The sequence below is a fragment of the Indicator indicator genome, chromosome 7 (assembly GCF_027791375.1).
Source record: "Indicator indicator isolate 239-I01 chromosome 7, UM_Iind_1.1, whole genome shotgun sequence".
NCBI lineage: Eukaryota > Metazoa > Chordata > Aves > Piciformes > Indicatoridae > Indicator > Indicator indicator.
The window spans coordinates 19,366,745-19,433,783 of record NC_072016.1 but is presented as its reverse complement, the minus strand read 5'-3'; the positions used below and the strand labels follow the sequence as shown (position 1 = coordinate 19,433,783).

At 41.4% G+C, this 67,039-nt stretch overlaps 1 protein-coding gene across 1 annotated transcript; it reads right to left on the bottom strand.

Moving 5' to 3' along the window:
- Positions 1 to 8,152: 8,152 nt before the first annotated feature.
- On the bottom strand, positions 8,153 to 64,119 carry ZSWIM8 (zinc finger SWIM-type containing 8). Its single transcript, XM_054382105.1, has 26 exons — positions 63,942 to 64,119; positions 42,854 to 43,007; positions 41,604 to 41,698; positions 35,308 to 35,480; positions 33,605 to 33,712; positions 30,822 to 30,903; positions 29,434 to 29,554; positions 28,900 to 29,101; positions 28,397 to 28,572; positions 25,006 to 26,014; positions 24,086 to 24,217; positions 22,992 to 23,171; positions 21,560 to 21,743; positions 20,944 to 21,042; positions 19,915 to 20,039; positions 18,523 to 18,754; positions 17,611 to 17,763; positions 16,816 to 17,038; positions 16,325 to 16,614; positions 15,368 to 15,591; positions 14,598 to 15,080; positions 13,846 to 14,014; positions 11,474 to 11,647; positions 10,888 to 11,007; positions 9,769 to 9,947; positions 8,153 to 8,557 (listed from the first exon to the last, which is right to left on the bottom strand). Exons 1-26 carry the CDS (start codon positions 64,117 to 64,119, stop codon positions 8,354 to 8,356), a joined length of 5,469 nt encoding a protein of 1,822 aa, XP_054238080.1. The 3' UTR covers positions 8,153 to 8,353.
- Positions 64,120 to 67,039: the final 2,920 nt, after the last annotated feature.

The following is a 67,039-nucleotide window of genomic DNA, read 5'->3' as shown; positions in this document are numbered from 1 at the left end:
GAATGTCCACAACTGTCACAAGCTCCTTTTCTCTTTATCCAGAGAGAAGCTGCTTCAACCAAGCTTTTCCATTGAGCCTTAGGTATTGTGTATTTCTGAAAGAATGGTGCATTTACCGTTGTATGTAAATGTATATAATATGCAATACAGTATCTTATTTCATGTGCCCTTGGAAAGGGTTATTTTGTGCAGCCAAAACAAAGGACAGAAAAGACTAGAACCCCCCTCTCTGGCTCCTGTTAGAAGAGCCCAACTTCCTGCACTGGATTCATGTATAGCATCATTCACATTGAATGATAATGGAGAAATCCTTGGCTCTCGAAGCTGAGCATGAGTGTCTGAATAAAGGCTAGAAGTAGTAGTAAGTGGAGATTCAATAAATGTACTACTTATTTTTCTTCTTTGTGATCATTTGGAGTGATGTCATGGACCCTAAAGCTGGTGGAAGGGTAAGAAAAACTGAAAAACCTGCTCCAGGTCCTGCAGCTGGTATTTGGGAGAAGAACAAAGGTGTGTAATTTGTAACAACACAGAAACATTCTATGTGTTCTTGCTATGCAAGTGCACCTGCAGGCTTGCAGAAGCTGGCACAGCACACAACCCATAGTTAAGACTCAGTTCTTACTGGTGTGCACTATCAATGACTTTTGGGCAATCCCTGGCTCCTGCAGTAGTTTCCAGATGCTGTGCTGCAGCAACAGAGCTTTGCTGCACACTGCCTGCCCAGACCTAGAGTAATAAGCAACCTTACCCTGAACTGGAAGCAAAACATTGTTTGGTTGTTACAGCTCTATAAACCAGCCTGCAGCTCTTCACCAATAAACACAGCAGCAGCAGGTTTTGCATGCTGCCAAAGGAGGGAGAGAATCTCAGGGACCAATGATAGTGCCCCTCCATTAAACAGTTGCCTGCTCTTAATCCATTACAGGCTATCAATTGACTTACACAATTGCTTCATGCTTTACCTCAGACTATGGATCATCTTGGAAAAGATGGATGTAAACATTGAAAAACAATCACAAAGTACCAGGAATAAGTGTTGGGAGGGGTAGTTGGGACTCAAGGCAGCAAACGGCAGCTGTGTTGTCTCATTATTTATTATTTCCCTCCCCTCAGCTATCTCATTTCTATGCTATTCTTACTGTTTATGCTAATGGCAAACAAATCACCTGCTGTGGTCACAGCCAAATGTGAGATGCCTTTACCTGATCTAGTTGATGAGGAAGCATTTTCAAATCTGGTTAACTCCTCCTGACAGCATGCTGCTGCAGAAGCTACTCTCTTTCCAGACATCCCTTCAAAGTTGTGGAAGCAAACATCCCTTCCTAAGAGCAGCTCTTATGTCAGAAACTGTGATACCAAAAAGCCAACAAAAACACCTTTTCCAGTGAAGGAACACCAGTTAATAGATCCTGACCCATTAGGCACTTACACAGAACCTCACACTTAATTTCAATACTTGAAATAAACCTCATCTTGCCTCACTGTTTAGAGAGAGAGCTTCAAGGTTAGCAGGTCAGTTCTAAAACAAGGAGAACATTGCTAGAACCTGATACATAGAAAACTGACTCATTTTAAAAAGGAAAGTCATTTGGCCCATATATCAGAAAGGCAGCTGACTACTGGAAACAGTAGTCATGTCACATCACACTAACAACTGGAAGGCTGCATAAAAGGTGAGAATTGAAAAAACAAACATAAGGAAACAACTTTTTTAAGGAAAGCCATCAAAACAACCTCTAAAAAGAGCTCAGCATATGCAGCTGGAACTTTACCCACATGCAACCTCTGGAATTCAATCAGTAAGATATTTAAAAGTCGGCTGCTGCCTCTTTCTGCTGGTTACAGCATCTACACCAGTAGGGGTCTCAGCTTTAAATAACTTTTAAGGGACCTAGGAGATTTTCTCTGTAGGTAACAGCATGCATCAACTCTATGTAAAGATCTGATCACTGAAAAACTGCAGTTTTCAGCTGGTGACAGCACAGCAGAAGCCTGCAACTCATGGAAGTCAGAATGATGTATGAGTCTAGCTCTAAGACTCTAACAAGAAACTCTCAAACTCATCCTGTTGTATTTCAGCCTCTCACCCTCTGCTGGTAAGAGAATCCTTTGAGTCCTTTCTGGTGATTTTGCTGTATCAGTAGCACATGGTAAGAAAACCCAACAGGTCTGAACATTCCAAATGAACGTCAAACAAATTCGTTCATCACCCTTGCTGAATCCTGAACATCTCCTGGCTGACATAGTGCAACTGCAAGCACACCACCAGGATAACAACAGCTAACACATACAGGCTGCCTCAAGCTAGGCAGTACCTGCCATGATGCAGTAGGACATGGATTCAACACTGATACCTCCTCTGCACTTTTCAGGGCTTTATACTGGCAGTTCGTTCTTTCCCCTTTTTTTTCAGAGTATAAACTCTGAGCACTGTTAAGATGAGGAAGTAGTGCATGCTGCTGAGAAACACTTTGCAAACTGGTTTTGAAACAAGAAAGTATTCCAGACACTCTCATCTCCACTACTCTTGAGAACTGTGTAGAAATAATTTATTAATTGAATTTTGGCTTTAAAGCATGGCTTTCGCTCAAGACTATTTGTCCTCATTCTCATCTGATCTCAAAAATGCCTGTACACCAGCATGTCCATAATGGTGACACAGCCCCAGCAGGCTGAAAGCCAGCTCACGTTTATTTCACTTACAGTAACAAAGGATCATAAATCAGGCTGGTCTCAGGACTCCTCCATGCCATTGGAAAAGGTGCATTTCAGGACTTGGAACAATGTGTCAACACTATGTGCAATGTGTTGCACAACAACTGTCCTTTAAGCCCCAAACTTCCTGACAGAAGGTCTCCTGCATGACTTCAAGTAAAGCATGACATGGAACAAAAAACTGTGGGGACCCAGTCACTGTTCATAGTTCACACTATGTGCATCTACTATATACAACAGACATTTTAATGTATTTCTAGCATTTTCCCCTTCTTGTAGCTCACACCTCCTTCATGGCAATAAAGTAATTGTGCAACGCAGCCTGTGCAGTATTAAGTAGGTATGAAAGCTGTACACAGGTATCCCCCAACAGTAAAAAAATTAAAAAGGTCTCTTGCTCAGGGAGCAGAGTCACTATACCAACACAAAACACTGCCACAGTGAACCTGCCTTCAGCAGCACACGCAGTTTGCCTTTGGACGTTTCCCTAAGGAAAAGCATTAACTAGACACAGGCTCAAACAAAATCCAAGCATAGATAAGCCCCAAAACACACTTACAGCTTTCACAGGTTAATGCCACTCTTGGGAGGCACCTGCCCCAGCCCTTCCCCAAGTTCAAGTACTCTTAAAATAGGAACTTCAGGCAGAAATAAGTTCAAAACTCACATCTGAATTATGAGTGGAGGAGGAAGGGGGTGTGCTAGTGACAGAGGAAGTAGTTCTAAAAAAAGGCAACACAAATAAAAATAGGCACCACTATTGAAGAAAGACTGTCTTCACCACCAGCAGGTCATATGGCATTTAAATTTGGACACAGAAAGAGCAAACAAAATATTCCAAATCAACTGCAGTTGAGAGCCATTCACTATCAATCAGGCAGACTTAAACCCAAAGTCATGAAACAGTCATCAACAAATCCTGAGAAGTCCTCATGGCCCACCTTGCCCTTTTACTCTTTTCAGCAGACTCAGCACGCTTTCCTGTTTCTTCACACTCCCTCCCCAGGTGCATTGTGGAAAATTCAGTTTAATACCCTGTCTTCCTCTTAATGCCTAGGTAAGAAAAATACAACTTTCCCAACTCTTACAGAAAATTATTTCAAATGCATATTACACTACAGCTGACTGACTCATACCAGGAGATGGTGATGAACTTCATGGGTACATTAATGCTTATTCCACTTCCATTGACTCTGGGGTTTGCAAGATACTCTAGCACTATGTAGCAATAACCAAGCTAGTACTAAATAAGCAGGGAAATAAAAGCTTGTATTGTGCTCCAAAACACAACAGTGCTAGGCATGATAAAAGCTAAACCCACGCAAAGAATTAAAAAACAGTTTAGGTTCAACAACTCCCCAGGAAGCTATTTCTGACAGGGTTCTGAGAGACAGAAAATATATATCCCACATAAATATTAACAGTAAATAATACTATACAGCAGCACAATTTTCAGCTAACTCCAGCTCCACCTGTTGCTAGGCACTTTGCTTCATCAGATTATAACTCCAACTCAGATTGCTCATGGGCTGCTAAGATACTGAAGTCCAAAGGCAAAGAATTCTGCTAGCTCATATTCCTGGAAACTCATATTCAACAAGCAAAACAGATGATTATAGGTGAACAGGTCCAGAGAGAGAAGAGGAGAGCCACCCCTCTTAGAGGCTGGCATAACTGATCTACATAGAAAAAGGCTATCTGCAGCATGTGGTCTGAGGAATGAGACTTGCAATGACGAAAATCTTTTATCCAGTCCTTAAGAGGAAAAAAACAAAAATTAACAAGTCACACTAATCACAGAATGGCTTCGTTTGGAAGGAACCTTAGAGATCATCTACTCCAACCTCCCCACCTCTCAACTAGACTTGGCTGCTCAAGGCCTCATTCAACACAGCCTTGAACACTTCCAGGGAGGATGCATCCACAACCTCCCTGAGCAACCTATTCCAGACTTTGGAGCTTCTTCCTAAGATCCAGTCTAAGCCTACTCTCCCTTAGCTTAAACCCATTTCCCCCTCGTCCTATCACTACACACCCTTATAAAAAGTCCCTCTCCAGCCTTCCTATAGGATCCCTTTAGGTATTGGAAGGCAGCTCTAACGTCCCAAGAGGAAACCAATCCAGCATGTGAATGCAAGCCGTTGTGAACAAAGGACACATGAAGCAGTACGGTCTAAAAACCTCCTTTGTCTTACCTTCAAGGAACAGGCAGTGAATTAGACTTCACCAAAGGTTACAATAAACTACTGCAAGGTCTGCTGCTACAGTACATCATCTGTCCTCATGCAAGTGGGAGCCAGGCCCTACCCAGACAAATACCTGCAGCTATGAGCGTTGACTAAATTCAGCATTTGCAGCCCAGCCTGGGAACAGGTGGTATCCAACACAGAAAACAGCTTCCCCGGTATGTAAAACCATTTTTACACTGGAAAAGCTGTAGAGCCTTCACTGCAGCCACTTCATGTGTTGTTGGTAAGGACAAGGACCTAGAGAACATTAAATGAAAACACATGGGTTAACTGAAAGTCAAAAGGAAATCTGAGCTGGCTGCAAACTCTGCTCTTTTATATTCTTCTGATAAAATGTGTTTTCAGAATTTCTGAGCTTAAGTATTTTCCCCATTCCTGGAACAGTGACCAAACAAACAAGATTGTGCTAGGTAATACTTTTTCTTGCTTTAACAACAGATTGATGCTTCTCAGGCCACCAGAGCTCATCTTATCTCTTACAAAGGGAAAAATACCTCAGAACTTCCCAGCCATAAACCAATAAATTTCATTATCATCTGCTGTCTCAGTTTCTCCAGTCTTTGCTCAATTTCCATAGGATATGGCTCAGGGACAACAGATGAAGAGATGCAGATAAAATCACACAATGCACTGTGTTGGAAGGGATCTCTAGAAGTCATTTAGCACAACACCCCTGTAATAAGCAGAGACATCCCCAACTAGATCAAGTTGCTCATAGCCCCATCAAGCCTGACTTCGAATGTCTTCACAGAGGGGGACTACATCACCTCCTTGGGCAACCCATTCCAGTGTTCCACCAGCCTCATAGTAAAGAGCTTATTCCTAACGTCCAATCTAAAACTCCCATTCTCTAGTTTAAAAACATTGCCTCTTGCCCTGTTGCTACATACCCTAGTTAACAGTTCCTCCTCAGCTTTCCTGTAGGTACCCTTCAGGTACTGGAAGGCCGCAGTAAGGTCTCTCTGGAGCCTTCTCTTCCCAAGGCTGAACAACCCCAACTCTCTTATTCTTTGTAGGAGGTGTGTTCCAGCCCTCTGATCATTTTTGTGGCCCTCCTCTGGTCCTGTGCCAACAGATCCATACCTTTCTTGCGCTGAGGGCCCCAGAGAGAAAACCCCTCTGTTGTCACCAGACTGCTGGGACTCAACTGCCAGCTGAGTTAAAACCAGGACAATTCGTATTTGCATGAGGCTCCAGCCTGAGGATGGAGTTGACAAGAGAATTCAGTTCTGCTAGAGTCAATCTGTTCACCCTGTGTTTGCTTTAGTTTGCTTCCCTCCATCTTAAGGTGTTCAATTTCCTGGCTGCGTTGCCTTTTCTGATCAGGCTCCATGAGCTCTCACGCGTTTTATGTACCTGCGTACCCTGCAGGATCCTCTGTTTGTCACTTTGGGGAGATGCCTTGAGGTGCTGCTGGCACTGTGCTGCTTGACTGCAGGTCTGGTATGTTCTGGTTATTCAGTTCAGATGGGTTTTGTATGCAGTGTCACCACTTATCAGTCCTCTCTCACCCAGCTGATGAACAGAACAGAGGTGAGCACTTATCCACCTTCTGAGGGTTTCCAATGTCCTTGAGACACCAACACCAACCTGCTTCTCTTGCCATGTCTCTGAAATGTGTGCCTGCTCTTGACCATCGTAACACAAATCTGCTCCCAAGAACACCGTTTAGACACCTGCCCTGAGGTTGGATAATTGAGTGGATCAGTGGGTGAGTATGAACAAGTGCCTAGGATGGTGGTCAGCTCTGGTGCTTTGGAATTTCACCCCTGAGCAAGTGCAAAACCCTGACAAGCTGGTGAAATGTTCGGAAAAAAGAACGTTGTCAGCCCGGAAATTTCAGAGGGGTACAAATCACTGCGGCAAGTTGGGGCCTGGCCCATGCCTATCAAGCTCTTCTCAGTGCTGTTCAGCATATAGAAGAAAAAGAGGAGGTGTCTGGGCCTACAGACAGAACAACAGGCATGGCAGCTGTACTGGAAAGCCAGCCTGTGCCAGTATCCATTGCCCATCACGTCCATGGCTTTCTTTTGTTGAGGGTTCCAGAGCTGAACACAGTACTCCAGGTGAGGTCCCACCACAGTAGAGTAGCAGAATCACCTCTCTCCATCTGCTAGCCACACCTCTTTGGATGCAGCCCACGATAAAACTGACCTTCTGGGCTGCAAGCACAATCCAGGACTGAAAGTGAAGATCTGAATAAACAAGCATGCAGCAGTTCCACACAGCTTCTGCCTGCTCACTATGAGGAATTTTTTCAGAGGAAAGACTGCAAACTTCTGAAACTACTGACCTGTGTCTCGTAGCACTGAGCTGTCTATTCAGCCAATGACAGTCTTTGCAGAGATGCGTCATTCTTAGAGCAGTACCAAGCAAGAAATCTTTGGCTCACAGCTTGTGTAAAAGCTCTGGTTATCTGCCTTGTGCTGGACTGGCGTTTCCCAAGGCAGGAGGCTATCTACCAGGACTCCCAGAAGCTCCCACTGACACATTGCTGGCCAGCTCTATCAGACTGTCAACATCATAGCAGAGAGAAGAGAGAGTCAGTCTAAGAAAACGAGTGTTTAATCAGGAAACGAGAAGAGACAAGGGATAAGAAACTGATTACAGGAGAGTAATACCCCAGCCAAAAGAAACACGATTGTAAAACTTGGAACAACCAGGATCAAAACATCCTATGAGCCAGCAGTGCCCAGTGATGGACACTCCTGAAAAAGAAACCAAGTACTTCTGGCTGTCTCCAGGTAGCTCAGTGCAGTCATAGACTCTGACTGCCCAAGCTCCAGCCTCTGGCCCTCAGCAGGTGCTGCAGAAAGCCACAGCAGTGGCCCTGGCCCTGCTAATCCAGTCTCAGCTTCTCTCAATAGGAGGTGCTGAAAGGAATGAAGGGGCACTGGCTGTGCACAGCAATCCCAACGGGAGATGGTGTGTAGAGTAAGAGAAGCCCATACAAAAAAAAAAAAAAAAAGTTTACATATTTATAAATGCCAAAATAAATATTTAAGACAGAATCCCCCACCCCTCTAACACGTGCGTAATCAGACTGCAAACTGCTCGCAGGACAGCCTCCAGGGGCTCAGGGAAAAAAAAAAAAAAAAAAAATCAGTGACTACACCACAGGGCAGCCAGTTCAACTTCCTTCTCGTTTCCTGATGCTTCTGAAGCCTGCAGCCCATGGAGGAGGAGGAGGAGGAGGAGGAAGAGCGAAGCAGAGCGCCAACACGCAGCAGTGCTGGAGAGGAATGTCATGGTATAAATACATCAGATCAGTGGTTTCCAACAAGTTAAAACTAAAATAAAAAAGACACCATAAGGAAGGATAATAATAAATGGAACTACAACTATGCGGGGCAAAGGGTTGTGTGTCCAGGGAGCTCCGCCTGCTGTCACGGTGAGAAGGTGGTCATTTCCAGAGAAACCCTTTGCCACAGCTCCTTTGTCTGCTTGCTGCGCTTTAGGTTCTGGAGAATATCATTGAACTGCATCACGCCCATGGGAGTCAGGCAGAAGGCGATTCTGGCACTGCGGATGGCGTTCACAAAGTCATCGTAGTCAGCTGAAGTGAGATGGATCAGCCGATGATGGATGTACTGGATGGGAACAAGGAAAGAGCCGTAAGGCATTTGCTGGTGACACTCAGAGGAGGTCCCAGTGCACATGATCCTGTTACCCCATGAAAAGTACCAGGACTCAGAAGCTCTGACAGAAGACAGCTAGCTCGAAAGACAGCAATGTTATATCCCACATCTTAACACAACCAAGGTGAGTGCCCACCAAAATGCACCACACAGCACCAGCAGGTGTTCTTTCCTTCATGAGCATGAAATTGTGCCACATTACAGCACAAAAGGGCCAGCTAACACCACCCTGCCACCACCAGCATCTAACCCTCACACCATTCACTCTGCAGGTTATACATGGGGATGTCTTTGCTAAGGTGTACGGAAGGAGTAAAGATTACACTAAGTCAATATAAAACATCTCTAGATTTAGCACTGTCACTTCCATCAGCTTCTCAACTAAGGCCCAAAAATCCAGCTTCCATGAAATCTATTTCCCTAACGCAGCTAAGAAGAAGAGCTCAAGTGAACAAGCTGTCAATTCTCAAAAAGATCACCTAGGAGATAGGACAGCTGATCCAAACTGGACAGTATGTCTACTGGTCAGTTATTCAAAAGATGATGACACACACAGGGTGTCCTGTTGACACTGCTTTAAGGAACAGGCAGCTCAGGTATTCTAGCTAGCTCACTGAAGCACACCTGTCCTGGATTCATTAAATCCTGAGATATCTCATCCATACTGGTAGCTGACCAAACCACTTCCACTATTAGTGCCAACATTGGCACACTAGACAGCCATGCCAGGGCTTCATGACAGGCTACAAAACAAGGAAAGAAATAAATAATTTAATAAAACCCCACATAGTAATAATAATAAAAAAAAAGCTAGGAAGCAGGTGGGGGTTTTAAAACCTAGCAAAGTACAGGTATGGATAGCATTTGGGGGGAAAGAAAAAAAAAAAAAAAGAGAGAACATGGAACATAGAACCATCTAATCCTTTGTGGTGAACACTGGAAGAAGTAGTACAATGAGGTCCTTTGTATGCAGCCTCCATACAGGCAAAGCAATGCCTACTCTAGACCCTGCTGAAGGAGACAGGCATCAGACAGTGGACTAGTTCAGCGACCAGCACCCAAGTTGCTGTCCCCTCTGCAAACACACACACACTGAGGTAGTACCTGTGAGACAGGCAATGGCCTGGTAACTTTGCTAGGCAAGAAGACCGGCCATACATTACCTGCATGTAGGCCTGCTGGCACCTCTGCACTAGCTGGTGGAAGGCAGGTGTGCGCAGATGGTTGTGCAGATGGGCAGGGTTGAGCCTCTGTAGAGCTTCCATGATGATCTCCTGGAGCACAAAAGGGCTCAGCACACCCTTGGCTGCACCAACGCAAAACTGATGCACATAGTTTACACCTGCACAGGAAGAAGAAGTCAGAACAACAGAGTTAAGGTAACAGAGACACAAGTCAAGTACTTCCCAGCACGAACCTGGATTTGGAGCATGTTCTTCTGAGTGCAATATATCCTCCTAAGGCTTGTGGGAGATAGTTTAGGAAACTCATGGGGACAAGAGATCATTCTGATACATTCATTAAGTCTGAGTGGAAACCAGGAACTACCCTCAGTCACTGATATTCCTGATCCATCTGTCTTATAAAGGGGTTATGAAAGAAAAATGATGAGGCAAAGTAACTGCATAGGCAAGGATACACTGCACCTCCTTCCATTGTTCCCTGTCTGCCCATGTAGGAAGCATCTACAGCCCCAGCACCCAGGTCTTAAGGAGGCTGGAAACAGTCAAGCTTCCCCACTGCTGCCTACAGTGGAGTTCCCCTAGCAACAGCAGAAGCCATGCCACTAGGCAGGTTGTTTGCAGGTTGGTTTGTTGGTTTCTTTTTAAGAAATAATTGGGGGGAGAAACAAACAAACCTAGACAAAATACACACAAACAAACCAAAACAAACAAAAAAGATCCAAGAACAAAGTGGAATCCAAACCATTTGTTTAATAAACAGGTAGTGTGAGCACAGGTCTTCACAGAAGGTATAAACATACATAACAAAGAGGAATACCTACATGACAGTAGAAATGGAGAAAGTTGTTATAGAAGAGATACAAGCTCTGCTCCCTATCCAACCTCATGCCTCAAAATTCAACAGCATGCTCACGGAACACAGAAATGGGACAACTGCCTGGATGAAAGGGCAGCAGAGTACTTCTGAAACATTCTCAGAAATGGGATCAGGTGTCAGGTTCACCCAACCCTTACGTTTCGCTCTTTGGAGAGCTCTTTCCCACCATGATCCAAATCCCAGCAAGTGGATTTCTGCTGAAGTACTGCTCTGAGCCTTACCTAACTTTGCAGCTAACCCAAGGAGCCATTTCACATCCTCTGTGTAGGGTGGGCTGCGGGAGAAGTTGTTGGGATGGTCGTTGTGAGCTCTTCGGCCAAGCATCTCCAGAGCCAGCATCCCTGTGAGAAAGGGGCAGACAGAGTCAAGCAGCACTTCTGCCCAGCTTAGCTTAACTTAGCACTTCTTATTGCAACACAGCCTGATGGCCTGCCCTTCATCAACAGAATATTCCTAGCTGCAAAGAGTTCAGAGTGAAACAAAAGGCCCAGCCTGGAGCCTGTCACCAAAAGAAATATCTGCAAGAACATCTGGATCTGCTGCTCCAGGCTGGGAAATGTGCACAACAACCATCACCCAGAAATATTACTGCAAAGAGATGGTTCACTAGCATCTACAGCAGGGTCAAGCAGAAAGAAAGGCTGTATTACAAGACGTATGCTGAAAGCAATGCATTTGCTCCAAATTTTGCAGCAGAGAAGCTACCCAAATCAACCTATTCAGGAGCAAAGATGAGAGGCCAACGTCAGTCTGCAAACTTTTCACTTATTCCATTACAGCCACAGAAACCCACTTGGCCATCCTTACCAACTCGGTACGCGGAGTGGAGGTAGTGCAGACCCTGAGGGCTCACAGGCTGACTGTGCTGCTCATCCTCAGCAGGAAAACTCCCTGTAACAAGGGAGTTGGGCTGTGAGGACAGAGTTGTCAAGGAAGCCCCCTGAATCGCTGGGAACGTTGATCCTGCATGAACACTTCCTACTGAAGAGAGGAAAACAGCAGCATTAGGACCCACCACCAGCTTTAAAGGTTTACCTTGGCCATCATCTCCCTCACCTGACCACCCCCTGCCAATATTGTGTTCTGCTCTCTTAAGCAGAATAATATAGCAATTACAAATGACAGACTTGTAACTGAAATACACTGGGCTTGGAATATCATCATTTAATTTGCAAGCTGGGCCCAAAAGGGGGCAGTTATATGCTCGTCCATTTCTTTTGGAGTATACTGTGAACAGGTACATTATCCATCTTTTACACACAAATAGATGTGCTGCCTCAAAGGTCTTTGTTATTATTAAATGATATGCCTGGTTCTGATTTCTTGTCCAAGGAAACAAGCATGTGTATGTCTAGACCTGATGAGAAACTGCTGAGGAAAATCATTGAGCAGGAACAGTGTGAGGATCAAGACCAATATAGTGAGGTTCCTCCACTTCAGCTGTAATACAGGTATCACCCAATCCAGCCACTATGTGGGAAGAGAGAGGGATAGCCTCCAATCCATCCTTGGGAAGAACAGCCATTGCATATGCTAGGAGCATATATCAATAGCAAAGCAACTTGAAAAGCTGTCACCTTCAGATACTGAACTAGGATGAGCAAAATCCATTATATTGTACCACCTATGCTTGTATTGACAGCAGTTAATACTGAGCCAGTAAGCTGCATTCTGACAAAGGATTCAGGTTTTAACATTCCCTCTCAAGAAAGGTACAGAAAGGAAAAAGCTTGAGAATTTCAGAGTAGAGATGCCATTAGGTGTGTGCATGTTGTTACCCTTATTTTCACATCTTCTCTCTGGTGCTTAGTACAACAGGTTTGGCAATGCTCCAGGTTCTGATTTATCCTCTTCCCCTGCCACTTCCACCTTTTTCTTCCTTCTCCTCTCCAATGTTTACAAGTGCATAGTTGAACAACTGAAAACAATGTGCCGCCCAGGAAGGAGCTGTCTGACCTTCTCAATCAAGCAGACACACAGTACCAAATAACTCAAAAAGTGAGGCTTTGAAGTCTGGCCAAGGAGAATAACCCATAAAGAATTGCTGCCAGAGCTCAAGTGTCATCATGTGACCATGTACTCCAGGAACTGTGAAACAGTATTTTCAGAAGTGGAAATAGAAGTTTATGCAAGCCATAAACAATGGAAACTAGAAAGGGTGGGGTTGGTTTTGCTTTTCATTATTCAAGCATTCTAGGATGAGTTAGTTCTGGAAGATTCATAACTCCTTAGAAAAATACAGAAACAATTTCTCACTCTTTACAGCCTCAGTCCAGGACTAAGGCTGTCCCGCAGGCTCTTCAGATCCTGAGGCATTCAGAACTATTCTGATTGCTTTTGTGGTGGCTTTTTGGCATCAAAATGCAAGATAAAAATAACTGAAAAGATTCTCCTGACAATCTGGATAAGAAGGAGGCCAACACAACTCCAAAGTGTTTTCCCACATACCAGTGTTCCAGCATTTGGTGACTTGTGAAGCACTCATAAAAGCACATGTACGAAGAGGCAAACATAACAGCCTTTCCAGTGAGGGAGCCTGGGTCATGACTTGATTGACTGGTGCAAAACTGCATGGCAATGACAATTCACTCATCTGTTGTTCCAGTGCTGCACGCTACTTGATGGGTCTTCATGATCACTCTAGCCCCAGCACAACATATGGGCAATCATTCAGATTGTCACTCACATGATCCTGCCAAAACATCCATCCTCTCTCCAGAAGTTCCACCTTTCGGGTAATGGCTGGCACCAATCCCTTCATGCAGGAGTAACATCAATTAGAGCTACTGTGGCAGAAGTCTGCCTGCACTGTCTCTTCATCTCATTGAAAGGAATCATAACAGCCTGCTCAAGATCATCTATGCTCATCTTGCCCAAAGCTCTCTGTAAGTCAAAAAGGCCAGGAGGGCTCCAAACGCACTTTAGTCTGAGAGGGCAGAGTAATCTCATACTGGAGATACTGGAGGAATTCAAACACCTCCAGCTGAATCTGGCCCCCTTATCAATCCCCATACCGCTGAATACACACATTTTTACGATGGAGTGGATTTGGCCAGTGGATTTAGTGCAAGAGCCCCAGTTTCACCTGTGATCAATGAGGAAAGGGACTTGACTGAGGTACAGCCAGGAGGCACCATAATCAATCCGTGCTACACACAGAGCAGAGCTGGAACACTTACTCGCTACGCTGGAAGACAGAGACAGTCCTGTCTCACTGTGATAGGGATGCACCGCGATCTGCGTCATGGATGGGACGGGCACACCAGGGAATGACACTGCTGTAGCTGCCAAGGACGGTTTGGCTACTGAGTAAGGGTACTGTGCTCCTATGAATGCTGGATGGACACCCTGGATGGAGGACAAGTAACAGTCATTTTCTACTTCTTCTGACCATTCAGAAGTAATCCAAAACACAATGGCCCCACGCAAACCCCAAAGGATGGCAAGTCCCATCTGAAAAGGAGGAGGAAGCACAGGAAGAAGAGACACAGGAACTACTTGCATCCCATGATCATTACACCCGCTTGCTTCTCCTTCTATCAAATCTAATCAGTTTGCAGAAAGTCACTCCAAGAAATTGACCCTCCTTTGGCTTTCCCTGTGTAGTCTCTATTTAGCCAGAAAGCTTCCAAGACAAGCTGTCTGTTCAGTGTCTTCTGACAAACCATAAAGCAACAAAAATTTAAAACTACTGATGTATTATTTTCTGTATTTTCTTGAGACTTGAAATGCACCCACCACACATTAAATGCTCCGTATTACGCAAAAACTGAGATGGGGAACCAAAGTGAGTATCACGAACTGGCAAGTAAGCGAGAGCAGCAGCTAGATCTCAAGGTCTGAGCCCCACACTCCCCCCATTCTGATGCACTCCCTATGGAAGCAGCCACACAAAGTCACCATAAACAAACATGGCACAAGTGAAACTCACCTGCGGGTACGCTGAGCCAGGGACCGGGAAGACAGCCGGGCGTGGCATGTGCTGGATAGTGTGTCCGATATACTGGGGGTTACAGGGGATGTGAGTCTGAAGGGTAGTGTAAGGGTGGAGACCTTGTGTGTGGGTGTGTGTCATTGCTGGCCCTGCCATGGTGTGCTGCTGGTACATGGTAGACCCCACAGAGATCACCGGCATGACAGTTGCTGCCGCAGTTACCGCAGCTGCCACCGTTACAGTGGTTGGCTCAGAGGTCACCCGGTTGTCTGTCAACCCATGTGCTGCTTCAGAGGCAGCCCGTGCACCACTTGCACTGCAGCCAGTGGCACCTTCTCTCTGGGCTGGGGTCCCACCAACAGTCTGTTCATAAAGCCAGTACCACTGGTGAGCTACTTCAAAGAGGACTTCTGGGTAGACACCACCTCCTTTGGCTGTCTCTTCTACTGCCATACAGGCCTTCTCCAGCATCAGATTGTCCTGGGAGCAGTGAAAGAAAAGCAGAAGTGAAGAATACGAAACTAGAAACACAAGATGGCAAAACTACAAGAGAAATGTGTAAGGCACTCTAAAACGGCAGATGCTGTGAGGAGCAGACAGATCACAACTATGCAGTGGAATAACCAGAATTATCTGTGAAACATGAGAAATCCACGTAAGTGGGATTACAGCTGTCCAGTGGAACAGCCAAACCAATTGCACAAGAAACAGCATGTTCTTGATGCTAGGAATCAGCTTGCACTAGCCAGTCCCCATGCCATGCTCACCTGCTCCTTACACTGCACCAGAGCCCTCTGGATCTCATTTGGGTTCAGTGCATGGGCATGGGGAAGGCAGCTGAGTGCCAGCTCAGCAGCTGCCCGCACCATGTTGGAGTCTCTGGCCCGTGAAGCTCTGTCTGCCAATGATGCCACCTCTGGAGGAGTCAGATGTCCATCCCAACACTCCACCAAGATGTTCAAAGCTGCACTACCAATCTCCATGGCCTGCCCTAAAAGGAAGAGAGAAGACTCTCACACCACTGTATGCCCAGCACAATTCCAGTCAGCTTTTCCTCAACAGGAGGTGCACTCCTCACTTTCTTCAGGAGCAATGAAATAGCACAATTGCTCCCTTTAGGCTTCAAATCAAATTTAGCCTCTTCCTCACAAAACACAAAGACAGGCAAGAGCCCTCAATAAACAAGTATTGAGTGAAGGTACCAAAATCACAGTTAAGGTAAAGACGCATTGAAGGCAGTGAGAGAAACTTGCTATATCTGATTTCCCTACCCACAAACCACAGCTTGGACTGTCGCTCTATTTCCATCACATCAGGAAAAGATTAATTTTCAAGGTATGTTTTTCAGGCTCTAGAAGTCATGGATACAAAGCAGGCAGTAGGCCTGCGTGCAAACAGAAGGAGGAAAATGAAACACTAAACACAGCCAAAGAGCATGTTCAGACTTGACAAATGTCTGTCTCTTGAGCAGACCCCTGACACAGAAGTTAAGACCGGTGTGAAAAGACTGATAGATGTTTCAACAAGAAACAGGTCACAAGAACTTCCCAGACCAAAACAAGCGCCACCATGTATATCATTGGTGCTCAGCATCTACTGCCAGCTGTGCCCAGAGCTTGCATGGATACCACAGCACATCAGCATCATCATTTTTGCGAATAAGCTTGCCTCCCTCTCCTCCTTCCTGCCCAGAAGTAAGCTTCCCAAGAAAGATTTGCTGTAACCTGTGATCCAAGAGACATGGGACGAATATGTTCGAGAGAGCCAGTTGGGAGACACAAAATTGTGCAGCCCTAGTGCATACAGTCCAATCTCAAAGGCGCAGAGATGAAGGTTGCGGTGTGGTCCCTGGTGCCCACCACTGGAGGAAGGGTGGGTGAAGATAGAGGTACTGCTGTTTCCACCTGCTTTGATAAGGACTGTCTTAGCCAATTCAAAGTAGAAGTGAGCAGCTGCCTCTGAGGGCTGGTTTGGGACATGAGGAGCATGGCTCTCCAGCCGTCTCCCTTTGTATCTAAAAGAAAAAAAAGACAGAGGAATCTTTCAGACAGCAACAAGTACCCCAAATTCACTACCTGAAGCAGAGAGTTCCTGTCTATAGGGTCCAGAAGAACCAAAGAAAATTCTCTCAGGGAAGTACTTCATGATGCACACATGCTGCCACCCTAGCATCAACACCTAAAAGTTGCCTCTGTGTATTGGTATTATTTATTACCTGCCAACTTCCACAGTCTTTGCACGGGCTCCCCCGCTGGCTCTCCTACTGCCACTGGAAGATGAAGATCCCAGTGAATCACTAGAAGAACTGCTGATGCTGTCACTGTCCTGTCCTCTGCCCCAGGATGTTGCTGCCCATCCTCCACGCAGTGGACGCCGACTGAGCGTTGGGGAACTGTCAGAGGTAGTTTCAGGAGCACTGCTGTCAATACTAGCCATGCCTACAACACCAGAACCAACACAGTAATGTCACCTGGGTTGGTCTCAGTGCCATTTTGTAGTTCTCAGATTAAAAGGCAAAGAGTCCAAGAACAATGCATCTTTATTTCCCCCTGTACACCATCCCAGCCCCTGACTCCATCTGCCAAGCTCAGAGTATAACCACAAGAAGCAAATATACATACAAAGTCAAGTCTTACAGATCATATGAGTATGAAGAAAATCTTTCTTGCACAATATACACAAAGGCTTCTCACATCCTCAGCCTCTTAACTTGCGGACTTCAATAGAAGTAGAGAGAGGCAGAGGCTCCTTACACAAACAAACTCAGTTTCTGGACCCAGGAGCACAGTGCTCTACTTCCAGAGTCCAGCAGTCATTCAGCTCCAGACATCTAATCCATCACCCAGAATGTATCTGGTGTGAGAAAGGCATGGTAGCTTCCTAAACACCTCAGAGACAATCAGCTGCTTCTGTGACATAGGAAAGACTAACAAGTGGAATGAAAGAGCAGAACTGCCAAAACCCCAGCAGACTACCTAGCTAGATGCTATAATAACTATGCAGTTTCTACCTGTGTGTTTCTTCTTCTGCCTGACAGGTGAACCCCAGCATCTCCCATTGTATCCACCTCGACTTCCAAGGGCCAGACGACTGGGGACCTTTCCCTCTTGTTTCAAGACAGTGGCCTCTGCAGCTGGCTCACAAGGGGACCTCTGAGAGCTCTCTGCATAAACAGGACAGTGACAAGGTAAACATTATGATTTGTTCTGTACCTCTAAAACCAGATGTGGCTATTTAAGATATAAACAGCAAAAGATGCAGGACGTTTATAAAATGAGTGGTATTTTTGAGCAGGATTATCTCCATTTTGTTTCAGTACCAAGTGTATCATCTGATACCAGGCCACAAACATTTAACTTTAATGAGCCAAGATTTGGAAAAATTGCTACATGTACAGAAAAATTTTAGAATTAAAAATGTTCCAGGCAAGCCCAACTTTACTGCAGTCACCCTCAGCTGGTATTGATGTGTTTGGGAAGAGTTAAGAGAACACTTGCTTTCCATCGAATGTTACTCTCTGTGATGGTTGCCACCAAAGTGGAGGCACAGCTTGAATAAAACCACATTTAACTCTTCCTTCAGCAATCTTAGTTACTTATCTTGCATGAAGGTACCTGGCTCAGTGTGTAACTTTGAAATCCTGCACATCTGTGATACAAACCTACAAGATGGGAATCACAGTAGTTTTGTGTTAACTGATTATAGAACTGGCTCAACATAGGAAAACCTGAAAATTACTGTAAATTTCTATGCAGTAAGAATGTGTACAGAAATAGATCCAGACAAACAGATAACGGGGAAATGACATTCTAGTAAAGCAGACAGATTATAGTATAATCTACCACTGACTACCTGCCAAAACAGACCCCCCTCAAAAATGCACAGTTCCAGGTTTGCACTGCCCTTGCAGAGCACCTCTTACCCTGTGTACTCTTCTCCACAAAGTTCTCAGGACTGCTCTGGACTGCAGGGCTTACAGCAGCTTGCTGAGTGACCGAAGTCCCTGGAAGCTGCTGGATAGCTGCAGTGGACTGGGCAGCATGTTTGGAAGGAGATTTTTGATTTGCTACTGCAGGTTTGCTGGATGAGTAGAAAGAACTCAGAGTCTGTGGTTTGTGAGTTTGACTCTCTCTGTCCAGGAGTTTGTCTAAAATCTTTAACAGCAAGGGAAAAGGAAAAAAAAATTGTGAAAGAAAAAAAAAAGGGTGGGGGAGGTAAAAGAGAAGCATAGAGCAGCATTACACTGCGACACAGAGGGAAAGCACCAAATCAGCTTCATGGTAGACAATAAATTCAATTCGTTGGACAAAAAAAAAAGAAAAGAAGAAAACATTTATTTTCTAGAAAGTAGGCATCATCTTGCTGCACTGAAGATCAGCAACACCAAGTTGAGAGCCATGTGCTCTGTATTACTGAGGAAGCAGAGATTCATTTGTACTCAGTAATATGCCCATTTTCACTTCAAGTAGCCATTGGATTTACTCAAAAAGCACCCAAGACTCACAATACAGAAGTAATTCTGGTACGTCAAGGACAGAAAGGAGGACTCTGTGTTTAGTTCTGTTAGTAATTACATGTTCTTGTTTAAGTACAAGCATTCTGTGCTCACCATTCACCATGAGTGTTACAGAGCATTTATTTGTAGATGACTGATACCTGTTATTTCCTGGAGAAAAGTACAGCAAATATGCTTCTCCTTTGGGAGACAGAAAGACCCTAATAGTTTTCTTTGGGTAGAAGATTTCTGAATAGAAAAGCTTCACAAAACCCTTCATGAATATCCATTCAGCATTTTTTGGTATTTCTTCCTCCTTTGAGAGGGAGGAGGGGCAGAGTTTTACTGTCTCTCTTGCATGGGAAATTAAGGCACAAGTGGACTGAACTAACATAGCAAAGAGGTGAGAGGTTAAGAAACTAAGGCTTTGCTAGATAATACTGTTATGCAAGCCAATACCCCTGCAGCAAAACAGAATCAATCCCCAGATCACACACACAGTGTACACTGGAAATCCCTGGGAAAAAGGACTTGTTTTAGCAGGCAAGTAAAAGCATTAAGAGCAGTTAAAATGCATCTCCTGACTGGACCTTAAGAAACCTAAGGAAAAAGTGCCTCTTTCAGGGCAGTGTACACTGCGCCATCAGATTTTTGCACCAGAAGGATATAAATACCACAGTGTGGCTTGTAAATCTTCAGTAATGACACAGCAACTTGCACTCACTGGCAGAACTATCAAACCCATCAAAACCCAAGCTTTTTTTTTGTTTTTTTTTTTTTGCTCTGCACCATCCTCTTCCCTTTTAAAGGGAAACTCACCTTCTTCAGCTTAGACTGATCATCCTTGTAAGTAATCATCAGGGCCAGTGCCAGATCCCCTTTCTCCCTTCGGGTGCCTTCACACAACAGAGGATGTTCTGCTTCACTGACAGTTGTTTTCATGCCTGCAGGCCAGAAAAGAGGATGAAGAGACAAATGAGCCTATGAGACTACACCACAACCTGAGTACTAATTAAACCTCAAATGATATTACTCACTTCACTCTCACAGGCAAAATAAGGCAGATACCCCCACACATCATTTTTCTGTTAACTTTAGAAATAAGTCATAAATAAAACCAGAAGGTGCTGTCTGTCCCAGAACATCAAGTTTGCTACAGTTGTCAGAACAACCAGATCCTTATGTGCCAGAGTCCAAGCAGGCCCAAAACTCCATGTTAAAACAAACTTTTCCAGTTTCTGCAGATGCTATGAGCCAGCATTGCCATACCATAAAGTACTCATGTTCCACATTTCAGACATGAGGCAACAGAGGACAGGCCTTATTTAATCTATTATATTTCTTTTGCAAGCTGCTTTTAAACATGCACACAGTATCGTCAACATAACATACAGCATCAGCACTTTTTGAGGAAGCTGATAAATGAGGCAAGAATCCAGTATTATTATATGATGATGAATTATATAATGCTTTAAGAATACTTCTGCCAGTCTTTCACTATCATTGTCCAACCTCTTCTGAAAAGATTACCTTTCTTTTCTGAAACCGTCCATCAACATTGAAGCCCAGGCAATACATCTTTTGCAACAAAAACACAATGGGAAAGCTAAAACTCATGTTACTGCTTTAACACTGCTCCTGTCCTGTATCCCCCCTTTCATCTTCCACAGCTTTGCAAAGGCATCTCAACCCTGGCATATAGAATCTTTCTGCATCTGGTTCTCACAGAGCAAACACTTTCCTTTCTTTGCCAAACTGGAATGAACTGCTTTCTCTCACCATCCAAAATGAGGCAGGATGTAGAACACAGATGAAGAATGACAGTCTTTTCTTGTAAAAGATTCTTACCAAGAGCAGCAACAGCTGCCTCAAAACCAAGCTCTTCATCTCCGGTCATTTCACTGTTCCAGTTACGGCTTGGGGGTCTGAAGCCTGTAAGAGAAATCACTGAGAGAAGACAGTACAATTAACACTCAGCTTTCAAAATTAGGACCTTAAGGACCTTTCAAAATAAGGACCTTTCTGAATTTGCAGAGCTTCCTGTTGTCCTGCTTATCAGTTTCAAGACTACAGAATTGTCTTGGGTTTTTTTCCCTTTCTCTCTCTAAACTCCAAAGACTCTGAGCCAGGCAGGTATATTGCCAAGTCAGTTCAGGTTGTTGTGTTCTTTTTTTAAATACAAGGTTTATATTAGCTTCCTCTGAATATAACCAGCATAAGAGTAGACAAGTCAGTCATGAACATAGGATGCTGTAATGCGCTAAGTTTCCAGTTGTTTTCAAGTATAAGGAGAGACAGATCCACTGAGGCAGGAAAACCTCTAAAGCAACATGGAGGGAAGTGCAAACAACAGTTTCACAGGATAGGTTGTTCTTATACAGAAGACAGTTTCTCATTGAAAATCCCTCAAGACCTAGCATCTCAGAACATGCCCTTCACACATTCAAGCTAGTGCAGACAGTACCTGGAGTGCACAAGACATCAAATATAAAGCTAGCCAACATCAGAGGCAAGACAGGACGGTAATCACATAGTGTCCCTTCTCGCAGCTCTTCAGCTTTTCCTCGAATAGTGTTCATCTCATTAGTGCCCAAGGGAATCTTCTTCAAGAGGGCTGCAATCTCAGACTCCTGATATGCCAGCTTCACCTGGTAGTATCCACAAGGAAACAGAAGCAGTTGTCATCAGCACAGGCCCCATGGGCAGTGAACCATTTTTCTGCATAAAATACAGCAATAGTTTCTATTGGTTCATTAAGTCACAGCAACTCTTAGCACCCCAGCCATTAAATTTTTGGATCTAATAGAATTCTTGCCTCATATTTATGCACTTTTTAATTTTTCACTCAAATATTAATTCTTGAGCTGCATACAGAAAACCCATGCATCGCTTGCATAAGGACACCAGGAGAAGCATCAGACTGGATGAGCCAGTGGAAAGGGTGATTACTCACAACTGTGGACGAAAGGATGCTAAGTAACATACCCAGCCCAGACAATAGAGACTGACTAGCAGAAGAATGGGTACGGAGTGGCAGCACACATGCCACCAGGGTGAAGACTGTTACATTTCACTACTTTGTGCAATTTTTCCACTCTCTCCCTTCTTAACACGTGCAAGTGACTGTTTTCTTTTAGGTAGCAAGCGACTGCCAATCTCAATATTCTAACTGGATCATAAAACATATAGAGTTAGCAAAGCAAATGTAGTTGGTGGATACCTAGCAACAATACACACCTCCAGGGACTGCACAACTCTGGAGTGAAAAGCAAGGCAGCTGACAAATCACACACAAGGTCTTAACTGAACATGACATTTTTTTCTAAACAGGAAGCCTTGTAGTAATCAAGCAGTGCCCAAAGTAATACACCTGTACAGTGCTTATGTTCACTTGCCAACAAATGAGATATCAGCAAGAGTAACAATTTTCAAATATGTAACATTTGCATCAATTCACCCTAATGAATAAGTTTCAAACCATTTCATCAATGCAACGATGAATTATTTTCCCTTGATTAGCCAAGCAAATTGGAAACAGTTAAGTAGTAAGCTGTTGTAATCAAAATAATACATTTATAATGATTTTCAAATATTTTGAAGCCTGTGACTTCACGTGAATCAAAAGGCCTCTTGAAACATGAGGTCTGAGCTTCCTATCAAGGAAGGTAATGCCATGTGAAGTGGTATTTCTAATCTCTTATCTGGCAGATCTGTGTGTGCTAAAGGGATGTGCACACAATCCATTTAGTCAAACTGCGATCAATTTTAAGGAAGCATATAAAAGCATAACCAAGTATCAGGAGTTGAAATGGAAACCACATGACCAAAAGCATTCAAGCAGAACAATGTAGCTTATGGACTCTGCTTTTTTTTTTTTTTTTTGAGATGTTTCATACCTCCAGAGCCTTTGTAGAAGCAGGTGGTCTCTGCAGCTCCAGAGCAAACATTCCTATTCGGAAGGCCAAGTTGTGGTATTCCAGTCGCTCACTCAACACCGTCAGCAAGAAAGCAGCTTTAGACAAGGTGTTGGTTGCCATCCATGTCTGCTTGCTGGTTGATACTTTGTTCTTTTTGCCCTGTTTGAGGAGGAATTTGTCACAGGACACTTTCCTAAATATCCTAAATTATTCTATGTTTGTCCTCCTACTCTTTGCAATAATTAGCAGACAGAGGAAAGAATAAAACACATTCAGATTTTATTCCCTTTACTGAGAAATCACAACTCACAGTGGTTACTGACTAACATCATTACTACTTCTTTCTCACCCACAGCACAACAAAGTGGAAGAGGTGGCTCATTGATAAAACATATGTCCAGTATTGGACTGATGCTGTGCAGGCAGATGGTGCATGGATTCCAAGGGAATCCTTCCACACAAGAAACACTGCTTAGTGTCACTACAAGTGATTTTCCAGAAGTTTATGCTTATTTCCTTCCTCTCCAAGCCTCTACCCTATCCAGTGGTGTACATTATGAAACAGGAAACAGGTTTTGGAGAAAATCACAAGAAACGGGGTCACTTGAACAGAGCTGCACAAAAATCAATACATTTTATGGCTGCTATACAATCTCATAGCACACAACAGCAGGCATCTCTTTAGACAAAACATCCTCTGAAACTAATGTTAGATAGTGTGGCTTGTTCAACTGATTTAAAATAGATTCCTAAAGGAGCTGCAGTTTTTAACAGACAAACCAAGCTTCTCTCTAAAGCATAAGGAAAAGCAAAGAAGAAGCTTTTAACTAAATTTAAGTTTCTGAAGACTCCAAGACCTGCTGAATGACCTCTTATTTTCTTTCTCCCTTTTATTCACCCCCACACGCATAGTGATCAGGCACATGAATGAAATCCAGAAGATCAATGCAGAGATAGCATCAGTGAATGAGAAATCACAGCAAATGAGAAATGCCCAGGAATGCTGTCGCATCCACCCCATATATCCATTTCAACTCACTCCCTACCCCCAAAACTAGGTAACATCTCTCTACCTTAGTTGGCGGCTGCTCCACTTTGAGATCTGGAGGGTTCGCCAATAGGTCCCTGGCAAGCTCTACAGTTAAGCGGCATGCTTCATTGCTGTATCCATGCGCATGCAGGGCCTCTGCACAGGCAAACAGGATCTGCAAGAAGGAACAGATGGTCATATTCAAACCACACTCCGCCAGGTTGGAGCTAGCCAGCTCAAACCTCTTGTTTGAGGTTTGCGGCAAAGACGCTGCAATTAACTGCAGTAGTAGATGTTCTCAGAGTTCTCCTTTCCTGGACCTTCAACACCAGCCCTCTAAGTATCCCCCATAAAGCCTTTTCTTCCATCTATCCATCCCATCCTCTCTCCAAGTACTACAAGAGATCAGAGAATAGTGCAAAAATAACCCTAAAGCCCAAACTGTCTGACTATAACTATTTCCATGCATCTCAATTTCAGCTGCTTGCTCATATAGGTATAAATTCTGGATGTATTTTGAGGTTACTACAGGATTAGACTGCCTCTGGCTTTCTAGAAAGTTTCTGCTTACATAGCTGTATCTAAATTTTTCCTGCTGGACATGTCTCAGTTTTCCTGTTTTAATTTCAGCTCAATTTTGCCACCTCCAAGGGTAAGATTAAGTAAAAAGCATACAGTGTTCTGCCTACATTTACAAATCTTGGAGTGTGAGGTGGGACTAACTACAACTGGGACGCACTTGAAGTTCACACAAAAACAGGGAGTCAAGCTTCTAGGAAACAGATGCGTGATACTAGTGCATTAAGACTGTAGATATCTTATGATATGGGTTCTAGCAACATTATAACTAAGCACGTAATTTAACAACATACAAGGTTAAGCATGACAGACAGGAGGGCGGTGAGACTGATGTACACAATACGTAAAACTGCAAAACAGTGGTTTGAACTGGATTCAGCTCACCTCCATCCGGTTCTCCTGCTCCAGAGGCTTTATACCAGCAAATATATCCTGCTCCTCTTCATTTCCCCCTTCAGCTTTGTCATCATCTTCCTTAGATACCTCTTGTGGATTCAGATAGTACACCTGGTAATCATCTTCCTCTTCTCCTTCATCCCCTCCACCTGCTGCACCATTCTCTCCCACTTCTTCTGGCTTCAGGCTCACACCACCACTGTTCTCATCTGCAGAAGGCAGGTCATCATCACCACTACCCATTTCCCCCACAGGATCCTTGGGAGATTTCTTGGTCATGGAAGCATTCCTGACACTGGGCTCAGGTCCCTCAGAAAAGTACACCCCACCATCCTCCTCAAAGGTGTCCCGGTAGCTCCTGCTCAGTGGGCTTTCTGTAAAACTAAATGTGTTGCTGGCTTCCGCCCCCAGAGCCAAGCTGCTGTCATCCAGGCTCATCTCTGCCAAGTCTGGCTCCAGAGAGCTGTCCTCACTGCTCATGCGGCGTTTCCCACTGTGTTTACTGGTCAAGCCTTTGCTCACTGGCAACTTTGCTTTGCCCACCACAGTCTTGTAGGCAGCTTTGTCACCTTCTGCTGAAAGCCGCCGCAGAACCCTCTGTGGCATTTCAGAGACAACTTTCCGCTTCCCCGTAAGTTCCTTTGGACGAACTGCTGGCTCCTGGGGAGAGGGACGCAGCCTGTCCCCAGGCTGCAGACATGGTCCCCCAGGCTCCTGTCCATGAGTTCTACCAGCCTCACAGGCATTTTCTGTGTACTGTAATCGGCAGCTCCTCTGCTGGATGGCCTTTACCCAACAGAATGAGTTCTTTTTGTCCGTGCTGCTATATGTTATCCCAGGAATGGGATAAGCTTCCTCCCAGTTGAAGTAACAGGCTTCCACAGCTGGCTTGAAACCCTGGAAAAGCTTCTCCAGTGATTTCTTGTGCTGACCCCTCTTAACATTATCTATGACTTTCAGCTGCCACTGTCTGAGCTGTGAGCAAAGGTCCCTGCGCCTAAGAGAAGAAAGAGTACAAGTTAGAAAGCAGACACAAAACACACCTGCAATAAACCACCTCTTAGCCACAGAACACCATCTGCTCTGGATTAGAAACATCTCTTGCTGAATTAAGTATAAACAGGATGAAAAAAGGAACACGGGTATTACAACCAAGTCCAAGTTAGGCCCATGATAATCAAACAAAACATGAAGAGTACCAACACAAAAGCATGACATAAACCAGGAGGTGCAAAATGAAATACTGTCTATCCTGTTTGCTTATCTGCCCTAAATAAGGTATTAGCAATATGAGCCTCATCAGCCTCAGTCTGAAGACCAGTGAGTGCCACGGGGAACTGCTCTTGGAAACCCTCACAAAAGAGTTTGCAGCAGCCGTGAAACACATCTGTGAACAACTGCAGTCAAGACGTTCACAACAACAATCTAAACAGCCTACCCAGGGAAGCACAATGCCAGATAGGGCCACCTAATCTACCTCCCAGGCACTCACCTCTTCACCCTGATACACCAGTCTAAAGCCCAACAATTTCATTTAGCAGACTGTCATTAGCGGATTAAACTGTTGCAAGTCACAAGCACAGAACAAGACAAAATAACTGATGTTCAAATAACTGAGGAAGCAGCAAGCTGCTAGAGTTATATAAAACTTAAAATACACAGCAGTTAGTCCCATGGCACATAATACCACGGGAAGAAGAAAGCATTTCTGCATTTCCCAGCACTAAATCTCACACAGGGTCTAAGCACATGAGCAAGATAGTCTAAACAGATTACATGTTTAAGAGACTTAATTAAAGAAGAAAAAGACATTTCGAGAAATTGCAACAAGTGTCTCAAGCAATTGCCATCTTGCTTCTGCCACAGGTTTCAGAGAACTGAGGTGCAAGACCAAGGCTGCAATCCTCTGATTTCCTATCAAAAGCCAAAGAAAAACAACTACCAAAAAAAACCCCAAGCCCCCAAAAAACAACCCACCAAAACCCCACAAAACAAACAAACAAGCAAAAAATCAAATTAAAATGGTCTAACCCAGTTTAGGACAAAAGGGCCTAAACAAAACAGACTGATGTTATTTGGCCACCTAAGAAATTAACGAGGGAGCAGACTGGTAGCGCTTAATCAAGGAGAGGATTTTCAAAAGGAAAAAAGGTGAAACTACTTATAAAAGGTAACTGGGAAGGAGGTAGCAAGTCTCAATATGATTTGCTGGGAAGAACAGCAAGGACAAGTAGAAGAGGGTTCTTCTTGGTGACTATTCAAATGCCAAGAGAATAGGTAATCAAGCAGGAGCATTTCAATTATGCATGAGCTCAAGCAGGTGATCAGATCAAATTTGAACTGCACCAAGTAAGTCAAATGTGAATACACATAGCACAGCTTTCGTACTGCATTAAAAGCCAAAACCTTTTATGTTTTTTCTATTTGAACTGATTGATGTTTGAGTTTATTTTAAGCCTTATTCCCAGTTTCCTACATTTTCCTTCCCCTATTTAGCTACTTCATATTGTAAACTGTATGTCCAAGACAGAAGCTGCACTCATTTTACCGTCCCTGATGTATAGGGCATTTTATTAATGTTATACAACTCACAGAAAGCAAATCCCATTAATTTGTAATGGTATTGAAAATACCATCCTGTTTTCATTTGTTCTGGAAAACTTTTTCTGGTCATTTATGGCACATAATTCAGTACATTTTACACAACATACTTTGTAGACTGGATGTACAAACCAAATTATTGCAATGTCAACCCCAATCTCAACATAAGCCTGCACTACCTCCACTGCTATTTAGCTGGTGCTAAACAAGGATAGTAGTCATGTACCAAGACACAAAATGGTTTCAAAACCTACATAAACCTCACAGTTTTTCCTCAGACAATTGAAAATATTGACTAAAAATCACACACAAGTGATGCTCTTTACATATATGCTGCACAAAATAAACTCCCTCAGAGCACAGAAAGCAAGAACAGTTCATCTTGAAACAGACAGTATGTGATTGAGCTAAACTGAAATCCATTACATTGCTGAATAGTTAAATTTAGAAGGCATTAAAATTCATTGGTAGCCAGTGTTAGAATTCAAAGAAATATTCTCCACTGGGACACTGAAATGCAGGATTACACACATATGTAAAGAAGAACTCTCAAAAAGCAAATTATTCACACTAAGTGATATTGCTAAAAGTGAGCAGCAATAGCAGTTAAAGTAATTACAATGCTCTTGAACCTAACATAGCACAGAGTCCAGGAGGACTGATGGTTGAACAGGTAACGTGGTAATGACACAAATACAAGAAATCTACAGAAAGAAACTCTTGAGTGTGCTTGAGTATCACAGAAATAAAAGAGAATGCATCTGATTCTGGTACTCACCTCTGTGGGCTAATAGTTGGGTCAAGGACAGCCAGCCTCCAAAGAACCACCATCTCATCACACATACTTGCACAAGCATGAGCAGCTACTTCTGACTGGCCATTGCTGCGCCCCGTGTGCCCGCTAGCACTGCTGTGTGATGCAGATGTTCGCACGCTGTACCACCAGCCAGTTATCTGTAAAAGAAAATGTTCAGTGGAGCTGTGTTGTGACCAAATTCTCATCCCCCACTCTTACTTAATCTCCTAATCATAGGATCTGTAGGTGGTACCATGTCTCCTGGACAGAAATCAAATTAAATGTGCTGAACAAGAGATAAAACTCTACATATTCATGTTAAAAAGATTGAGCTGTGTTACTGGGAGATCACTAAATCAGTACAAATGCAAACTGTAACATTATTTTAGAATTTATATATATTCAGCCATGGATTGTACAGGGATGGTCACTGGCTCAGCCTGGTTTCCAGAATTTTCACACACACAGCAGAGAGATTTGACTACCTGCTCATAGTTGAGACACTGGTCAGTTAAAATCTCCAGCAAAGGAGCTGCATTGCTATCCCGTCTCTTAAACATCTCCCGTACAATGGAAAGCAGGTTCCAGATTCCTTCAGGCTCTCTTCCTCGTAGGGGACGCAGGAGACATGCCCACTCTGCAGCAGCTGGTGGCTCCGTGGAAGAGAGGTACATTGAATTCACATCACTGCAGATAAAACAAAAGAGCAGAGATGAGAAAATTTTAAATCAAGCAGAGCCATAAAATCTCCTGAGCATATTCCACATAAAAAGTGTATTCATACCTCAAATGGGACAGACACATGTAACCTAAAAGAGGATGCACAACGAGACTGAGAACACCACACAAAGCAAGGTGTTATGCACATACAGTGTGCTCCACTCAAATAACATTGGACAACACAGTCCAGAAGAGTGACTGTGAAACTAAGCATCCTTCAATCCATGGCATCACATAAGGGTACAGGCTATACGGATTACATGAGTATCACATTTTCTTTTCAGTGGGAAGCAGTTTACCTGAAAACAACAGGAGAGGGTCCACAGAATTTATGAAGGGTTTTCTTTATGTTGTCACTCAAAGTAAACTCATCTAAGTACCAGGTGCTTTGATCTGATGCAGAGGGTCCAGCAGTGGGATCTTGGCAAAAGAATAACACACATATAGTCTGCAAGTTCTGAAGGATACTCTCTTCTCTGTGTCCAGCCACAGAGATTATAAAGAGAACAGAGTCAGTGTTGCACAGTTTATTTTGCCTGTTTCATAACTATCTTAAAATGCTATCATAATGTTACTGTAACCACTGACAACACCAAACTGGGAGACTTGGTTGGCATGCTGAATGGTAGCATTACAACCAGAGAGACCAGGAGAAATTTGAGGACTGAATCAACAGAAATGGCATGAAGTTCACTGAGAAAAAATGGGACAGAAAACTCCATGCATCAGTACAGACTGAAAAACAAATGGCTCAATAGCTGATAGAGTCTGATGATTATGGTGGATGCTAAGCTGAACACAAAGCAATAGCAAACTTTTGCTAAAAACAAAGCAAAATAAAACAACCTGCAAGCTGGGCTATATTAAGAAAAGCACAGCTAGTACATTTAAGGAATTCATTCAATCCCCTTCTACCTTGCACTGGTAAAGTTACAGCTGGAATATTTAATGCAGTTTTAGATCTCCCCAGGCCAGGAACTGAGAAACCAGAGTGGATATAGTGCAGGGGTGTCAAGATAGTTAAGAGTCACAGAGCACATGACCTATGAGGTAACACTGAAGAAAACGGGCTCATTTTATCTAAAAAGGGTAATTATTAACAGACTACAGCTACTTGGAATCATGAACACAATGTAGACAAATTCTTCTTAGTAATAAAAGATGCTAAAAAAGAGAATTAATTCTGGACATTAGGAATAACTGAAGGGGTAACACAATACCTAAATGAGGAATACCTCTAATACAACACCAAAATAAGAATAACTTCTCTGGTAACTATGATTTGGCTAAGATAGCACAAGCCACAGCCAACCCAATCTAGTGTTGCAAAATAGTCCTGTTTCAAATAGGAGGTTGGAAAGGTCCCTTTCAATCAACATTTCCAGGAGTCTGTAATTAATACCAACCTAAAAAGAAAAAACTTCCCTTAGAAAGGTGCATTGCCTGAGGCTCCCTTGCTCTGCATACACTCTGAGGTGTCCATTACACCAGCAATTGCCTCTTGTTGTGCAATACATGCATGCAAGAGCCTGTGCTTATCCCTTTTCTTGGACCTCCATCTGCAATCCCCACCCACGCCATCTCAATATGATAACAGACCAGATCAGAAACTTGAACCAATGGAAATATATCCACTTATATTCTTATCTGTGACAAAGATTACTGACATAATATATATTTAAGTTACCTGGGGCTCCACACACTGTGTTGATGGCAGTAGACTGAGAAGATAACAGCTCATCCAGCAAGCGCTGAGCTGTTGGAAGAATCTGAAAACATGAAGCAAATTTTCAATACACACAGTGCTGCTTATCCTGATCTACCTAGCCAAAGATCTGCCTGGATTTTCATGACTGAAACACTGATAATTTCAGAAAGGACGATAGAGGGTGCTACAGATTACAGAACAGCAAATCAGCTCATAGAGTTTGCCGTCCTCTTTCTCAAAGCAAGCTCATAATGCAAGGCTACTTCCTATATTCACACCCTAAGAAGTTAACAAAAACATCATAGGTAATTAGTTCCTTTCTCATTTCTAGAGTAGGAGTCCACAGTGATACTGCAGCTATGTTTTAACAGATATGGAAGTCAAGATCAACCCTTTCCTGTGCTCTGAATGTTGTTTTTTGTTCCTCAATCCTTTCTGTAAAATCCAAGCTAACGGGAACAGAGAGGCAAACTACAAATTCCATCTACATACAAGGTTTTGGGCAGACTTTAGCTTATTTACCATCCTGCTACCATAGGGACCATCTATATATTAGCTCGCACTCAACAGTAACATCCACAGCTTCAGGATGGTTCAAAGAAGGCTCACAACTAACTGTAACATCTTAAGTAGATATACCCTTAACATGCTGGTTTTGAAAGAAAAATGCACAGTGGAAAGTGTGTTTTCAAAAAAACTAAGTCTGGGCTGAAACCATAAATCTGCATGCACCCTTGCAACAGGTTAGACACATGGGATTTAAATGACCTGCGACAGAACAACTGATACTCTCCCACCTCACTCCGCATAGCGGACGAGGTTAAGGATCACGTCTACTGCGTAAAGCAAGGCATATGCTGTACACCTGCCTTTGCAAACAGAACGGATGCCTCTCGAAAGAAGGGAGAAAAAACAATGCTTCAGAAGGATATTTTGCATGTCAGTCATCTGAAGAAAAAAACCTCAGCATTAAGCTATTCTTGTACCACTTCCCACTACTATGTATTTTAAGTCACCACTAAGCAGAAATGTCACAAGTCTAGCCAATGTCACATCTTAAGATTGAAGTATCAGGGACCTGCAGTGACTCCCCTTCAGGTACTTCTACCAAGATATTCATATTTAATTGGAACAGGATTACTGTCTTCAGGAAGGGAAATAACTCTTGGGAAAAGAACTGGGTAATAAATTCCAGCTGCTCAGAATCACTGATGTTGTCATAGATATGGAAAGTACTTTCTGTAGAGACTTCAAAAAACATCTCCTTATCTAGCTGCATTCCTCCAGACCACCATGCCTTTACACTTGAAATTAATTCAGCATTATATGCTGACTATAATGTCATTCACAAGGGAGAATTATGGATAAAATACAATTGTATGCACAGTCTACTATGTCTCTACACTATGTAGTCAAAACATGGTATCCTAAGGTATCAGAGTATTTATCTTCACCCAAGAATCTTGAAATCCTGGAATGAGACTGTTGGAAGAGTGCATTCCCCTTTTCAAAGGAAGACAAGTTAAGATGTATCTGCCAACAGACTCCAGACTTTTCTGTCGGGCAGCATCCATCAGATTATCTGGCAAAAATATATTAAATAGAATAATCCAGACATTCCTGGGTGCATAGCTTGTGCTGAACAAGAAATAAACCCCGAAAAAAGAAGCAGACAGAATATTTGAAAGCAAACAATTTTTATGCCATTCAGGAAACAACTACTACCACTGCTAGTCTTTCAAAACCCTCCTTTATTAAGCATCAGATTAAATGACATAAAGCTTCAAGTCCATAAGGAGAGAAGAAAAGTTTTGTCTGTTATGTAATGCAGCAAGAAGGACACACTATGGGTGCTGAACTCCCAGCAACAAAAAACCCAGTATTTTTATATCACTTTCATATTATTCTATTCCTCTATTTCCTCTCATAAGAGAATTAGTATTTCTGTAGGGAATTTAGAGGACATGTTAGCAATAGAATATCTTAGTGCCCTAAGCACAGGATGATAACACGAATTTTAGGCACATGCTGACAGTAATCTAACTCCTACTTAAGACATTATGAACGCTACTGAAACGTGACAGGTAGCCATGCAGATCATTTTTTCCTCAAGCTTCTTTGGTTGAACCAGCACAAAAATGTTGCTAAGCTCTTTTATTTTTTTAAGAAAACATTCCACAATATTTAGGTGCTCTTGTGTATTTTGTGCAAGCTTTGTAAGTGACCTGACCTTGAACAGCACAGATACTTAGGAATAAGGGAGACGTTTTGACTGATAAAATTTCATGTCATGGACTTCCCATTGTCCAAATAATTCATATGAAACACTAAGAGGTTACACTAGAGGAACTCAAAAGGTCACCAAATGATGCATTAGAAAACGCCCATCTAAAGCACATACAACACATCCCTTGGGTTGTCTTCTCCGCTTAACTGACCAAAAAAACTCAAACTCGTATTTGTGCTGGCATAAGGTTTTCACCACCATGCACTGATTTTATGCTGAGTGTATATTCATGCTAATATGAATAGCCACTCTTCTTTCTCCTTTTAAGACACTTCAAATCTTTTACTCGGCAACAGACGCTTGCCAAATAACAGAATGTTAAATGTGAAAGGGCAAGAACTGAAAGCCTTCCCAGCAACTCACAACTAAATAGCATAACTGGTCATCTTGCAACAAAAGACATTATATAAATTTACTCAGAATAAAGACAACTAAATTCAACAAAAAGCCGGTCTTATTAATTGTCCCCATTTACCTGCTGTGGAAGTTCACTGATTAAGTACTGAGCAAATTTTTGCAACTGGTCTCTTTGTAGGCGAGACAAGGACTCAGAAACAGGTGCTCGTAAGCATACCGCAGATGCCTGAGGAAAGAAAAGGAAACATAACATGCCATTAACAGGTCAGACTTCATGAAGCTGTCTCCACTGAATGGGTAAGTGTTATGAACGGTAATCATGCTGATACATATCATGCTTCATCTTCGTGGGCAGGTGGGTTGGTTTGGTTGTTTTTTTCTGTCATTATGTGGTATACTGCAGATAAGATGCAAGTAAGTTGTCTGGGCTTTATAAAAACTGTTTTTAAGAATTTCTTTTCAAGGAAACTGCTTTAACCTTTAACAGCTGTGCTTAAGATCTGTTGTTGCTTACAATTGCATAAATACTGGCAGAGATTTCATAAACAAGTATCTAAAATAGGACATTACTCTTAAAGCTTCTGGCAAATGAACCAGCTCTGTGGGAGGGAGGCTGTTTCACAGAATCGAAAACACCTCTTTTATCTCATTATAGGTTTTCTCTTCAGTATTAGTATCAGTCTCTTTCCACAGCTTTCGATTGTAAAAACAACAGAAAAAAAATCCACACCAAAAGTAGTTTCTAAACCTTTTTCACTCTACACAATAAAAGAATGCCCTGATGTCACCTGCCTAAAAAATAACCTGGAAACAGGCAATAACAGTTTGATAGTAAAGATGCTTATGATATTGATTTGTCTACATAGGGCAACATATCTTGGCTTGTAACTTCCCAGTATCAGTAATCAGTATATAGAAGTATAGAAACCCTTTCACCACCTCTTTTTATAAGTAGAAGAAAGGATTGAAGGAAAACCAATTATCTTTAATATTACACTGTGTTCAAACTTTGAGTGTAAATAATATAAATGAAAATTTGTTCCCTATCCTCACTCTCCATACTCACCATTTAAAAATGGTACTAATAATTCAAAGCAGAATCCACTTTTTTCTACTTCTCCAGTACCAAGTACAGAAAGTATATTGATATTCTGGTGACTTCACAAGACTATCACTTTAATTATCACTTTAATTATTAGTGATATTAAATTAATATCACTATTATAATTGTCCATTGTGAAATATTAATAAGCGTCAGCAAGTTATTAGCCCTTGTTTAAAAATCTGGAGTTGATCCTAAGCATGTTAGATATGAAATGTTCTGTGACAGTAGAAAATCTTCTGTTCCTTTCAATCACCCAAGCCTTCCTTCCTTAAGAGATGTGTTTCTCAGCTTCCCAAAGACTGAGGAAACTAATCTGCATGCAAGACTGAATCCTTAAATTGTGTATTTCATGTTTATTCTACCCATTTTCACCTGGACTTTGTTGTGATAAGAAACACCTACACAAAGCCACACAAAATACAAGCAGTCAAATGAAAACATAAACTTGACTGAAATCTACAAGTCAAAATAGTACTTACCTGCCTCAGCATGTTAAAATGAACTGGTGAACATAATGCCAGCAGTGATCAAAATTACTTTCTTTCTGCACTCTGATCAAAAAAAAAACCTAAAGAAAGTGCTTTCAAATCCCGTATTTACAAAGACTTCTAATAAAAGACTAACTATTGGTGACCTTTTACTCCTTGCAGAACTGAAGAAAGAATGAGTAATTTTAGTATTTCTAGGGGAGAGCAGAAGAGTACTTAAAGGCCTACATTGTGTATGCGGAAGAGGCAGAGCGCCACGACGTGAGCACACCACTTGGCCCTAGCTCCACAGGTACAGCTGCACGAGGTGATTCTGCATCGGTCGAACATCACTGCCACGTTGTATGCACCTTTGGGTGGCACCATCTGTGGGGGTACCACAGTGGCACTCAGATGGAAACCTGTGAAAATTCAGAAGTCCAAAGTGACTCTTTTGGTGCTTAGGAGACAGATTGAGTCTGTGCCATTTGAATAGTGAAACGTGGATCTAGAAATTCTAGCATTTCTTTCTTCCCAGATGTCTACAGTGTAATATTAGCAGAGAGGCATAACATATTATGAGCTTGAAAAATATCAGCTTTAAAAAAAATTCATTTGTTCATATAGTTGCAGTAATGTTTAACAAAGAAATGCATAATGAAATATAATGGATAAAGCTATCACTGAAAAGCATGGGGTTTTGATCACAAGGTCAAGGCTAGACTACAGACATTTTAAACATGATTTCTATGTTAATTAACTCTGGCAACAGAGGAGAACAGGATAGGCAACTTCTTCCAAACTACTTCGAAGTCAGTCAGCTTTCACAATCTTACAATGAACTAAAAAAGGCAGCACTTACACCTGAACACTTAGATTTACTTTGAGGCTTCAGAAGCTACCCATTTCTCATACATTGAGCACCTCCTTGCAATTCTACAAATATCTCATTTTTATCCATCATGTAGTCAGGAAACAAAAATCCACTCTTGCTTAGACTAAAATCAATGGAAAAGAGAAATTTCAGCAGTAACACTTCAGTGAATCCAGCCCCATTAATCTGTGGTCAAACAAATATATCATGAATCTCATCTCAGGTAGGATGACAAAGAATGTTAATGAGGCCTGGCTTTACATAAACTCATGATGCAGCTGCTTCTACAGATAATGGGTTATCCAGAGGCACACACATTAAGAGCAGAAAAGGGTCATAAGAAACATCAATCTTCTACTTGTCCTGAAGGTCCCTACCACCATTAAATCACTCTCTACAGCAATGAGTATCATCCTCAGAACCCTTCTGCTAGTCTCAAATTCTGTTTTAATGAATCACAGGACCAAGGGTATCAAAGCCACGAGGAAAATTCAGTCCAATAATCTACCTTAAGTGAAAACATATGGCTTGGGATAGATGACTGAAATAGTTTCTCCATGAGCAGCACAGGGCAGTGCATTATAAATCAACACTATTAAGTTTTTGTTATGATACTGTGAGATTGTAATAAGGACTTCAGGGGGTTGGAACTAGATGATCTTTAAGGTCCCTTCCAACCCAACCAATGAATTCATGATGGTGTTCAGGAGTGCACGTGACCTACTAAATCCCATTTAAAACAATGTGTCCTATTTCTTACTCAAAATGTAACCCCCATGCCAACATAAACTTGCTCTTAACCTTGCTTAACCTTTCTTTCTTACATTCACCAGAATTCAAATCCACTTCCTAATGTGGGTGATTATTTTGATTAGTACACATAATACCACCAAAATTCTTCAGCCATTTCAGCAACTGGAACAGAATCAAAACAAAAGAAGGCAATCACACACAATTACTGCTGTGCTTATTACCAGCTACAGTTTTAATTTATGGGATAATAATACAACCCAAACAGTTCAGCTAGTCCCTCTGTTACACTAGAAGCATCTCAGACTAATGCCAAAATGCCCTAATTTTCACAAAAGCAAATAAAGCATTTCACAAATTGGAGTTTGGCAATTCTGTTTCACTAAGAAAAAGTATTCATAAGGTGTTAAGAGAAGAATGGGTCACAGTCATACAATCCCAGCAAGCTGTTACCATGAAGACAGTTAACTGATCAAATGCAAAGAGGGAAGAATAGTTAAAGAGACAAAATTTAAGGGGTTCAGCAAGATGTACCACAAACTTCAATTCAAACTACCTTGATGATCATGTCAGCTACTGACACTGCTAATTCAGGCAGCTCTGCCCAGTTCTTTTTCACCATCAGTCTTGCTGTATTAAACAACTATTTGTGAGATGGCATAGGAAGCCGTATCAGGAAAAAAATATGGATTTAGAGCCATGAGGATGATTAGGGGACTTGAGCATCTCCCCTATGAAGAGAGACTGAGATCCCTGAGGCTGTTAAGTCTTGAGAAGGGAAGACTGAGAGAGGATCTGATCAATGTCTATAAATATGTGAGGTTGTCAGGATGAGGGGGCCAGGCTCTTTTCGGTGGTACACGGTGATAGGACAAGGAACAATGGGTTCAAACTAGAACATAGCAGATTTCACCTCAATTGTGGTTTCTCAATGAGGAGAAACTTCTTTACAGTGAGGGTGACAGAGCACTGGAACAGGCTCCCCAGGGGGGTTGTGGAGTCTCCTTCTCTGGAGACTTTCAAAACCCACCTGGATGCATTCCTGTGCAGACGATCCTAGGTGTCCTGCTTTGGAAGGGGGTTGGACCTGATGATCTCTTGAGGTCCCTTCCAGCCTCTGATATACTGTGATACTGTGATTAAATTAATGGTTACTTTTACCAGGAAAAACACCACAGTTCAGTTCAGTTCACTGTGCTGTCCAAGCACGCAGGGACTGAAAACGCGACTATGAGGAGGACCACTGTGGAATGCTTTAGCCCAACACTACTGTTTAAAGAAATACTCATCCAGCTGTCCCTGTCAAATTGGTTTAGCTATCATCTTCTGCAAATAGCAGCTCTTACCCTCTTCCTTAAACATGAAGACAAGACATCTACTGCACAACCCAGTGACCTGGCCACCTCATGGACTCTCCAAGAACGTTCTTCCATCCCACCCACTCCCTGCTCCCACTATGTGATAACAGTTTATGCACTCCATGTATAAAATGCATACATTACAAAAACGCATCTACATGTACCAGAAGCATCCATTCTGCAACTGCATATAGCCCACCAGAAAAAAAAAAAAAAAACCTAAGATCTATACCCTGTTCTTGACAAGCTCCATTCCCAGAAGACCTTGAAAACAAGCAGCAAGCCAAAGGAATCATTCTGCCAGGACTCTCACCACCCAGTTACCATTTTTCTTAAATGCACTGTGGGCACAGAGCAAGCTTAGTGTCTCTGTGAGAGCACTCTGGCTTTCTACACAGAACACGCATCTTAAGACTTCTTAGGAGCACCAGTTTTACTACCTATGCACAGAACAAATATGTCAAGCACCCAACATCAATGCTTCTGAGGATGTGTCAGGTACATGGCACAGAGAGCACCAAGAGTGATCTACTACACCATGAAGCAGGTTTTATCACTGCCCTCTCTGATATTCAAGCATGCAATTATCAGTTGCTGCCTAGACTAGGTACTACAAACCAGAAATGGTTTCTTTTGCAGTCCATAATCTACCCTTCTCACTGCTCTACCCCTGAAACTTAATGTCTCAGGAAAAGCATACAAAAGAAATGTATGCTTCCCAAGCACCAAAATAGAGTTTTCAGAATTTTAGGATAGTTACGTCAATGTCTTTGGCATTTAGTATTTTATCTTTAAATTCATTTATTGGGAAATTCCAGGTCTGTTTATTTATTTTTCTGAGGTCCTATTAGTCCTCATGATTTCAGGTAGAAATGCAGAAGTTTGACACACCCCAAGCTACTCAATAAGCAACTGGAATTAAAAGAGTTAAGTGACCTATGAGTTATCAATGTCCTGCTAAAGAACACTTCTTGCAGTACAGGCAACAAGCTTTCTTCATTGCTATTTGGTACTTCTGATGTCCCTATAATAATGAAAACAAACACATCTCTGCATAGAATTTAAGAACTTTTTTTCTCTGGCTTTCCTAGGACTAACTGAAATGGGAAAGGAGAATTGAACAAAAACTTTCAGACAGGAAGTAAAGCAAGGCAATTTTTGACGTTTGTTTGTTTTAAACCAGGAGAGGAGAATCTCTAAAAAGTGAAGACTGAGAGACACTAGTCAAGGAGATGCAAAGTTAGAATCCAGACTGAACCTGCTGCTGCCTTCTTCATTTTTAAATAGAAATTACGACTATGATAGAAAACGAGTCCTTGAAATCAGCAACCACAACACACCTACTTGATAACACCAATAATGTCTCCAGTGCAAGGAGACAGGTATGCGAGCACTACTGAAAGAATGTGCCATAGAATGTCTCCAAAAGCCATTTCTTATCTATATACAGCAGAACACTGTAAAAAAGTACATTTTTGGAATATGGTGAAGAGATGCTGTTGTTCAGAAAATAATATGGACTTGCTTGTGGACAAGAGGACTAAGGAAAAAATACGAAAATCTTATACTGCAAAGGAAAATGTGACAAAAAGACCACAAAGGACATTTCAAGCTTTGTCCAAATTGATCACAATATCATAATGCACTACCTAGTATCCCTCCAAATCAAACACTCTCCAAGGGCAGCTTCATTTCCTGCATTTCTTTTCCCATTTATCAGTATATGAAACTCAAAACTGCAATCGTACACCTCAGAGAATTTGGAGTAGATCACTGGTGTTACATCCACCCCACCGATACTGCACAGCTTCTGGGCTGTAGCTCAAGGGGAAAAAAAAAAAAAAAAAAAAACCACAAACCACCTCTATTTAACATCCTCTACTAAGGAGGAAAAAAACATCACTAAACAAAGTTACTTCCTTCCCTTCCATACACATAACCCTTTGTCAAGATGCTCAGCTGCCCTGTGTACTTGACAAGTTCCCCCCCTTTATCACTCACCACCACCTCTTTTCCCCTACTCCTCTCCCTCTTTGCGCAGGCACAGATTTTGCATTAATATTTGTAGCCTTTGTTCATTTACACTGCTTTTCATCTCCCCGCCCTTTTATTACTGAAAGAAGTTTTGACCCCAGTCTTGACACTGTCTATTAAATATTCTGCTCTTTTCCATCATGAAAGTCCCAGGAATCACTGAATTTCAGCTAACTGCATTTCAACTCATTTTGTCTCTCTTAAACATTTGCCTTCCTGAAGTTCAGTAAATGTCTCCGAGGCCTCTCTCGGCATTTTACTGCTGACATCAAGAGATTATGAATGTACTCAAAGTCAGTTTAATCCTTTTAGCTCAATTTTATTAAATGTTCCAGAATTGCTATCTGGTCTCACTGACAACTCAGTATCCCTTTATTTATGAGATACATTCCTGCTATTGTTTTTACAATAGACAACAGCCTAGAAAAAAAATCTTTTCAGATGCTTCACCCTATACTCTCATAAGAGTTCATTAGTTTCTTGCAATTTGTTTATCTCAATGCTTACCTCCTTCTCTTTTAGTTCTTCCCAAACTTTCACAGCATGAGTCAATTTTATTTCTTTTTTGAGGGTCCTTTACCTAAGTTTGTTCATTCCACTGATCATCGAGAGTTAAGTTTTACTTAACTAAACAGGCCCATGGGAGTCTCTGTCCATCACAGGAAAATGCAAGAACCTTCCTCCTTAACATTATACAGCTTCTTACACTATCATTTTTCTTATTACAGCCAGGATCAGTTCTCACATGCCAATTAATATTCTAATTCCGAAGCTTACTCTTGCAGGAAAAAAAAAAGCCACATTTGCACTGGATTGACATGGCCCACCTTGACATACTGATGTCTTTATTTCACACAATGCCTTCCTGTCTAGCAGATGTCACTGGAAAAGCCAGCTCAAAATTCTTCTTTAATTCAAAGGACTTAATGAAAAATCCAGAGACCAATCTTTGTTTAAGTTAAGATTAATTTCTACCACCATAAAACATGAAAAGAACAAGATAAGTGATAAAATCCACAGTCCAACAACAGGGATTTCCTTCTGCTAAAATACTACACAAGTTAACTGTATTATTAACACAACTCTTTAGCTACAAGAAGAATTAAACCTTGCAAACTTCCTCTCTGCCATAGATGCACTTTAGGTAAGGCATTCATTTGATCAGACCACTAAAAAGATCAAGGTCTCTTTATCAATGAGGAATTTAAGCATTATGGAGACTAAGGGATTCAACACAGGTGTTTTTCAAAATGTTGAGACAGATTAAGGATCTAATTGTCAGAATATTTATGGCTTTTCACTGAGTTTCACAGCTGAACTGATTGAGGATGAAATAAACATTTTATATAAATACATGTATTTAATAGCTCAAGACACTACAAGGAATGCATACGGCAGGGAATTTAATATGGGATGCCAGAAAAGCTCATCTTGAGACACAGCCATACCACTGTTGTCCCACTGCAGATAAGGTTTTATGATTTCAGGAATTTGAATTATCTAGAGATGTGGAAGTGCAATGCTCTTACCTATCTGAAGAGGGTCTTTGACAGCCCTCACCCGGAAAAGCTGCTCCCCTCTCTGGAACTCATCTGCACTACCATTCGCCAAACATGAGTACAATCTGCAGAAAAGACACACGACACATCAAGATCAGTCTGTTTTCAAGAAACTTCATGGTATTATGCTCCTTCATTCTTTATTGACTTGGCTTTTGAAAAACCCTTACTATCTTAGAGTTTATGATGAAGTCTAGCTCTTCTCTGCCATTTCTCCACTACAATTCAATCATACAAACCGTTAGTCTCTTCCTAAGTTTGTGTATAGCCACTGGCATTTCTAGGAATTTCAGCCTAAGGAAATACATTCATTCGTAGTCTAACATTAAGCTTTTATAGACAGTATAATATCATTTTAAGGTCCAATAATAAAATAATAATGTAATAATAATAATAATAATAATGCCATAATAAAAACTTCTTGCATTTCTAGATCTGCATCCTCATGTGTTTTGTTTTGTTTTGTTTTTTTTATATCCTTGCTCATCAGAATAATGAACATGTACAACCAGCTGGCTTGCTCTATGCCCCCCGCCAGGGGATCTAACAAATTACATCAGCCCTTCTGACATTACCTCCCCATCTGATACCAGAATGTTACATGATTGCATCTAAGAACTTCCAGGATGATTCCTTCTAGAAGAGTGCAACATTACTATTTTGCACAAAATTATGAATGCACAGTTCCATGGGTAGGCCTACTATGGTATAAAAGCCTCAGAAAAAATACTTTGTTAAAAGACCAAAAAGCACAAAGTTTTAAACTATGTACTCACACAATTTATGTGAGAACATAAGAAATACATTTCTCTCTCTGACTGGATCCACTCCAATCACTGATATACTCAGCAAATTCTGATTCTCCTACTTACACCAACAAAAGGCTTGTGCAGCATACTAAGTCCAGTTAAAGCTCTGACTCAAGCAACAGATTCAAACTGGAAAGAATATGATGTAAGACTAACATAAGCATGAAACTACAAACTATTTAATGCCAGGCAAACTAAGGGTGTATGTTCTCTTCCTGGGACTTAGGCACAGCAGCTTACTCTGAAATAAAACCCAGTATCATAGCATATCTCATAGTAATCCATCCACACAGAAAACGCACGTGAGAACAGCAGAAGCAGCAAATGTACAGGTCATTAAATGGACAGCCAGCCTCCCTTAGCAAACAGAACCGTCTTTAAGCATCAATGAAACAGAATAGTATTCATTACCTGATATCTTCCTCATTTTCTGGGAAACTCCAGAAGGCGATTCGAAGCTGCAGTTGCTCAGGCACTGGAGGATAAACTTTCTCCACCACCTCGAATGGAATGTGAAATGCAACCTGTTTTGCAGACAGTTCCACCAATGGGATCACCAGCCCATCTAGCAAGACAAGACAGAAAATGCAATTAGCCATTTAGAGAACAAAACCCCAGTTCTTCATCAGGAGAGCTACATTAGCCTAGCAGATATCAGTGACTAAAATTTTGTCTCCTGACAAAACTGAAGCCATTTATAGCAAGACGTAAAGTAACCAAATATTTTTCACACATTTCTGTCAGAATATGGCAGCAACATGCTGTGAATGCCTGGTGATTACAGCAGAGAAGAGCTACTACAGTGTATATGCACAGGGCAGCAGTTGAAAGGTTATCCAGGAACCTTAGTATAGACATCTTTGGTATCATTCAGTATTTGGCTATGGACAAGATTTTAATTTCAATTAGCACTTGTTTTATTTCTCTTACCATCACTTTTCCCATGGTATATGTCTTTGTATTTTAAGCTGTTTACAGAAGCAACTGGGAATTCACATTTGTACAGCGCTGACTACACCAAACCCATGAAGATCTTAGCCCATGGCAACATGAACGTTATAAAAATACATTTAACCACCACCTTTCTACCAAACTAACTCTACTCTGTATGCTTTTAAGTGCAGCTGAAGATTCCCTATCATCAGGCTATGGGGAACCTTATGTTTCTGCTTCGCTCTGAGCTATATTACACTTTATACAAAATGCCAGACTTCTCTTATCTGCAACCACCTCACTGCTCTACTTAGATCACTTCCTGATACATCACCACAGCAGCTCTGAATCCCTCTTCCAAATCCTGTTGCCAAGAGCCTACTTAATTCAGTTTCAGATATTCAATGTTATGTCTCTTCACCTCCCTAACCAGCTTCTAAAACACCACTGGAAGCCAGAATGTAAACCAATCTACCCCTCAGTTTTCCCTCCCCACCAGCCTCCAGGCAACATATCAAAGGAAAACTTAAGCCCTGATGTCAGTAAGTGCTTTCTCACCCTCTGCCTACAGAGGCCCTCCAGTCCAAACAGCTGCAAAACAGAGAGGAAAGGAGAGGGCTTTGAAAGTACATGCACACAGCAAAGCAGCCAACATCTCCCCCAGTACTGAGCAGACCTGTTAAATGGAAGGATTATATAAATATGGACAGAAAACTGTTTTCAAACACCTGCATTTATGATTGTTTGATTGCACTGAAATTAGTTTCATTAGGCAGCATTTCTTTCTCCCAAAGGATTGTTTATCCATCACTAGTGACTTTCACTTCATGATATAGACAGACTTTAAAAGTACTATCATCCCATACACCAATGTGAGTGCAGCAGATTGTAAGATGAATAATGACAGAAAAGTAGAGTGCTCCTTCCTCTAGAGCTAGCAGGTAAATGAGATTTTGCAAAAAAAGCCATCTTGTTTCCACTTTTGGCAACAAGAAGGGGTGTCAAATTTTCATCAAGTCACTAGAAAATAAACAACACAACCACCACCACCAACATGACATTACTATTTTTAAATAGCCAATAACAACAAAAAAAATCTTGTTTCTATCTAATGCAACATAATCAACTTAGATATCATTGATGCTACTACAGTAGTAGTGGATACCATAGAAAGTTCAAACTGCGGCACTTACATTCTTGAAATTACTCTGAGCAATGAAAAGAGAATTATTTCTTGTGGTTTTAATTGTACTTTTAGTATAGAGGCACTTTATCCAAGTTTTTATTACACAATACCAGAAAGAGAGATAACATCTAAACAACCTCTGCAAGGTACAAGACTCAAAAAAATTTCAGTACTGGGTGAAACACCTGCACATTTTTCTAAGAGCTGCAAGCCTGCAGCCTGGATGGCATTCTTCTATACAAGGATTTGGTACCAGGTGTGAAGGTTAGATTACAAGCACTAGAGACAGAGCTGATAAAAAAAAAAAAAAAAACAATGAAGGTAAATTATTATTATTCTACCAGTACACCTCACTCTTAAAAACACATTGCTGTTGCAATACATTAGGACACACATACAATTAGTTACTAGATCTCAGTGGTACTAGTACTAGGAGCAGTTGTACAATCATTCCAATCTCTGCATTACATAGCATGGCTGTTCTCTTTCAAGCTAAACTAAACTATGTCAAGAAAAATACTATGACAAATGTTATGGAAATTACCTCTCCTGAGAAAACATTTCTTCCAAGTGGGAGGACAACATGAGCCCTCCTCATCTGCTCCAGTGAAAGTCAGCCAGCTGTATGGTGTTAGTGGTCATCAGCAGAAGACAGGTGGCCAATTATCTGCCATACCATAATGCACAATCAGGCATTCACAGCACACAGCTGAGATGCTTTTAGAGTAAGGTGAAAGCAGTAGAACCTGTTGGTGAATCTAAAAAGTGATAATCTTATCTATAAAACCATGCATCTTTCTAAAATGCTGAATTTTCTACAAGGGAAAGTAGACATGGAAAAGAAATAGCAAAAAAATAACTGATAAGTAGAAAATATTTTTTCAATATTACTTTAAGGGTGGGTGAATTTGCAGTAGCTAACTTGGCACACAAGGTAAATAACAAAATTTAATTAAATTCAGCAGCCTTAAGTTTCAAGGAGTATTCCCCTATGTAGCCAAGGTAAGACACTTATACAGGATGTGACTCAAAAGCATCACAGCTTCTTTCCCTGTTAGGCCTCCTGTAAAGTCAGCTGGACAATCTGAGTTAGGTGTTTCAATTAGACTTCGAATAGTCTCCTCTGAGTCCCAAAGACTGATGCATCAGAAAGTTTTCTCTAGATATGCAAATCCGGGGTTGGTTGACACTTGTATCCAAGGTATTATCAATAAAACAGATACTCTCAGGTTCTACAATAAATGTGTTTTATGCCAGAGAAAAAAAAATGTCTGCTAACAGAAAAGGAGAAAACAACAAAGCTGTTCAGAAAGCAAAGATAAGGGCATCAAGGAAGATTGCAAATTTGATAACAACAAACAACCCCAAAAAACTCCCAAACTGATAGTGAAATCAAAGCCAATACAAAATGGACAAATCTGCAAGATAAATCTATCCAAGGGAGAGGATCTCTTTAAACTGTGGAGAAAAACTAGCAAGAATCACTGCTTCCTCTTGGGAAGCAGACATGATGGCCCAAGCAGAACAAAGAAAACATTTGAAGTCTTGGAAGATAAAAGCTACAGGCAAAGCATAAGCAACTTCAAACAATTCTCATGTGTTAAATGACTTGAAAAACCCAGGTCAGGAAAGGATTTTGCCAAGCTACTCTATACTTCCTAAGAAGCAGGATCAAGCATATCTAAACCATTCTGAACAAATCACATCTCATCTATTTACTGCTATGTGGAACAGACAGCATTGATGAGGACTATCCTACCATTTTAGCTACTGTTCTACATCACAGTATATCAGAGGTTGGAAGGGACCTCAAGAGATCATCAGGTCCAACCCCCCTGCCAGAGCAGAATCACTTAGGGTAGTCCACACAGGAATGCATCCAGGTGGGTTTTGAAAGAGAAGAATGAATTACAGGTTTTACTTTTATAGCCATTTTGTAACAACTAAAACTTTAACATAGATATAATTATTCCTGCAGGATCAACAACAATCAAAAAAATCCCTAACCCCAAAACAGCCAACACAAGTTATGCACAAAAGCTCACGGCAACACCAGTGGAAACGACACCTGTGCCAGCAGAGCTTTCTGACACAGGTGCATGCATAGCTACATTGCCTAACCTTTCCTAACACAGGTTAGGCTGTAACAAGTCACAGCAAACAATTATTCATAGAAACAGATCATGTTCAGACTGAGCTGTTATTCCTTCAGTACAGTAATTGAGTTTCCATGAAAGACAAAGAGAAAAGGAACTGCTTGAATAATCAGCAAAATCGGGACCATGAGAATACCAAAGAGTTATGAAATGGAACTGAATAAAAAACAACTGGACCAAGCACTTAATGTATTTCTTATCTGATTACATTATTTCCATCAGGTTACTTTTACATGACATGCATATCTAAAAATAAACTATATGTACAAGTGAAAAAAATGCAAATCTCACAGCAAGAGCTATGAAACAGTGCAAAGACAGGACACACTTTTGCTATAGATACCTCAATAAAAGTGGTACACTAGCCTGCATTATCTTTTTAGAGATGAGTCTACAGCTTTGATTTTACAGCTATCTCTGGCCCCCATCTCACATTTCCCCCTCACCTTTCCTACTGGCTGCAATTCAAAAATGTGACATAGTGGAACAAAGTAAGACAACTATACATAGAACAAGGATATGAAGAAAATTAAGTGAAGCACTTCTGATGACCAGTAAAACTAACAAGAAATAAACAGAATACAATCTTGACCAATGAAGGAGGTACATGGGGGTGTTATAAAACCTGGTTTACAAATCTAATTTTTAAAATGGTAAGTATTACATGGCTTTTACAGGATTTGCCATGTACAAAGTTACATCTATTACTGTAGAACGAACTTTTAAGAATTTGTGCTTGCTTTGACTATCAGTAAAATGCCCTTGACTTAAGTCAGCAATGTATTCTCTCTCTGATAGCCCTTAAAACCAAAAAGTGCTGAAAACTCTCAAATATGGCCAAGAAAAGCAAGTATTATATTTAGCTATCACATACCTAAATAAGAAAGGGAATATCTTCAGAAATTAATTCATGCACTTGTAACCTGTATAAGCAGCAAGGATACATTTCTGTCTGCTTGCTGGTTCGTAGCATTCAAGCACAGACTTACTAGCCAGGTAGCTAATATCAGGCTGGATGCTAGGAAAAACCTCTTCACAGAGAGGGTTATCAAACATTGGAATGGTCTGCCCAGGGCAGTGATGGAGGCACCATCCCTGGAGGTGTTTAAGCAATGTGTGAACCTGGCACTTAGGGACATGGTTTAGTATTGACCCTTCAGTGCTGGGTTGAACGTTTGACTGGATGATGTTTGAGGTCTCTTCCAACCAGACGTTTTCTGTGATTCTGTGATCTGTCCCATACAATTACCCAAACTTCATGCAGTATTAAAGAATACAGCACATTTGCAATGTACTAGGAGTATTCTTCAGTAATCTTGGGACAGCTGAATTGACAAAAGAAGCTTCCCCATGCACCCAGTTCTGGTCCAGCTTGACTACATGCACAATGAAGCATCTGAAAAGCTGAAGATGTAGCGCAATATTCAAATACTGATTCCCAACTGTCTTCAATTAACATTCCTCTGCTTCAGATTGGTCATTCCATACCATCTTACACAAACAGAAAAAAACCTACAACGTTTTCTGCTTGTTTTTTCACAAACTACAGTATTGCTAAAAAGTAGTTTTGTTTTTTTTAACAGATTAAGGAAACGGTTGCAAAGATACAAAGTTCCTGGTTCTTCAACTACTCAATGTCCATCCTAAGAAAACAAAAAGTTCCTTTACACTGGAACACCTGCTGTACCAAGTCAGAAGAAGGTTTCAGCTGTTTGTTTCTCAGATTTACCCACTCCAAACCAATTCCCTGCAAACAACTTCAGCATTCATAAAACCAGCTGCGACAACAAACAGAGAACAGTAGCCTCTGCTGGAGTTCACCTCTGCAAGTTTTTCACATGCTGTGACAGACCAAGAAGGTTAGATAAGGCAAGAATAGGGATCAAGTGATGGAGAATGGATGCTACATACACTGCTGCTGATTGATTATTAATCAAGCTTGCTCAGGAAAGATGCTTCAAGAGAGTACTCTGACCTGAGCGCTCCTTCAGTTTTCTCTCAGCATTTTTGTATTTTTAACATGTCCACATACTCATAACAGGCTAGCAAGTGCTGCTAAACTGACCTAGAAAAACAAGGACAGGGCACTGTAATACACTCATCAGGTATTTCAGAGAGTTAGCCACAGGAAATATTCTAAAAATAGAGCTTTTTCCACTAGGTAGGATGATGGCAAGATGATATTCTCACTACACAAGAATGAACATCTATGTATACTCACATGCAAACATATATACACCTTGGGTTTTTTCTCAATAACTGAAAACATAGCCCTAGAGGGAACTCAGTGATCAAACAACTAGCAAAATGCTCCAGAGAGCAAATGAAGGTTCAGTCTGAATCACTGGTACATTGATTTGCCCACAGGATAAATCAAGAAAAAAAAAAAAAAAAAAAAAACTGTCAGGGTTACTTGGTTATATTTTTTCTGACCATGTAATTTACCTCCTAATTTTGCACATTACCCTTCTTAATGCCTGTGAACAGCACAGAAAGGAGAGTTACCAACTAAATACATCAGGTGTTTTTCTTTTTTAATTTAGAAACAGGTCTGCTTCTTTTCTGTTTCACTCTTCCTCCACTGCTACTACCTCCATAAGCTTACTAACAGTATTAAATCCCTAATGGGATCTGCGTTTACAAGATTTCCTTATACCTCTTATTTCCTCAGCTAGAGTTATACGTCTCTATACAGATCCCATAACCATTTTGCAGCAGTGAAATTATCCTAATAATTATGTCACGAGGTAACAAATGCAGAGTGCTGCAGGGTGCTCCAAATCCCCCTTCCCCCACCTCCATCTGAGGAGGTTTGAATGGGGGAAGACAAAGGTGCAGAAACACCTTTCCCTTCCCCCTGGGGCATTGAGTGGGGAAAGGTAAAAAAGGCTCCTTTCTTCCCACCAGGAGCTTAAGTCCCTCATGCTTATTCCCACGTGTATTCACCCCTGCCGGGATTTGGAGCTGTGACTGGCTGGGTTCTTCACGCCCCGTATATACTGGCTCTGGACACACTGTCTAGTGAAATCTTAAATAGACGGTCTGGGGTTCGTTTTTAGACTGGTTCCGGAACTCGTGTTGGGCTCAGTCTCACTACATTCGCGGCAAAATTGGAGAGTTTAGCCTGCAGCACCCGGACCTGGCTTCTCCCCAGACCTGCCTACCCTGGGGTCCCGCTCCCTGGCCCACGCTGGGGCGACCCTGCCTGCCGTGAACTGTGGATGTTCGCTGGCAACACGCCGGTACTGCGGCTTCTCTTGCGCTGCTAAGACAGCCATGTCTAAGGACACTTCAACTTTGGCGGGTCCCTTTTCCTCTGGATTTATGCCACATGATCCACAAATTGGATTATAAAGCTTGCAGTTCTGGAGGCTGTTGCCAAGGAGAGATCCAGGGACCATCTCCAAAGTCCTCCTTCACCCTCATGAGTAAAATCCAACTCGGCTTTCCCTAGGGTCCTTGCTTGCCTCTGACTTGTAAATGGCGTAAAGCTATTTTGTGGCTTAGCCTTTTCCATTTTCTGAATTCTCTAAATTGTACTAAAGTTGCCCATAAGCATCCTTGTAGAATTCGCGACTGAACAGAACCTGTTAATAAGATTTAATCAGTTTCATACATAATTTTGGGGCAGGGTTTTCAGGAAAATAAAGATAACTGTATTTTTATAATTCTTGCCTTATTAATTTGTTCCAAATCAAAACACAGAGATACGGAAGATCACATTGAAAAAGAAAAAGAAGAACTGGGGGAGGCCTACATCAGCCCTAAGTCACACAATGACATTTTTATGTACAAAACAGTTGAGAACATGAATAAGCAACAGAACTTTTCCAGTAGCATTTACTGGATAAGACTGATGAGATTCATACACAAAAATCCTTAAAAATCCAAATCCAAGATGAGCAAATTGCAATCCAGAATGGGGAACCTCACACTTAACTGACAGACTGCAGCAACTACTACCACATCAATTCCTTTGCAGCCAGCAGGATGATGTTTTAATAGCCTTTATTTTTTTTAATGCAATGCAAGAAGGTTTGTTTTATCACAAGAGGGTGTGACATTCACCCCCAAAGTCTCCAACACTGACAGCAAAAGCCATAGCACAGAGTCAAATTTAATCTCAATTTCATTTCTGAAAATTGCTTAACACTACATCACAAACAGTGGATACAGGCAAGATTCATAGTGGATGAGCGGGTGATTTTTTTCAAGTGCCAGTAATTCTAAACCTGCTAAGACTTACAGTTCCCCTTCTGAATTAATAAAAAAAAGAAAAAAGTTTAAAATTCTTACAAATCCATTTCACGATAGTTTTATACACTCACTCTCTACATGCATACAGATCATAAAAAAAAAAAAAAGGCTGACTTAACATTGTTCACCTGTTAGCAAAAACTTGCTACAAGTAGCAAAACTTTCTACAGTTCTGGAAAGTGGTCATGACCTAACTTCAGAAAAGATTTGAGATGTTCTGATTTCCAGTGCCCCTTCTCTTAAAGCTAAATCAATGTTGAAACAAGCACATGCGCACAGATGAACAGCAGGGGTTCTTATGTTAGCCCACATAATGCACATAAATTCATGCAGCATTTACTTTCCCTGGATTTCTAGAGACTTGTGGGAAAATGGTTCCTTTTTCTTCCCACACTCTCTCCCAATGAGACTTCTCTCCTGAGAATCAGACCTCCCAGCCCTGTACCACAACAGATGAGAACGTGAGACATGCGGGAAGCGCGTCTCTGCCCTCTGACTGCTAGACCAGCTACTTGGATCACCTTGTCAGACAATCCAAATACAACTTTGTTTGGAAACTTTCACAAAATGAGTCATAAACATTCTTTCATCCCACACAATACCAAGGTCTGTTATAGTCCTAATGCAACAACAGCCCTTGGTGATATTGTTAACTCCAGTCACAACTTAATCAATAGGGAGAAATTACAATTAAACCAAACAATGTAGTACTGGCATTACTGGGGAGCTTAGTACTGCTGACCTATGCTAGAAGAACAAGGCAAATTATTTCTGCTACAGGACTTTTTAAAGGAGCAAGAACAGCTCCATAAGGCAAGAGGCTACAGTGTACATAAAGATGGAGGTAAACTTCTCAGTACACCTTCTTAAAGCAGCTGCTTGCTTCTATCCCTCCCAACTTCATCTGCGGCTTCCCGTGTCAGCAAGAACACTTCTGAAGACAGAATATTTGAAGAAACTCTCTCTTCAGAGCAGCATGAGATGTTAATAAGAAAATTAACTACTCCAGTTACGTTATTCCTCTTTCACCCCTGGTAAACATGACTAAAGAGTTTCAATACACCCAAGTAAATTTTACTTGCCAAGCAGACCAGCTGCTGTGCAATCATCCCTCACAGATCCCCTTGCAATTAGTAGACCAAAGAGAAGCTGCACATCTGAAAACATTTTCTGCACTCCAAAAGTCAGTTGGCTGAAAAACAGATTTCCCTTCTTTCCTGACAAACTTGACTTCCTTATGTACTTAAAGCATCGTATATCCTATATAAGAAATCAGATCTCTAGAAAACAAACACCTGAACCAAGTCTTCAGAACTTCAGGACAAGACAGAGGTGGAAAGCTGCAAGTTATATTTGGTAATAGAAAAAACTCTTTTATGGGCGAGGGGAGGGAAATAAAGATGAAACCAAAACCTACAATTTGGTTTCTATACTCCAGGACAGAAAGACCAGCACATTCTTTCATCACTAAACTTAAATTCCTAAGATCACAGTCTCCTAAATTCTGCCTCATGGTTCACACTAGATTTTGTTGCAAATGTTTACAACTCACCTACAGAAAACATCTGCTCTGAGCAAATGTCAGAACCTCTCCAAACACAAGGCAAATCCAGACCAGAAAGGTGTATTTTCCATTTAACTCTGTTGCTTCTCCTATGCAGTAACTGTGAAAATCTCCTGCACAAGGCCATGCTGATGAAATTCGAGTATTTGATGTTATGTCCATGTCTTATGGCAGATGAGATCTATTTGTCTCTTCATCTCAAGAGCAAAATGCTGGTAAATTCTTTCGACTCTCGCCTACTCTAACATGATTGAGATCCCAAACTGTAATTCCAGCGTTAGGTAAGCATTGCACCATTCACAATTTGATAACTTCCTCTGGAAATGCAGACAGGAAAATTCTTAATCCAAACACCTCTGCATTTCCCTCCCTAAAAAAAAGAATTAATTTCAAAAAACAAGCAGCCTGGGTGAGCAACCAACAGCTATCAGACATCCTAAAACGAACAGCAGATTTTTGTAAAGCAAGACAGTGCTACAAAATACTGTGTTCATGCCAGTGCTGGCCAAGGTTTCGTGACATATTGGGCAGCTTGCATTCAGAATTACCCTACAGCTGATGAAGCAGATCAGCTTTAGCAAGTAATTTCCCCTGCACTGTTACTCCTCACTCCCTCACCCCATGCAGAAAGCATACCGCTTATCCAGGATTGCACATTCAGAGCACAGACATCAAACAGCTCCTATTTCCTGAAAGCAAGGCTCAGTACTACCAGTTATTCCCATTTCTGTCCCATGCAAGATATTTCAAAAGCACAGAATTCCAAATTATTTCCAGTAGTCTATGGAGGAGGGGGGAGGGGGGGGGGGGGTAAAGAAAGGAGAGAAAAAAAAAAGACTTAAAGACAATCAGGGCCCAGACATTTTTCTGATTTTCTGAATGTAGATGATACCAGACTGCATCACAGCTAAGGACAAATCTCTGTCAAGAAGTATTGATACGTTTTCAAATACTGAAAGGAAGTCATACTAAACACTATGCAACCACTACTACTTAATGTGCTGCTTTCTATCATTAGTATCCATCCTTTAGTATTACATGCAAAATTAATTTCTAACCTGCTTTTTTCCTGTGTCTAAATCCCAGAGCAGTATCACTTGGCCACTAAACAAATGCACTGGCAAACACTGAATCATTACTGAGCATATCAGAATGAGACCAGGCCACTTTTGTTGGGGCTGATTGGAAAGTTATCATCTGAAAAGAACAGATCAAGAATGAGGCATTCTCACCTCTAGGGTAAAAAAAAAAAAAAATTAAACATCTGTCAGGAACTAAAAGAAGATATCACATCTTGGTATCACCGACAGGTTTTAAAATACACTTCACAGACAGGAGTCAAAAGAAGTTAGATATCCAAATGCTTTTGAAAAAAATCTTACCTGACTTCTATTTTTATATTCTGTGGTTTCGTAAAACATCTCTCCAAGTCTAACCCCAGGTCTATGGCTTTATGAAAGATTACAAAGCCAACTCAGCAACATCCTTCAATTCTATGTTCTTCCACCACAGTTCAAAGGTGCAGCACAGCAGTCCCTGACCAGTCTGAATCACAGCTGTGGGACACACCTTTACAAAGCCAGCAGTCCCTAGCCCTCCTCAAGCTCTCAACCTGAAGCAATTAAATTTCCTCTCACTCAAAGTCAGTCATCCATCTGATCACTTCTTAGTATCTTATGGTTGGAGAAAGTTCCTCCTCTAACAACATATAAATTCTCTTCCACTTCCCTTGCATCACCTATAGAAAGCACAAAAGGGGGAAACAGAACAGGACACGAAGAAACACATGACCTCCAGTTTTTTCATTCTCTCAAACATATTCTCCCCTCCAGCAACCAGTTTTTCTTCCGCAAAGGGACAGTATTTCTTCTGAGGACAGATTTTGTCTTCTTCCCTCCATTTTACCCATTTATCCTTTTCCTTTCTTCTATATGCCAATCCTTACCTCAAATGAAAAAAGAAGCTTGAAAGCTCTACTGTATGTCTTAAAGCCACAAACTCAAACTCACAGAAAAAAAAAAATACAGCCATAAAAGTCACTGAAGTATCAAGAAATAACACTCAGGTCCCTCCTACTCACAGCAGCTGAATGAGGATGTTAACAATTTGTTTAAAGACACTACTCTACAATCTTTTCTGGTTTCCCTCTTCTGTGATAAGGGAATGTCTTATCTTTCAAATTTTTTCAGTACTAACCACACACCAGTAGAGATTTGAGTAAATACAGAAAAATCAACACAGATTTCCCAGTTGTATATATATCTTAAACACGTTCAACCTTCTCCTAATTGATACTGGTAAATACTGACATTTCCCCCTTTCTTAGGTTTTTGTTGCAATACAGAAACACTTATAATGATTCATAATAGCAATGATATTTTATTAAAACCAGGTAGCTTTCACAGCATCGCTTTTCTCAAAATACACAATTCCGAGAGATTTTAGGCAATAGGAATATCATAGCTTGACCAAGCTCCTTTATTTCATTCTTTTCAAAGACAGTATGTTTTCAGCTGTATGGAAGCAAATATAGATTAATTAAACCATTAAAAGAGCAGTTTCCACAAGCCTTGCCCACTATGTTTAAAGAACCATCAAGAAATGTGCTCCAAAACATCATTTTTAGTATTTTCTGTTAAAAATGCTACACAACTATCTACAGCCTTGCCAAAACATTGCTGCCATTCTACAGGCAAAGAAAGCAGGAAGAAATGATGCATCAAATTATGACTATGAGAATCTTCTGGTTGGTAACCCTAACACTTAATGCTCAGGACCACACAGCTTCACTTCAGAGGAGGTAACTCAGAAACATCTGACACAGTATTTTCAAGTAAGAACCAGTGTTTTAACTATTTTACATACTATGGATCACTGCTCTTGAATCTTTAAAAAAAAAATCTAGGCCTCATGTTTTAACTAATTGATACACATGTACTGTGAATTTTACATTTGGAGGGTTTGGAAGAGTGCCACAAAACAGAAGGAGGGAGGAAAGCAATTAATACAGATAAAGTGCATTAAAATAAAGTTGAGAAAATAACTTCTAGTTAGGTCACTATTTTAAATTACTCTCATAACTGCTTTACAGTCCTACAATTAGGTGAAAAGGAAAAGCTGTCAGTCTAAAAAGAGCAAAGAAATCTTATAAACATTCTTACGCTTTAATAACTAAAGAATCTATTTGGTTTCACTCTTTGCAAATGTTACTTAAAAATAACAAAATAAACAAACAAAATCCCAGATTAATTACAGATATTCTAAATAGCCAAACATTTACTCTGAATGTTCATTAAAACATTTTTTGAAGCTGTACATTCCTTTCTTCCTCTGGAACAAATACTGTATATTAACTAGGACATCAGACAATGGTCTCTGCTTCCACTTTTATAACCAGCATAAGAGACACTTTTCAAATCACTGATGTCTGCTCCTGTTTCCTCAAAGATATACTGGGGGAAAAGAAGGTTTTCTTTGCTTGTTTAAAAGACTACCCTATGATCTTTGCCATTCCTTTTTTTAAAAAAATTAAATATTTATTTCTTGTTTCATATTCCCTACTGTTAACATTTAATTCACAGTGTTAACGTTTCCTCAGCATACTAGAACAAATTGTATTACTCAGCAACCACAGGCTATCAAGAACTTGGTAAGGACAGAAAAGCTCTAACACTAATGCTCAGGTATTTCCCTTCAAGTCTACAAGAGTTTAAAAACATATGAAGACACCTTTGTTAGTATCAGTAGCTACCAGGGTAACTTCACTATTTTAAAAAGCCTAAACATCATAGCCAAACAAATGTTCATAAACTAAGCTACAGAAAAAGCAAAAAAAAAAATCCATTTAACTACTTAAACCATCTCTAATAGTCCACCAACTTTTCAGAGCAACTGAAATCACTGAATGTACATTTGCTTAGAAATTAAGCTCACCACAGTTATTACACCAATGCCACAAAACAAATGTGGACTAGAGTACATACTACTTCAGAGAGTGAAAAAGGGCATGGCATCAAGTCAGCATGTGAGTTTACTTCCACAACTCATACAAAGAATAATTTTGACTTTGGGTACATTACATTTGAAAAGGTTTGGTCAGTTCAATTCTTTTCTCACTAAAGCCACAAAAAAACACAGACTGTACAAAAGGTGCTACTTTTCTGTATATAGGTTATGCTATGGCTCTATTGCTGTTCCTCAAACTGAACTGGAACTCCAAACTTGAGTACTTATATACTGAATTACATTTAACTGATGGCTCTTCAAGCATATAGGTAATGCCACTGTATTAGGCTGAGGCAACACCAAACCAGAGCAAGAGGAGTTGGGACCAACAACAGCCCAATGCATGAAGCTAGAAGGACATGACCACCTACTGAACAAGACTGGCTTCAGAAAAATTCCTATCACTTTCTGAACTAAGCAACATGCAAAAAGTCAAGTAAAGAGTCACAAAGACTCACCCACCAGCAAAAAGCAGACTCAGAAAATGCAGGTTCTGAAATTGAGTCAGTCTGAAAAAAAAGAAGGTTCTGGGGAGACCCTACAGTGACCTTCTAGTACCTGAAGGGGACCTACAAGAAAGCTGAGAAAGGGCTTTTTACAAGGGCTTGTAGTGATAGGACAAGAGGGAATGGACTGAAGCTTGAGGAGGGTGGATTTAGACTGGGTATTAGAAACAAATTCTTTACAGTGAGGGTGGTGAGATACTGAAACAGGTTGCCCAGGGAGGCTGTGGATACCATATCCCTGGAGCTATTTAAGGCCAGGTTGGTTGAGCAATCTGGTCCAATGGAAGATGTCACTGCCCATGGTGGGGGAGTTGGAACTAGATGATATTTAAGGTCCCTTCCAACCCAAACCATTGTGTGAATCTATGAAAGAAAATGTATCTTGAGAGTAACTTAGCTCAATCTTCCAAATACTTGATCAGGGCAGATTATATCTTCTCCTATATATTTTATAATCTGTCAGAAAAAGAACACAAAACTGGTCTCTTTTACTCCTGACCTTTACCAGTAATATTCCAGAAGCTGCAAGAATTTTCAGTTTCATTCCCTATTGCTTCACTGATAGGTGACTTCAAGGTACACAGAGGGCACAGGGCACAACTCAAAGCACAGGGCTCTCTGTCTTGGCTAAAAGATACAGAAAACTACTCTCCTGCCTACTCTTCGTACTTACAGTACCAGATTATATTTAAACACATTAATTAAACAAAGAAGACAACTTTTAGTGTTGGCATTCAAATAAGTGACATATAAGCAGTACTTCCAAACATGAAAATCCCTCACTTCAAAGCATGAAAAGAAAAAGATGGTTTAGCATGTGTTATTCTGTGTAAAACACTTGGCAATCAAAAGGCATTGGTATTTCATTGTTGAATTGCATTTGCCCAGATAGCCACACACTCGAAAACTGAAGTGCAGTTTGAAAGAAATCATGAGATGGTTTGTCTTCATTTTGGTTTTTACCTCAGGACAGACCTAGTTATCTACAGGTAAAAAATAAACTCCCATTTTTAAGCACTGAAGAACAGGTCACAGAAAAAAAAAAAACAAGCAAACAAACAAAAAGCGGGGGGGGCAGGGAAGAGAGTGATAAAGGAAACAAAGGCAGAGCAGAATCTGGATTCTCACAAGCCTCGACCTTGCTTCCCCATAGGTAAACATGCCACAGAGAAGAACAACCTCTGTAGCTTCAGTCAGCCTGAAATGCAAATAGAGCATCTGTGATCTCTGGTCATTCTGAAACACGAATCTCCTCGAGGTGAAAGGAAGGAGAAAACAAACACAAAAAAGAAAAATCCATGGAAGCTGGGAAGAAAGCCGAGTACAAGGATGAGACAGGACAAAATGAGACATTTCCCAGTAGAAAGATGAGACATTAAAATAGGGGAAGAATGTGCAACACTTCTCGTGAGGTGAATAGAAACTCATCTAAAGCAAAAGGCCAGAAGATCACAAGAGTTAAAACTGGACTGGTCATAAAAATCTCAGCCGTATTAAAGCATCTTTTCCTGGTAGCTTCTTTGTGTGGTTTCTCTTGTACCAGTTTCTGAAGAGAGGGGTACACACATTCAGTTATCTCAGAAACACACTGGAAAATGCAAATGAAGAGACAAATGTGTGAGAGTAATTCAGCTCTCCTCCTTCCAAAAGGCAGAGGTATTACTGTATTGTGAAAACACCTTTTTGTTTAGTAGAGACTTCTAGATAGCCTCTGAAATCTGCATCTCAGCTCTGAAGCAGTGCATTTAATTATGCCAACTAGTCTTGATAAATGATTGTGTCTACAGTTTCCCTCTGGTGTCTTCAGCTCTAATGAATCCATGTCCCCTTTGCACCTTGTATTACAACGCAGTAAATTCCATCCTGAACTTGACCTCTTGCTTCTGCAATACAGCAAGTCAGCATCACCAGCCACTATGAAATGGAGTACAGAAGTAGACAATTCATTTACTAGGATGAGAAACCTATTTTCTACTAGCATCTAAGCCTTCACTTTCAGGTTGTCTTCACTCTTTGGACACCTAACCCCTGTTTATTTCATAAGCATTTGTGGTATCTTCTGATCAACACTTACATTTTAAAAATTCTGTTGCTTCTAAAGCTCATTAGGGAGCTAAACAATACTTCTGCTCAACAGTTACTATTTTGGGGTTTACATGTTATTAGTGAACTTGGATACGCTATAACAGATATATTTGGACTCAAACAGATTTGGCATGTGTTGTACTGAAAAAAACAATACAACAAACAAGATGTATTATACTTGTACCTCCCAGAAGCCTGAGTTGTTAACCTAATCTCCTTCTTAATACCAGAGGCAGAAGAAAAAAAAAAAATCAATCAGTTGTAAATTTATAAAACACAGCAATGGTCAGCAAGAAAATGGCAGCAAAACACTAAGTCTTCATTTCCAACTCCACCATACTTGAGGAGCAGACACACTTTGGATGGCACCAATATTCTTCTCCAAAAAGAACAGGAGTCTGAAGAGCAAAGTATGAATTTGAAAGAGCCTACATGTTTCTCCTGCTGTTTTCTGCAAATTACAACTTGAGGAAGGGTTAACTCAAATTGATTAGTTACTGGAAATCCCAAGAAAGAAATGTTGCTAAGTCACCTATTCTTTGCCTGTATAAATTAATGAAAGTCAGTCACTGTCATTTTACCAGAGTAGACACTGCTCAGCCTTTGATCACTGTATCACTCACCTCAGGCTCTGCCTGTTCTTTGCCAATGATTCCCTCTCTACAGCTTGCAGTTGAGGCACTGTGCTCAAAACTTAACGTTGTGGGCAGTTTTAACAGTTTGAAAGAACATGAATCATCTGGAGCTGGATAATGAGAATGTTTTCTAGGAGATCACTTCTTAGTTAAGTCTGAGGGGGTTTTGCAATACATATACAGTAGCTCAGGCTTAAAGTGATAAAAAGGGGGGGGAAATCAAGTTTTCTTCTTAGCAGCCTATAGAAAGAAAACAGTTTCAATCATCAGCACGCTTCCAGCAGAAGCTGGTGTGAGTAAGTAAACACAAACTGAGCAAAAAATATTGTGAACACACTATTTAATAATCCTACAGTATTTATGGCAACTTTGGAAGTGTTTGGTAAACATTTATGCTTCAGAAACTAGGACTGAAAGTGGGAAAGAACTTAGAAGCTTACAAAGCCACGGTGGGTTTGGGGAGATAATGAGCATACTTGAACATTTACTCTTAAGACCTCCATCATAAAAATCCTCCTGTAATAACAAAACTTTTACAGAAACACTGGGCTTATTTTCATTACAAATTAAAAATCTGACAGTTCTAAAAAGTGAGAAAGGAAAGTAGTAGATCCTAACAGTTTCTGGGAAAGAAAAGACAGCCTAGAAAAATGGAGAAAAGGCAAGTGGATGCCTTCATTAACAAATTGGTGGGATGTAATTTGATACAGAACAAAGTGAGTTGGAGCCACAAACCAGCTTGTGGAATCTGATGGTTCTATGCACACTATAAGGACATTGTTCTTCAAAGCATCCATTCACCTTAACTTCAGAGCAGAATCCCATTTCTGCCTAGTACAGCTGAAAGTTGCTAATCAATGATATATACAAGCAATGGCCAAATATCAGTTACAAGCATTAACCCCATTCAAAATGAAAAAAAAAAAAAACCAAAAAAAACCAAGGAGTAAAAACAAGCAATCAAGGTAGTCAAGCAAAAGAACAAGCAATTCCTACAATATAGGTTAAAAATTATGAAAGGACTCCTAGTACTCCCAAAATTGGCATGCTTTGAATTTGCCTCTGGGATTTCAGTACAAGTGAAATAGTGAAGAGTAAGTGCAGTTTCAAAATCTAAGACATCCATAAAGTGGATGCAATGCATTCCTCCTTCACTTCAGCAATCCTATATTTAAAGAGAGGACTCCTTTTCAGAAAGTAACATAAGAAGACTTTAAGAGGACTTCACCATAGTGAAAATTATATGAAAGAAAATTGACTAATTACAGTCCTATCTTTATGGTGTACCTATTCAAGACACCTCATTTTACAAAGAATTTCTTTTGAAGGATCCTTTTAGAGAAACTCAGATATTTTTCTCTGCCTTCCACCATCTTTCCAACAAACTGAGCCTCTGCAGTGAATAGTACATATATTTGCAATGTGCTATCCCAAGCCTCATTGTTAAATTTGCAGTAAGTATATTCATAATACCTAAGAAGAAAATAAACAGTTGCAAAAAGTAAGAAAGCTATAACTGGTGTCTATGGCTAGTTCAAGAAGAGGACTCCCAAGCCAAAAGCACCTCGATCAATCTCAGGGGGACTCTCTTTGAACTAATTAATGAAGAATTGGATGCTCACAAGGAAACTGGAAAAAGCTAGAAATCCTTTTTATTACATAACTTGTCTGGCTGATTCCAAATCAAAACACAGGCTGAGCTCCAGACTGGAGAAAAAGGCTAACAGAATATAGTCCACCTTGTTTTCTTCAGCATTTAACACTCAAGAACTCAGTGTGTTTTGTTTGCATAGGCAACTACAGCAGAGGCCACTGCCAAATGGTAAACTATGGAAAAAAAACCCAGACAGCTCAATTCATAATTATCACATTTTAGAAGACTCACTGCAACTGACAACCCCAGGATCTGGCAAATTCTCAATGCTAACTTCTGACTACAAAAACCCTGTCAAAAAAGAGGAGTTAAAATTACAAAATCTGTACCAGGGATCTGAAATGCAAGGAGATTCCAAATGATGAGATTCCTCATCAGATCAGACTTGCTTGCAACTCACTGTGTACACTAAAGCTCGCAAGCATTCTATGTTGGCAGCAGCGCATGTGACTTTGCAGAGTGGGTAAATAATTATTTAGGCAGCAAATCCATGTTCACATACTTCTCAAAATAACTCTGATCAGAGCCTGGGATTTGCCAGCAAAGGCCTTAAAGCAGGCAACCGTATCCTTTAATAATCTCTCTTGTTAAAGTAAAACTTTTGTACAGAAAAATTAAGTCTCTCAACAGATAAAACCTAAAAAATGTGAACTGAGTGCAAGCAATACAGCCCTTGCCTATGTGGTTTGCAGAACTCAGAAAAGCAACACCTCATTGTGGTGTGAGTAACTGACTATAATTATTACAATAATGCTAGCTATTGTGCTTCTTATGTCAGGCAAGAGACTGAGAATAGGAAGAACGCCCAATCTACTTCAGTGATTTTTCATTTTAATGCAACAAGTGGATGACAGCAGAAAGTAATTGCTGCTTGCTTTTAATTTGGTCAAGAGAGATAAAGGACCCAGGAAAACACAGTCATACACTGAACAGTGGGAAACAGCTGGCTGAAAGCATTTCCACGTTGAACAAGTACGATCACCTTTTCAAGCATCACTCTGACTTGCAGATCTGTATAAAGCAGTTTCATACACCTATGCCAAAATAGAGATGTCTGTATTTCCACAGCAATGTATTTTCAAAACTTCACCTCTTTTTCAGTAACTTAATATATGCAACAAGACTTAAAGCAAAACATGAAGCTAATGTGCTTTGCCCTGTGCCCAATGCTTCTTTCTGCTGTTCAGGACTCACAGCTTAAAAAAAACAACACAGCAGCAACACTGTTCCCTTTCATTACACCAGGAGAACGTTCCATACTAAAACCAATGCATTCCAGCAGCAGGATCCAAGAGAGCTACCCAACTTGGACATTTATTCAGCATTTCTCTCTCTCCTGTTTTGGGTGGTTTGGGTTTGTTGGGGCTTTTTTGTTTGTTTGTTTCCATCCCACCCACAACCAGAGTTAGACTAGTCTCAGCTAGGAGACACAGGCAGTTACATACCTAGGACTAGGCATAGTTCTCCTATCTACTAAAGATTTTAAATTTAAGCTGCTCTGGAAAGCCTATGGTGAATGCAAAGCGTAGTTTCTGGTCCCAATCCAGTGACAAGTGAACATGTGTCCATAATGTAACATGACCAGATTTCAGCACAATTCAATATAAATTGCATTCTCTGTTTACATAAGTCCAACATTCAGAAGGGAACACAATTTTGCAGTTCCAGAGTGGGAGATATTAATGAGGCAGGTGATGGTCACAAAGGTCAGCAATAACAGGAAAATTGCCAACACTGGATTGAAAGAAAAGAGATGAAGAGTAGAAAGTACTTGTGTAATTTTTGTTAACTGTACATCTGGTTCTGCTTGGTACAAACACCACCCAAATTCTAGGGTCAAGATGGGTCAGGATAAAATAGAAATTGTATTTCACTTTTAAAAAATATTCAAGCAAAGAGTTATTAGCTATATATTTTTTTAACTATTATCTATTTTCCTGTCTGCTATTAAATTACTATCAAAAGAAAGGAAATATAATAACTCTTGAAGTAGACACACCATAATTTGCTGACTTCTTTGTAAGAGTCTTAAGGCCCGCTTGCTCTACTACTGCCAAAGAAAGTATGTTAGTTTAGTAGAAAAAAAAGACAAACGTAACGAAACAGACAAAGAAAACAGACTGCTTTATGCAATGATGCTTTACATGGATCTACATGAGTAGCTTCAGAGCAGTTACAAAAACCTATATGAAGCCTCAGCGTATATCAATCAAAGCAAGTGTTTTAGTCAAAGCCAATAGACAATTTTTCAGATTTCCAAGAGCAAGCCCACAAAACATACTCAGGACAGCAGAACTACTATATAATAGGGCACATGCAAGTGAAAACTCACTCAAAAGGTAGCTTTGTATTAAGATCCTCACTAAACTTCCAGTCTCAAACTCAGGTCAAAAATTATCCTGACAATGATCCTAACTCTTTGCAAGTGACTTCTGCAGATCTCCTTGCCCACCAACCCCACTTGCCTCACAACTTCCAGGACTCCAAAGAGCATCACAATGAAACCAGCTGATCTCACCTTTCATTTTGACAGTGGGAGAATTGGGTCCAGCCGATTGTTTCCTCCATCCTCTCCAGTTCTGGCAAAGGCTCTCTGCCTCAGAGATGAAGGAACAAAGAGAGTCTTCCTCAAAGCGATCGGAGTCTTCAAATGAAAACCTCTCCCCGTCCTCCCACTCTGCGAACATGAGATCCATCACATCCGACAGGCCACGTAGGGAGAAACGAAAGGCCGAGCACTGCTCACTTTTAACAGGTGGATGGACTTGAGGGCTCCTGCAATACTTAAAATCTCATTTTGAAGTCGATCTCCATATTACACCACCAGGAAAAAAAAGCCATATTGAGGTGGGAGAAGCAGGAAATCAACTACGGGATAGCTCCTTAAAAATTCCAGTGAAAAAAAGATCCAAACAAACAAGTTGTTAAAAAAAGTTGGGAAAAAATGCTTATCTCCACAAAATATGCTGGAGGCGCGGGGAGTTGGTTAGTCTGTGAGAGCTGTCTCCAGGCGGGACAGGTGCCTGCCGGGCACACGGAGGGTCTGAAAGCTTCCAACGCCAATGGCCCCGAGGCTAGAGAACGAGAGAAGGGGTCGGTTTCCTTCGCCGGGGCTCCCGCTGTGGGCAAGCGGCTATCTCTGCGCAGGGCCAGTCTCCCTGAGGTTGTGCTTTTCTCACTCTCCGTGCAGGAACCGGAGGAAGGGCGGGAAGGGGCTGCGGAGGTTGGGGGGGGGGGGGGGGGGGGGGGGGCAACTTCCCTCCCGCTCGCGGAGGCTTGAAAACGGTTCGGAGGGGCCGGAGAGCCCGCGGTAGGAGCGGCGCGACCTCCTAGGGGCTCGTCACCGGCGCCGGAGGCTCCGGCCTCATGGGGGCGCGGGCGGCAGCAGGCGGGGAGAGCTCGGCTCTGGTCGCCCGCGGATAGGAGCGGGAGACAACCTGTCGCCGCCGCCGCCGCTCCCGTCGCGGTTAGACCCCGCGGCTCTAGGTGCCCATGGCCAGCGGGGGCCCGCGCGCGGACGCCCCCCCGTGCCCGGCCCGATGGCGGTCCGCTGTCCTGGCGCGGCGGCGGCGGCAGCGGGTCTCTGCCCGGCGCGGGCACCAAGATGGCTCCACGCTTCCCAGCTTCACCTGCGACACCCCTCCCGAGCCAGCTGAGCCCTACTTCCGTCACGATGCTTCCGGCTTCCGCCGCGGCGGCTCGGCAGCCGCACGGCATGCTGGGACAGCCGGGTCGTGCGCCGTCTGGCGGGATGATTAGCTTCGGGCCTCGCTTACGGCTCGGGACTTCGCCGCATCTCCCGGAAGGGTCGAGCCAAGAGCCAGACCATCCCCACCGTGCCAGCGAGGAAGGAGAAAGCTGAAAAACTGTCTCGGGAAAAATGAGTGTCTGATGTCCGAGTTAGGCTGGTTGTGAAGGCAGGCGTCCCGAAGAAAAGGACGTGGTGCTTCGCTGGGGCCTGGATGCTGCTTTGTAACAAGCAGGTGTCACCCGGGGATAGGCCCAAGCCGCGAGGCGGGTTTGCTTTGAAGGAGTTGTAACAAAGCAAAAGCTTGCCCGTTGTGCCAGCGTGTACAGCCAAAGGCAACGGGAAAGCACGAGTTATGCAAAAATTGGGATTTTTTTTCTTTTTTCTCCCCAGAACATACTGCAGATAAGCTGTATGAGGTAGCTGTGGTCATCTGATTGGACATGAAAGAAATGGTAAACTTTCCAGTAACAGAGAACACTTAGAAGAATTGAGCCCTTGTCAGAAATACCAGTCAAACCACAGTGACCTCTTTCCTCGAGCCAAAGAAGTCCCTTGTTCTTCCAACACAAGTCTGAGGGAAGGAGGCAGGTGTCTGGGGAGTAGCAAGAGACTGAACAACTTCAAAATTAAAAAAGGTAACTCGCATGCCAGTTACCCAAGCTGCAGAGGTTGGGCATGGTTATCCTACTCCCTCTGAAAGAGGGGAGAAAGATATCGGGGGGGGGGGGTTTATAACTATTTGATTTGAAGATCTAGTTCATTGTTTTGTTGTGAAAGTAAGCTGAAAATACCAAATTTTCTTTCTAAGTTGTCAGCCAAACAGCTATCGGCTGGACCTGCAGCTACCTTCCCATATTTGTATAGAGGAAAAAATGCAAACAATGAAGGAAAAAATAGAGAAAAAAGAGTTACATACTAAAAAATGATAGTCATAAAGCTGAAACAACTGGGTCTGGGAACATGATCTCCCTCATCTTAATTGACTATAGTTCTTGATGTGCCCTGTGAACCTCAAGGAAAACTACTTCCACAGCTTGTTTTTACATATGTAATGATTGCCAGTTTAAGATTCTGAATGTAAAATGGTCATCAGCTGTCAGATCCCTCAGAGCCTCCTAGCATAATGTGACTTCTGGGAAGGGCCAGGACCTTGGACAAAGGGAGGTGGTAGCTTTCCTAGGTGTAAAGAAAAAGGGAGAGCTCACAGGCCCCTAGTCCTCAAATCTTTCTCCCAGACTTCATTTAACAAGGTGGTGTTTGTCCAAAGCTGTTGTTCTGAAAATACTTAGAAAAGTAAATTCAGGGATCCTCTTGAGCAGATACCTGAAGTAGCAGTCAGATGCATGAGAAAAGTATTTACTTCATGTATTTTTTCATAAATAGTTTTTAGCTGAATAAACTCACACCATTAATAAGTTTGCTGTGCTTTTTTCTCAGACACTTTGGCCATCAGGCTCTATGCAAACATTCCAATTTCACAGGAAGAGCTCATTTTTACTCATGCACACATGCACATGGCAAAGCTTGAAATCTGACAGGTGATACCATCTTTATTAATCTGTTACACAAAACGAGGTGTATCAAAGTCTATTAAATCAGTTCAGGATCTTTGAAATTCAGAGGCTCTTCCTTGGAGAAAATAATTGCCTAGAACCTGTTTTTCAGCTAGTAAGGAATACTATTAACGGTAGTTGTATTTACCCTGAGAGCTAATGAGACACTGTTGGGTTGTTAGGTAATTAACATGCTCAGTCCCTTTCTATAGTGTGTAGAGGCAAGCAGATGATGATACTTAGTGGAGCTAGGGGATTTAGATCATCAAGCAGAGCTTTGTCCTTAATTCTACAAAATCAAAATGTTTAGAC

Coding starts and splice junctions, on each gene's coding strand:
- ZSWIM8 (XM_054382105.1), bottom strand. CDS start 64,119: ATGGATCTCATGTTCGCAGAGTGGGAGGACGGGGAGAGGTTTTCATTT. Junction 29,102..29,433: donor CCCTCTCCTGTTGTTTTCAG/GTAAACTGCTTC, acceptor TTTTATCTGCAG/TGATGTGAATTCAATGTACC. Junction 21,043..21,559: donor TGATGTCTTGTGCACTCCAG/GTACTGTCTGCA, acceptor GTCTTCTCTCAG/TGATTTCTCTTACAGGCTTC.